At 45.1% G+C, this 72,089-nt stretch overlaps 1 protein-coding gene across 1 annotated transcript; it reads right to left on the reverse strand.

Moving 5' to 3' along the window:
- Positions 1-3,108: 3,108 nt before the first annotated feature.
- LOC122934532 (dysbindin domain-containing protein 2-like) lies at positions 3,109-20,299 on the reverse strand. The gene is made up of 4 exons (XM_044290078.1): positions 20,195-20,299; positions 19,102-19,237; positions 6,971-7,108; positions 3,109-4,636 (listed from the first exon to the last, which is right to left on the reverse strand). Exons 1-4 carry the CDS (start codon positions 20,210-20,212, stop codon positions 4,437-4,439), a joined length of 492 nt encoding a protein of 163 aa, XP_044146013.1. The 5' UTR covers positions 20,213-20,299; the 3' UTR covers positions 3,109-4,436.
- Between the last annotated feature and the right edge of the window lie 51,790 nt (positions 20,300-72,089).

Here is a 72,089-nt window from a genome sequence, read left to right on the forward strand (position 1 = left end):
ATTTAAATGCAGCGGTCTCCTTCACTGAACGAGCAGCCGACTGTCAGGAAGGAACGCTTCCTTCTCAACAATCGGCTGCTACATCATACAGTCTAAACCCGCCTTTAGATGTGGCGTATAAAAATAAAAAAATAAAAAAACACAAAAGAAAACAAGTGTGAATGAAGCCTTATAAAAGTGACAGAAAACAATGTCATGGCCAACTGTGCCTCAACAATGGGCATTCATTTAGGGGCTCGTTCTAAATTATATTATGGGGTCCTATGATTTCTTTGTACGCTCCTGATCACATGGCGACTTTCCAGGTGAGTAATACTTATTTTGTTATTTTTAACTATTGCTTTCTACCCGATTTTTTATGTTTCAAAATCCCCTTTAAGAATCGTCATTCATGGTCAGATCCTATAAAAAAAAAAAAAATCATTATGTGTACGACACTTTCCAAATTCTTCATGTAGTAGCTGGAAACAGACAACTAACTATAGCTGAGTAAATATGAACCATGCCATCCTCATGGGGGTTTATTGTGTGAGAAGGAAATTCAGATCCGGCTGTTTTCTCCTGTCTACTTCCATCCTGCCTTAATGCTCCGACTAAAAACGGCCAGGAAAAATCTGAATAAGGCCTCATGCACGCACCGCATGTATTTTGCGGTCTGCAAATAGCGGATCCATAAAATATGGATACGGATGTGCATGCCACAGTTATCTGATAGAACTAACTATTCTTGTCCGCAAAGTGGACAACAATAAGACATATTCTATAATATTCGGAAGGGCAGCGGATTACATTTGTGTGCTGTCTGGATTGTTTGCAACCCCATAGAAATGAATGGGTACATAACGCGCAAAAAAAGCAGATCAGACGCAGACCCAAAATACCGTTGTGCACTTGAGCCCTTGACTTGTCAATATACAGCCGGCCCCTCTGTTGACATAGGCTCAAAGTCAATGGGGGGATTTATAATTTATTTTCTCTAGAATTCAGTAAAAACAAGTCCCAATTTTTGTTGCGTGCCATTTTGCACAGAAATTTGTGACTTATATATGTCACGCCACTCCCAACACTTTTGAAAGGAAACATGAGTGAGGTTAGCGATATTACTTATTTGTATTCCTGTGTGCCGCCTTTTAGGTTGGGTTCACACCAGCACTATCCGTTTCCATTGTTCTGCTCCGTTATAGGAGCCGAACACCAAAAATAATGGAAGTGCCGGATCTGGCACATAAAGGAACTGAATGGAGTCAAATTAACCCTTTGACTATAATGGGGGTTTGTTAATTTCCCATTTTGGAGTTCGTTCTTTTAGCGGAAAAAAAAAGCATGCAGGACTTTTTTTCCCCGCTGGTTTTGACAGAATCCGCAATGGAGGCCTCGAACTGAACCTCGAATGCAGATGTGAACTTGGCCTTAAAAAGTCACAAAAAAAAGCACTTACTCCAGCAGGGGGGTGGCATATAAAACTTGAGCAACAAAGATTTGCCAGATTTATCAAACAGTGTGCGACGTTTCAAACGTTTTTATTGTATGGCCAGAATTTTGCAACTGTAATTATACATATGCCACGGACTGCAATTGCATTTTTTAAATATTTTTGTATAAGCCCCGTGATCAGTACTAACCACATCACATCGCCACACAGAGTGCACCCATAGCTGTAACAGAGTTCCCCAATGAATAGCGCCATCTACTCTGTGTGAATAAAAGTCTATTCCCTTAAAGTGTAACTGCCGTTCTATTTTTTTTTGTGTGTAATGTGTAGGGGCAGTGATACTAACCATTTTTGTAATATACTTGAATTACTGAAATCGTACATTTCTATTAGAAAATAGCTCTAACGTGGCCCATTTTGAGCCTTGGCAACGCTCCTCTGTCTTCTGTTTACATAACAGTCAGTGCTGAGCAGGTCTCCACAGTAATGTAAATAGAAGACAGAGAAGCGTTGCTAAGGCTCAAAATGGGCCACGTTAGAGCTATTTTCTAATAGAAATGTACAATTTCAGTAATTAAAGTATATAACAAAAATTGGTCAGCATCACTGCCCCTACACATTACACAAATAAAAATAGAATGGCAGTTACACTTTAACTGTCACATCTTGTCCCCAAATGGACAAGAAGAGGACATGTTCTATTTTTTTGCGGGGCCGCAGAACAGACTTACGGATGCGGACAGCACACAGGTGTGCTGTTCTCATCTTTTGCAGCCCCATTGATATGAATGGGTCCACATCCGATCTGCAAAAAACGAGGATCGGTTGAGGACCAAGACTACAGCCACGTGCATGAGGCCTGACACTTATTGCTTACTATAGGCTACTAGTTTTTGAACATTTGGTCCACTTTTAGTAATAGTTACTAAAACAACTTCCCATAGATTCACTAGATAAAAGCACAAATGTTTCTGCGGAATATACCATAATTAGTGCATATTTTATTTATAGCAATTTTTCATGAAAGTCAATTACATTTTAACAAATTTAAAACTACTGTAGCTTTCGGTCATACAATGTTCTAAGAGAATTCAAAGGGAAATCCCACTAGTGAAGTATTTAAGCATAGGTGGAATACATAGTCTATCTGCTCACAGTATTGCTGATTTTTATGTGGAAAATTCTCAACATAAGGCCTCATGCCCGGCCGTGGCTGTATTGCAGCCCGCATACAGCTCATACACGGGCACCGGCCGCGTGCACCCTGCATCACGGATGCGGACCCATTCACTTGAAGAGTGCTTCCATGGTGTTTCTGTCCGTGCCTCCGCACCCCAAAAAAATAGAACATGTTCTATTTTTTTTAAGGTACGGACCCATTCAATTTGAATGGGTCTCGATCCGTCCCGGCCGCCGCACGGATGTTGCCGTGCATTGGGGACCGCAAATTGCAGTCCACAATGCACGGAACGGCCGCAATATGCAGGCATCGGCCATATGCTCACCGTATCACAGATGCTGACCCATTCACTTGAATGGGTCCACAATCTGGAAGGTCGGTGCGGAACGGAGGCACAGAACCCCATGGAAGCACTACGGAGTGCTTCCGTGGGGTTTCTCTCCGTGCCTCTGCACCGCAAAAAATAGAACATGTTCTATTTTTTTTGCGGTGCCAACGGATCACGGACCTATTTAAATTGAATGGGTCTGGATCCGTCTGCGGAATCTGCACGAATGTACACGGGTGAAATCTGCAGGCAAATCCACATAATTTGGTGCGGATCTGCCACTGCAGGTCTCCTTGCAGATTCTTGTGGCGTTTCTGCCAAAAATGTCCACGCCAATATTGCAACATGCGCAGGTAGCCTAAAGAGTAATGGGACATGTTCACACTCAACAGATTTGTTGCAGAAAGTTCTGAAATATCCATCCCAAATATCTTGCCTTAAAATGGGTTATCTGAGTTAAAAAAAACTCGTGCAGGCCCTGTACATGTGCATAAGAAGCCATACTTAGCCCTTTTCTCCCCTACTTTCAGTGCTGAGCTCCTGTTTTCCTTACTGCAGCAGTGATGTCCCATGTACTGCTGAGGCCGATGATTGGCTGCACGGTGATCTGTGTGCAGGAAAAGTCACTGCTGCAGCCAGGAAGATGACGCCAGCAGCGGGGAGTACTGGAGCTCAGCGCTGGAAGAAGCAGGGAAAAAATGGGGTAAGTATGGCTTCCTTTGTTATTTTAGCACAGGGGCTGCCTGAGTTTTCATTGAGCTTTTAATCATCTCTTATTATAATCAAGCCTTTTTAAATCTGACGAATTAATAAAAAAATATATATTACTTATTGGATTTCTCTGCTCCTGGATTTTTTTCTTGTGAAATCCCAAATTATATTGCATTTTTTGCACTTAAAATCAGTGCCAAATGATCAGACATTCTGGATTATCAGATGGGATATTCATGAGATTTCACTGCAACTTTATTTGTGCATCGAACAGAAAGAAGTACGCAGGACTGCCACCTGTCAACACCAGTACTTTCACTAGAGGGCGCCATAGGTAAATCTTAATTTCTGATATAATCACTTGAGGATTATGATCAAGTTACCGTTTCATCTGACTTCACATGGCGCGGACGGAAATAGAAGGATGTTGCACTTTTGTCCCAATCAACATTCTCTTCCTAGAACAAGATTATTAATAGATGGGGCTCCTGAAAGGGCAGCCTGACCTTAGTCCTCATCAAACCTAACCGCACAGAACCGTGCTGCGACAGAAAACATTGGAATGCATTAAAAAACTATTTTCCTAAAAATACAGCATTGTGCAGAGCTTACTGCTACTGAATGCCCATCTTATACAGCAGCTGCCATACAACCGTCAGTATCCATTCACTAGAAACTCTTGGCCATTGGCTCATTTACAATCTACTATCATACATTTCTAACCCAGGAGAAAAGCCGTAGTGGGCACTGGCGAGTACCATAGTCTTTTCAGAGGAGGCAGCAGGTTATTGTGCTTCAGACAAGGGCGTCTTCTTGTGGTCGCTGTTTTCAGAATCCAGATTGAGGATGTGTTCTTTGGATTGCTCATCTGCAGCTTCCTCTTGTCTGTCACCGGCGTCACTACTGTCATGTGCTGGTGTCTGCTGGCCAGAACCAGGAGAAAACGGGAAGTGAAGGGTAAAATAGTCAATTCCTCGGAAGTCGCCTGAAAGTAAATGGAAAAAAAAAAAAACATCTTACACACTGCTCCGACATCAGTTTTCCAAATGTAAAATATCAGAGTAAGAATTGAGTCAGATAGGATGAGGACTCAATATCTGATGGGTGGGAACACGAGTACCGACATCCCCGTTGATCAGCTGATTGAATACACCGCGGCGCTCCTAGGTTCATCGGTCACGTGGACTAGTTGCAGCTCCATCCCATTCAAGTGAATGGGGCTGAGCTGCAATACCAAGCGCAGCCACTATGCAATGTAGGGCACTATAGAAACGTAGAATGTGTCGGCAGATAAGAACCATTTGGCCCATCTAGTCTGCCCAATATACTGAATACTATGGATAGCCCTGGCCCTATCTTATATGAAGGATGGCCTTATGCCTATCCTATGCATGCTTAAACTCCTTCACTGTATTGCAGCTACTACTTCTGCAGGAAGGCTATTCCATGCATCCACTACTCTCTCAGTAAAGTAATACTTCCTGATATTACTTTGAATAAAAGTAATAATAAGCTATGTAATAATAAAATAATTAAAATAATAAAAGTAATAATAAAATAAAATAATAAAAGTAATAAAAAAGTAACAAAATAATAATAATAAAAAAGTAATAAAATAATTAAAATAATAAAAGTAATAATAAAATAAAATAATAAAAGTAATAATAAGCTTTGCTTGGTAAAATGCAAGGAGGCCCCAGCCCTCGACAGAGTGTTACGGCCGATCATACCACTCATCCCCACCGATCAGATATTGATGACCTGTCCTGTGAATAGGTCATCAATGTAGAAGACCTTTAACAGTTGTCGCTGCTTTATTGCAGCACTGGCGCCATGTTGGAGACCAACTGTGTCACCCTCTGTATACTTCTGGATATGCTATATGGGCAGATTTACTAATACTGTCTAAGGTTAAGATGGTCCAAACATAGGGGAAATTTAGCACTTTTACATCACGCTCAGCACTTTTCCATAAAGTGAACATGGTGTGCTCAGGCTTAGCAGGAGAGATATGGCCTCCTGCAGCTCAGCAAATTTATTCTAATTGACGCCAGAGGTAAGTAATACTAAATAAACCAGTTGTATGCAATGTTATCCGGACCAAAATACATGGCCATTATAGTGGGCGGTCCAGACAACACGGATCGTGGTCATGGAGGGGGGGGGCGGGGGGTGGTGATATGGAATACACAGGCTGCGGTTATATGGGGGAACAAACAAAGAAATAAAGGGGCATGAAGCCTCGCTAGTGACAGAGCATTTCACTAAGTCCAGTAAAACCACCAACTTTATTCACATATAATAAAATTGAAGACAAGAATCTGTAATAAAGTGTCATAAAAAGCTAATGTGGAGCTAAACTGTCTTCATTGCCCATAGCAACCAATCACAGCACAGCTTTCATTTTGTAATCTGGTCTTGAAAAATGAAAGCTGTGCTGTGATTGGTTGCTATGGGCAATAAAGCAAGTTTTCATAAATCTGCCCTTTATGAATGTGTCTGATGTATTGTGTTTGCAGTATCTCAAGTATATCACAAGGGGCGTGGCTTAGTGGAAGGGGCGTGGCTTAGAATATGATGTGCACTAAAAATTTGTACGTCAACCAACAGTTCCTATAAAGTTGGAGAAAGGTGTCAAGCGGCACATCTATCCAGCCTGAGCCCCTGTGATAAATGTGGTACATCTTCTTCAGGCTGTCTGCCTGTTTAGGCTGTGCACAATAAGCAGGTTTAGTAAATCTGCCCCATTAGGTTGAATTTTTGCCATCCTAGGGGTACTTTCACACTTGCAGCAGAGGATTCCGGTTACGGAACTGCCTGCCGGATCCGGCAATCCGGACGCAAACTGATGGAATTTGTCAGACGGATCCGGATACGGATCCCTCTGACAAATGCATTGAAATGCGGGATCCGTCTCTCTGGTGTCATCCGGAAAAATGGATCCGGTATTAATTTGTTTCAAAATTTTAAAGGTCTACGCATGCGCAGACTGGAAAGCCGGATCCGTTTTTCCGGTACTCTTAATGCTGGATCCGGCACTAATACACTTCAATGTAAATTAATGCCGGATTCGGCATTACGGCAAGTGATCAGTATTTTTGGCCGGAGAGAAAACTGCAGCAGGCTGTGATATTTTCTCCGTCCAAAAAACGTAAGAGGGACTGAACTGATGCAGCCTGAACGGATTGCTCTCCATACAGAATGCATTAGGATAAAACTGATCAGTTTTTTCTGGTATTGAGCCCCTGTGACGGAACTCAATACCGGAAAACAAAAACGCTAGTGTGAAAGTACCCTTATTCAAGCACCTGTTACTAACCAGGAGTAACCAGAGGACTCATGGGGTCTTCTGGCTGTTGGAAAGTATCGCTGGGTTCCAGCTCACTGATGTCCAGGGGTTCAGACAGCTCCACTGAGTCGATGTTCACTTCCATTGATGATACACTGTCCAGTGGAGCTGGAAGGGAGAAAAGATTCACCTTTACTATACACAATATATAAAATATGACATATATCTGACATGGGCTAAACTATGGGGTCATTTATCAAACTGGTGTAAAGTAGAACTTGCTTAGTTGCCCATAGCAACCATTCAGATTCCTCCTTTTATTTTCCAAAGGAGCTCTGAAAAATGGAATCTGATTGGTTGCTATGGGCAACTTAGGAAGTTTTCCTTTACACCAGTTTGATAAATAACACCCTATACAGGTCCTTCTAAAAAAATTAGCATATTGTGATAAAGTTCATTATTTTCTGTAATGTACTGATAAACATTAGACTTTGATATATTTTAGATTCATTGCACACCAACTGAAGTAGTTCAAGCCTTTTATTGTTTTAATATTGATGATTTTGGCATACAGCTCATGAAAACCCCAAATTCCTATCTCAAAAAATTAGCATATCATGAAAAGGTTCTCTAAACAAGCTATTAACATAATCATCTGAATAAACTAATTAACTCTAAACACCTGCAAAAGATTCCTGAGGCTTTTAAAAACTCCCAGCCTGGTTCATTACTCAAAACCGCAATCATGGGTAAGGCCTCATGCACACGACAGTATTGCTTTTTCAGTGTTTTGCGGTCCGTTTTTTACGGATCCGTTGTTCCGTTTTTTGTTTCCGTTGTGTTTCCGTTTCCTTTCCGTTTTTCCGGTCCGTTTTTCCGTATGCCATATACAGTATACAGTAATTACATAGAAAAAATTGGGCTGGGCATAACATTTTCAATAGATGGTTCAGGAAAAAACGGAACGGAAACGGAAGACATACGGATGCATTTCCGTATGTGTTCCGTTTTTTTGGCGGACCCATTGACTTGAATGGAGCCAAGCACCGTGATTTGCGGACAAGTATAGGACATGTTCTATCTTTTCACGGCACGGAAATACTGAAATACTGAAACGGAATGCACACTGAGACACTTCAGTATTTTTTGCTGAACCATTGAAATGAATGGTTCAGTATATGTTCCGTATACTGAGCTCAAAAAACGTCCAGTATACTGAACGCAAAATACTGTTGTGTGCATGAGCCCTAAGACTGCCGACCTGACTGCTGTCCAGAAGGCCATCATTGACACCCTCAAGCAAGAGGGTAAGCCACAGAAAGAAATTTCTGAACGAATAGGCTGTTCCCAGAGTGCTGTATCAAGGCACCTCAGTGGGAAGTCTGTGGGAAGGAAAAAGTGTGGCAGAAAACGCTGCACAACGAGAAGAGGTGACCGGACCCTGAGGAAGATTGTGGAGAAGGACCAATTCCAGACCTTGGGGGACCTGCGGAAGCAGTGGACTGAGTCTGGAGTAGAAACAACCAGAGCCACCGTGTACAGGCGTGTGCAGGAAATGGGCTACAGGTGCCGCATTCCCCAGGTCAAGCCACTTTTGAACCAGAAACAGTGGCAGAAGCGCCTGACCTGGGCTACAGAGACGCAGCACTGGACTGTTGCATGTCATTCGGAAATCAAGGTGCCAGAGTCTGGAGGAAGACTGGGGAGAGGGAAATGCCAAAATGCCTGAAGTCCAGTGTCAGGTACCCACAGTCAGTGATGGTCTGGGGTGCCATGTCAGCTGCTGGTGTTGGTCCACTGTGGTTTATCAAGGGCAGGGTCAATGCAGCTAGCTATCAGGAGATTTTGGAGCACTTCATGCTTCCATCTGCTGAAAAGCTTTATGGAGATGAAGATTTCATTTTTCAGCACGACCTGGCACCTGCTCACAGTGCCAAAACCACTGGTAAATGGTTTACTGACCATGGTATTACTGTGCTCAATTGGCCTGCCAACTCTCCTGATCTGAACCCCATAGAGAATCTGTGGGATATTGGGAAGAGAAAGTTGAGAGACGCAAGACCCAACACTCTGGATGAGCTTAAGGCCGCTATCGAAGCATCCTGGGCCTCCATAACACCTCAGCAGTGCCACAGGCTGATTGCCTCCATGCCACGCCGCATTGATGCAGTCATTTCTGCAAAAGGATTCCCGACCAAGTATTGAGTGCATAACTGAACATAATTATTTGAAGGTTGACTTTTTTTGTATTAAAAACACTTTTCTTTTATTGGTCGGATGAAATATGCTAATGTTTTGAGATAGGAATTTTGGGTTTTCATGAGCTGTATGCCAAAATCATCAATATTAAAACAATAAAAGGCTTGAACTACTTCAGTTGGTGTGTAATGAATCTAAAATATATGAAAGTCTAATGTTTATCAGTACATCACAGAAAATAATGAACTTTATCACAATATGCTAATTTTTTTAGAAGGACCTGTATTCATGTCTCTCATTTCTCTTTACATTTTGGGGTTTTGACATGGTCACATGTCAATGTAGCCTTTCTTTTTCAGCCAGTCATTTCAGACATGTTGAACGCTAAGGAGGAATTAATATTAAAGGGAACCTGTCACCAAAAAATCTCTTACCAAGCTGTTAATAGTACCTTATAGTGCTGCAGAGTAGTCTCCTAATGCACTTTTTGATTGTTTAGCCGCATCTAGCCTCCTTGAGAAATCGATGTTTTATTCAGCCGCCGCCCCCTGCTTCAAGTCAGGTTTGAAGTCAAGGGGGCAGCGGCCTAGGCGTCTCGAATGCTGCTCTCCCCGCCTCCCACCGCCTTTATTGACACGCCGGATCTCAGTGCCGGGACCGCGCTCCCAGGCCGCATGCGCAGTAAAGGGCTGCTGTAGCGCGATCCCGGGTCCGGCTTGTACACTCAGCCGGCTTCAGCTTCGCTACTGCGCATGCGCCCGCCAGCCTTACATACTAGCGCAGTTACAGAAGATGCCAGGCGCATGCGCAGTAGCGAAACTGAAGTGCATTAGGAAACTACTATGCAGCACTATAAGGTACTATTAACAGCTTAGTAAGCGATTTTTTTGGTGACAGGTTCCCTTTAAAGGGGTTGTGTTGTTTCAGCAAATAGCATTTATCATGTAGAGAAAGTGAATACAAGGCACTTACTAATGTATTGGTATTATCTATATTGCTTCCTCTGCTCGTTTTCAGGGGTTATGACCACCCTGCAATCCGTCAGTGGTGTCCGTACTTGCACACTATAGAAAAAAGCACCAGCCTAGATGAGCTCCCACGGTCCTGCCACCAGAGAGGCAGACACTTTTTCCTATAGTGACAAGCACGACCACCACTGTCCCAGATATCTGGAGGGACAGTCCCTGATCTCTGGCATCTGTCTCTGCTTCCGTACGTCGGCTCTTTGCTTCATCATTTCCCCCCCACTGGCGCTTCACACTGCAGGTCTGGGTAGGGGGCGGGGATGGGGGGTGACAGTGGTGGGGCCAGCAGGGAGCTCCGTGTGTCCTGCTGTTGGTATTGCTACTGCTGGGGAATGAGGTAAGTATGTGGAGTTTTTTTTTTTTTTTACTGCCTGTGAAAGTGGCACAGCTGGACATATTACTGCCTGTGAAGGGGGCACAGCTGGACATATTACTGACTGTGAAGGGGGCACAGCTGGACATATTACTGCCTGTGAAGGGGGCACAGCTGGGCATATTACTGCCTGTGAAGGGGGCACAGCTGGGCATATTACTGCCTGTGAAGGGGGGACAGCTTGACATATTACTGCCTGTGAAGGGGGCACAGCTGGGCACATTACTGACTGTGAAGGGGGCACAGCTGGACATATCACTGCCTGTGAAGGGGGCACAGCTGGGTATATTACTGCCTGTGAAGGGGGCACAGCTGGATATATTACTGCCTGTAAAGGGGGCACATCTGGATATATTACTGCCTGTGAAGGGGGCCCAGCTGGACATATTACTGCCTGTAAAGGGGGGACAGCTAGACATATTACTGCCTGTGAAGGGGGCACAGCTGGGCATATTACTGACTGTGAAGGGGGCACAGCTGGACATATCACTGCCTGTGAAGGGGGAACAGCTGGGTATATTACTGCCTGTGAAGGGGGCACAGCTGGATATATTACTGCCTGTGAAGGGGGCACATCTGGATATATTACTGCCTGTGAAGGGGGCACAGCTGGACATATTACTACATGTGAAGGGGGCACAGCTGGGCATATTACTGCCTGTGAAGGGGGCACAGCTGGGTATATTACTGCCTGTGAAGGGGCACAGCTAGACATATCACTGCCTGTGAAGGGGACACAGCTAGGTATATTACTGGCTGTGAAGGGGGCACAGCTGGCCATTTTACTGCCTGTAAAGGGGGCACTTTACTGGGCATAGTACTGCCTCTGAAGGGGGCACTTCACTGGGCATATTACTGCCTGTGAAGGGGGTACAGCTGGGCATATTACTGCCTGTGAAGGGGGCACAGCTGGGTATATTACTGCCTGTGAAGGGGCACAGCTAGACATATCACTGCCTGTGAAGGAGACACAGCTAGGTATATTACTGGCTGTAAAGGGGGCACAGCTGGCCATTTTACTGCCAGTGAAGGGGGCACTTTACTGGGCATAGTACTGCCTCTGAAGGGGGCACAGCTGGGCATAGTACTGCCTCTGAAGGGGGCACTTTACTGGGCATATTACTGGCTGTAAAGGGGGCACTTTACTGGGCATAGTACTGCCTTTGAAGGGGGCACAGTTGGGCATATTACTACCTGTGAAGGGGGCACTTTACTGGGCATAGTACTGCCTTTGAAGGGGGCACAGTTGGGCATATTACTACCTGTGAAGGGGGCACAGCTGGGCATATTACTGCCTGTGAAGGGGGCATGTTACTAGGCATATTACTGCCTGTGAAGGTGGCACAGTTGAGTATATTCCTGCCTGTAAGGAGGGCACTGCTGGGCATATTACTGCCTGTGAAGGGGGCACTTTACTAGGCATATTACTGTCAGGGGCACTGTACTGGGCATATTACTGTCAGTGGGCACTTTACTGGGCATATTAATGTCAGGAGACACATATCTGGGCATAAGTACTGTGACAGGGCACATATCTGGGCATAACTACTGTGTGGGGGCGCATATCTGGTCACAACTACTGGGAGGGGGCACATATCTGGCCATAACTACTGTGAGGGGGCACATATCTGAGCATAACTACTGTAAAAGGGGCACAATGCTGGCATAACTACTGTGTAGTGGCATAAAGGAGGAATAATTACTATGTGGGGGCATTTAGAGATCTGGGTCGGATTAGGTGTTTAGTTATGTTTTGGACAGAGTTAGAGGCATGGCCTAGTGCTGAAAAAATTTGCTTTACGCGCCGCACACAATTTCCCTCTTTCGTCTTTTCAAAGGTTGGGAGGTATGACAGAGTGGTCATAACCATGGAAACGAGCAGTGTATAATGTGATGGAAAAATGAATCAAGCCAGGAAATTAAGCAATATGGACAATCACAATACATTAGTAAATGGCTTGTATTAACTTTCTCCACATGATAAATGCCAATTGCTGAAGTGACAAACCCTTTTAAGCATGACATTTCATATACTGGCGTAAGATGAGCCAAATGCATCTTAAAAATTTTGGAGCATCTCAGCAGGTTGCTGCACCAGAAATGGAAACTTACTCCAGCTAGGAGCTGGCATAGATTTACTGCAAGTTTTTTTTTGGGCCTTATCCCTCTCATCTATTCCCTGTCCACTTTTGCTAGTGGCCTCTTCTACCTATTGAAAAAAATCCAACTGCTACCTGCCACTACACTGTGGTCCCCGGGTACCTGGCTCAGTTCAACACTCATCCAGGAAAACCCCAGAAGACACCTTTATTTCTTTAAACAGCAGAGCTGCAATTACGGAGAACTTGTCGCATGGAAATACAGTGCAAGCTGCAGACAGCAGGTTATAGAACAGAAGAAGCTGAGCAGATTGATATATACGGTAGTTTTAAAGAAAAAGTTCAGTAAAACCTGTAATTGATTCATTTATGCTCTTTTTAGGCTCCATTCATATAACTGCATTTCTGGTCCGCGTTTATTGTGGATTTATTCATTTCTATGGGTCCGCCAAAAAAAAAACAGACAGCACACGGGGTGCTGTCCGCATCCTTATGTCCGTTCTGTGGTCTCGCAAAAAAGATAGAACATGTCCTATTCTTGTCTGTTTTTGGGGACAAGAATAGGCATTGTTATAACGGGTCAGCAAAACAAACGGATGCAATACCGAAGTCACACAGACGTTATCCAGATTTTTTGCGGATCTGCATTTTGCAGACAACAAAATACATACGGTCGTGTGAATGCACCCTTAGGAGTCATGTGGGCGGTCCTACTTAGTGATATCTAACTCTGCCTGCATTACATACTTAGATGACAATCAGTAAGGCTACTTTCACACTAGCGTTCGGCTATCCGCTCGTGAGCTCCGTTTGAAGGGGCTCACGAGCGGACCCGAACGCTTCCGTCCAGCCCTGATGCAGTCTGAATGGATGCGGATCCGCTCAGACTGCATCAGTCTGGCGGCGTTCAGCCTCCGCTCCGCTCGCCTCCGCACGGACAGGCGGACAGCTGAACGCTGCTTGCAGCGTTCGGGTGTCGCCTGGCCGTGCGGAGGCGTGCGGATCCGTCCAGACTTACAATGTAAGTCAATGGGGACGGATCCGTTTGAAGATGCCACAATATGGCTCAATCTTCAAGCGGATCCGTCCCCCATTGACTTTACATTGAAAGTCTGGACGGATCCGTCCGAGGCTATTTTCACACTTAGCTTTTATATGCCAATATAATACAGACGGATCCGTTCTGAACGGAGCCTCCGTCTGCATTATTATGATCGGATCCGTTCAGAACGGATCCGATCGAACGCTAGTGTGAAAGTAGCCTAAGACTGCCCACATGACTCCTAAGCATAAAAAGAGCAGAGATATAAATGTATAATTGACAAGTTTTACTGAATCCTTTCCCATAAAACTATACATCAGTCTGCTCGTCTCCTCCTTCTCTATAACATGCTGCCTGCAGATTGCTTGGACAATGTGACAGGTTCCCGTTAAGGTCTCTGCTTGCTGTTAATAAATAATGTCATGTTAATGTTGTGTTTTATTTAGATAAGACTGGAAACTCCTTTAATCCTCTGTGCTACAGAACAGAGACTGAAGTGCTACTGATAAGATTCTCCTTTTCAAAGGCTTGTCTTGATTTTTCACAAACTGTATCACATATACTACTTAATAAAGTAATATATATGTGAATGGGCACTCATACATTAGGAATCACATAAAGACAATAAAAAGACAATTAATTTGATGCTGAATACAATAATCAATAATAGATAAAATGTAATAAAAATGATAAAATGATAACGATAAAAAATAATAAGCAATGGTGATCTGATACACTACCCTTTAATTGGCTTATATACCCGCGGATAGGGCAACCTCGGATGGTACAGTGTAATGGTATCAGTAAACCAAATGTATTAAGTCAACAGATTTCCAAAATGATGAAATTATCCCCAGGTTTACCTGAAGAATTCCATGTGATTTCTGCATTATATCACACGTATACACAGATGATCTCAGCGGCGGTCATTAACCTCTGAAGAATTACATGTACAGCTGCATTCCCTTACAGATAGTAGATCTCGGGCGTATACTGTACATTTTGATCAGATGATCTCAGCGGCGGTCATTAACTTCTGAAGAATTACATGTACAGCTGCATTCCCTTACAGATAGTAGATCTCGGGCGTATACTGTACATTTTGATCAGATGATCTCAGCGGCGGTCATTAACTTCTGAAGAATTACATGTACAGCTGCATTCCCTTACAGATAGTAGATCTCGGGCGCATACTGTATAGTATCACATTTTCAGCATAATTTGAGAAATATTTTTTGTGATGTTTTGAATATATAACATTCTTCTGTATTTTAGCCTCTTTTTTATTGACTGGAAGCAACATGAATCCAGGACAAAATGTACAACTGATGTTATTTAGAAGGTAAAGTGGCCATACACATTCCCTCTGATTTCACTAGGACAAGCCAACTATTTAATGTGTATTGAGGTGTGCTGACTCTCCCCGAAACCAGATGTCATATGACAAAAATACTGGGCAGTTGGATTTCGCCATGCCAGATCCTTTTGTTTTTGGGAAAACAGTGTTTTAATGCAAGTGTTAATGTCACTGTATTCTGTGTACTATGTATCCCAAAGGTTGCATTATGGAGACGGTGGGAAGTTGCTAGCTACTGTTGCTAGCCTTGGCTGGCTCCACCTCTCCCTCTCTAAGACGAAGTGAGTCAGTGAAGTGCGAGATGTGGGTGAGTAAACAGCTAAGGAGCAGAGCTGTCCAGGGAAGACTTCACCCTGTGGATAATAAACAGCTAAAGTGACGGAAGATGTACAAGCATTTGAAGAAGATCTAGTGGATTCAGCAGAACATATAGCGGCTGCATAAGAGGAGTGAAGAGCACTTGTCAGAGAAAGGTAATGCACCTATGTTGTGGCTACAGAGTTCTCTGAATACTGGTGGGAGCAAAAAGCTTCAGGTTCCCTATCATATCAAGACGACAGAAGGGCCCTCTGTTCAGAGACTGTATTCCACTGTGGATACTGCAGAGATACCATACAGTGAGAGAGGTAAATTGCACCCCTTGGGTCGGGAAAGGAGAGATTGTAAAAAGAGACCAGCCTCCCACGCACAACCTTGGGAATTGCATACAAAATACTACATTTAATGTGTACAGTGCCTCCGTAAAGAAGTTCAATGGCCCCATCGTTGCCTCCATCACTGCAGGGGCTTCTGACTTGCATCTCACAATTTATCACCATCAAGGGCACTCCAAACCAGAAACAAGGGCACCCTGAACCAGAATCAAGGGCATCCTGAACCAGAATCAAGGGCACCCTGAACCAGAATCAAGGGCACCCCGAACCAGAATCAGGCAGGAAAAACCCAAGAACCAAGATGTGCCTCGAAGGGAAGAAAGGTGCACCCTTCCTATCACTGAATGGCCCAAGACAGCATCAAAAAGAGCAACAACTACAACTTCCATTATTGTACTACTACCACTTCTATCCTCTCCCCCTCTCCTGGGCTTGCTGCAGGGAGACTAAAACAGCCATGACAGGAGAGGTGACAGTATTTTTTTCTCCTGACATGTCTGTTTTAGTAACTCCTTGCAGACCCCATGTGATAAAAGTTCTAAAGCATCTATTCTTATGACTCTATATTATACCATCCCTTTATTATTCCTTCTAGAACTTATAAATGAATTGCTAGCAGTTTGTAATGACGGTCCAGATGGATGTTACCATTTGGGGTGTGTCCTTGCACAGTCTGACACTGGCAGCAATGATTGAATAATGTCAAATTGTGCAAGGACACTGCCAACAGCCATCAGGACCTTGATTGCAAACTGCTAGAAATTAATTTCTAACTTCTAGAAGGAATGATAAATAAATGATACAACATAGAGCCATAAGAATAGTTATTACATGGGGAATGTAAGTAGTTACTAAAACAGACATGTCAGAAGAGGTGACAGGTCCTCTGCAAGAGACAAGTTGGATGACGTTACACAAAGTCATAAAGTAATTGTACAGATGTATTTATATAGACCAATGTTTCTCAGCTCCAGCCCTCAGGGCACACCCGCTGGTCGAGATTAAAGAGTATCCAACAGAATGAATACCTGTGGTAAGTCCTGATGCATTGACTATAACTAGATCACTTGCTCAATACTAATCTTGAAAACGTGACGTGCTGGGGGGTGGCGAGGAATGGAGTTGAGAAACACTGTTATAGACGATACGATAATAAATGTGTGAACATTGCTTTAGACAAACAACAGACACTGTTATGTCCCCTGGCAAAAACCTGTGTGACAGTGCTGCTGAGTACAGACACACCTTGAGCATAGTGGGTACAGGTATCTTTGTTCCACAAGTACTCTCCACGCCCAGCTGCCTCTGACCCATCCAACCCATCAATGAGTGATATTCACTCAGAATGATGGAAGCACAGAAGAGGCCATAACCTTCACTCCAGTGTCTGTCCCACCACCACTGTCTGACAACTCCTACCAGTCCTCACTTCACTCCTCTCGCTTCTATCCTCCAATGCTAAAGATCTATACAATTAAATTACAGCAATAATATATCGTGATACACGTCCTTCTGTTTCTTTACCTTACTACATTCTTCCATGCAAAGATAATAAATCAGGAAATTAAAATCTATCTTGAAATCCTTAGTGACCACCAATATGCTTTTTTAGCATGGTCACTAAGGGGCCTTAGGCCTAGTATGAGGGCTGCTACACGGGTCTCCTGTGCTGCGGAGAGCAGGGACTAAACTCTCACACGCGAGCTGGGCTTCTGCTCTAATGGCCCAGGTTGACAGAAGCTCCAATCTGGGCCTTTTAACCCCTTAGATGCCTCGGTCAATAGCAACCGTGGCATCGGCCAATGTATATGCATGTCAGCTTCGGGCCTAATAAAGGCCCCAGACCTGCCTGCAGTATATCTGTCTCAGGCTGAGCCTCTCTGGTGTAGCCTGCTGGTGACTTGTCAGCATACTGCTGCATACTGCATAAGCAGTTAAAAAAGTTTTCCCATCTCAGACAATGGGGGCATTTTGCTAGGATATGCCCCCCATTGTCCTATCCAATCTAGGGACTCGCACCTATCTCATAAACGGAGCCTTGAAAGTCATGCACAGTGGCCCTCCATTCATTTTTATGGGGCCGCCGAAAATAGCCAAGCGCTGACTCGGCTATTTCCATCGGCCCCATAGAAATGAATGGGAGCGCATGAAATGGAGGGCCGCCGCGCATACACAGTGCGCCCTCCATGACATTCAAGGCTCTGTTTACGAGATTGGTGCAGGTCCCAGAGGTGGGACCCGCACCTATCAGACAATGGGCACATATCCTAGCAAGAAATACTAATTTTTCTATTTAAAAAAAACCACATTTTAATGGAAACAATTGCAAAAATCAAATCCCTTTCACACATTTGGTATCGCCGCATCAGTAATGACCTGCACTACACAATAATCATGTAAATGATCCCAAATGGTGGAAAAACAAGCAAAAAAAAAAAAGACTGAATTGCAGTCACAAGCTCGTAATTTTCCTGAAGAGACGGGTAGGACATGTACAGTATCTGTTAGGCATTTATGGGATAATGTAGGGATAATGTAACGTTCCTTTCCTTTCTTATAGATCCACTCAAAGTTAACCTCAATTGAATTACTTGGAACTCTTGGCTTGTTCTTTCCTGCACTTCTTCAGGCTCAAGTAAAATTCTCGTACATCACCCTATCACTCCTTTCACAGAATATACTGCTATGATTCCTTTCCAGATCCCATTCCTGATAACTACAATGTTATTTATTCAGCGCTACATGGGAGGTGTTTGGGATTGTATTCTCTCCTTTCTTCTCACCATATGTAGCACTTTATGCTTTGGCTGGAAAGAAGATTTCCACAAAACTTGTGTGTACACATATGTGGAAGAAACTATCTATCTATCTATCTATCTATCTATCTATCTATCTATCTATCTATCCTCTCATATCTATCTATCTATCCTCTCATATCTATCTATCTATCTAAAATCTGCAGCACTAGAGCAAAAATGAACCAAACAACAAAATAGGCGCACGCCTGGGGGGATTAGACTATTGCCCAATATATAAAATAGCAAAAAGGCTGCCTTTTTGCTATTCTATCTATCTATCTATCTATCTATCTATCTATCTATCTATCTAATCTATTATATCTATCTATATTTTTATCTATCTTTTATCTCTGTCTTATCTAATTTCTCATATCTCTCTCTCTCTCTCTCTCTCTCTCTATCTAGCAGTTCTACAGCACAGCACACACATATATATATATATATATATATATATATATATATATATACACGCAATCTGCACTTCCCACTTTCTTTTCATGTAGCTGACACATGTAAGTAGTTGGGTGTATCTAACAGCCCTGTAAAACCATTTCAGAAGAGTGTGCTAATCCCTTAATACCATAACCCAGCCACAACCCGGCACCCTGCACTTACGCCTCCATCGGTCGCTCAGCAGGTGTATTTGGGGGTAGTACGTGTCTACATCATGCGACAGGACATCCTCGAAGAAGCGCTGACGGTCTCTCAGATGCTGCGTGCTGGAGCTCTGGCTCTGGAAGACAGGATGTCCCTGCGTGCACAGGGAGAGAATGAGGTGACCACAGCTGCACATTGTAAGGTGGTCACAGACCTTCTAATATTCCGCAACTTCAAATCAGTCCCATTACATTTGAATGCAAACACATTGGATTTCTGCAAACCCCGTTCAGGTCAATAGAACTACTTTTTCAGTCGGGGAAAATTCTGCAACAAAATCAGCAGCGTGTGAAGGCACCCTAAATCAGCAGCGTGTGAAGGCACCCTAAATCAGCAGCGTGTGAAGGCACCCTAAATCAGCAGCGTCTGAAGGCACCCTAAATCAGCAGCGTGTGAAGGCACCCTAAATCAGCAGCGTGTGAAGGCACCCTAAATCAGCAGCGTCTGAAGGCACCCTAAATCAGCAGCGTGTGAAGGCACCCTAAATCAGCAGCGTCTGAAGGCACCCTAAATCAGCAGCGTGTGAAGGCACCCTAAATCAGCAGCGTGTGAAGGCACCCTAAATCAGCATGTCCCCCTAGCATCTCTGACAAAACATTTAGCTCCATCAGTGGGAAAATGTAACTGCAATGCTTAAAAATGGCTTTTGGTTTGTAGTCACTGCCAATAACTGCTCCAGATGATTTTTCCATTTAGGACGGTGCACGGCTACAACACATGATCTCACGGGGGAAAATTGTTCCAAGCAAAGCAAAAGGTCATCGCTATAAAGACAATATAAAAACTTTCACCTGGTTATGGGTAAGGTTTTTATGGACTCCGTTATTTAAATGCCTCACTCACTCAAGGACTACAGTAAATGAGAGAGGAAAATGAATTGAGGTGATGATATAGGGTGTATATAGTGCCCTGGTTCCTCTATGAGAAGGGCGTGCTGCTGTATCATACAGGACACTACTCATTGTCAGTGCGAGGCATGGTGCCTGCTGGGGGTGATGGTGCCCCACAGAACAGAAGGGGGGGCATATAGACAGTATACAGAGGCACTGACCTGGGATCTGGCAGTCATGTCTGAGCTGGGCTGCGGTGTGGGAGCTCCCTCCTGTTCCACAAGTTGTCAGGAGTTCTCAGCACAGAGCGGGGCGGGACATTCACGTCCTATTACTCATCCTCAGAGAATGGGGTGTCACACTCACTGCTCACTATATATACAGATGTAACCCAGCACAATGTGTCCTTTAACTCATTGAGGGGCAGGGTTAACCCCAGGGAGACATAAGATAATAAAATAAACCTATTTATTGGTTTAAAACTCCTGACAGTACATTGTTATACCAGGTGCAGTGTTATGGTCGCTACATCGATGACCTGTTGTTTATTTGGTCTGGTGATGTGGCGGCCATACCACTGTTTGTGGATTACGTCAATTCATGTTTGGACTCTTTCTTTCACTGTCCATCATGATTCGATCAGTGTTAATTTTCTGGATTTGTGTCTGAGGGAGGATGCGGTCACATCAACACTCTGCACTTCCACTTAGGCCTCATGCACACAACCGTGACGTTTTTTTGCGGTCCGCAAACCGCGGATCCGCAAAAAAAAACAGAAGCCGCCCGTGTGTCTTCCGCAATTTGCGGAACAGAACGGGTGGCCGTCAATATAATGCCTATTCTTGTCCGCAAAGCGCGGACAAGAATAGGACATGTTATATTTTTTTAGCGGGGCCGCGGAACGGAGCAACGGATGTGGACAGCACACGGAGTGCTGTCCGCATCTTTTGCGGCCCCATTGAAGTGAATGGGTCGGCATCCGAGCCGCCAAAACGGCGGCTCGGATGCGGACCCAAACAACGGTCGTGTGCATGAGGCCTTACAGGACGGAATTGTCAGGGAACACGATTCCACATGCCTCCTCGTGTCATTCACCTCATGTTGTACATAACATTCCAAAAGGTGAATTTATTTGTACGAGCCGCAATTGTTCAGATGTGGATCCTTTTATTTTTGAGTCTGATAAAATAATCAATAGGCTTTCTAGCAGATCATATTCACGTCGACATATGTTAAAACTGAGACAATATGTGTCTGACATGAATAGGAAAGAGTTGATCTTTCCAAAGAAGAGGCTTTCCGACACCCCTCATGAACCGAGTCACTACATTTGTCACACAATACAGTGAAGAGTACGGCAGATATGTAGAATTGTTAGAAAGCACCTACCTCTGTTAAACTATGACAAACAGTGGTCTAATGTGGTCATGGGAGGTATTAGATGCGCTGCTCGAAAGGCGCCCACTTTGGGAAACGTGGTGAGCCCCAGCTTATTTCAAGAGAAAAAAGTATCTCAGCCAACCTGTCTAGCAAGCAAGGGAAGTTACAAATGTGGTCACAGCAGATGCATTTTAGAAATTTTTTAAATTTTTTTGTAAAGTCTGTCATTTTTCTCAACCGGAACCCAAAAGCCAGCCCTGCTATCTAACTATTCATTTTTTTTCACCGACCAACCCTCCTCCCTACAATGACCTACGAACAACAAAGGAACTTCCAAATCCTCATTCCCAACATCCAACCTATTACACCAAGCCTCCCAATACTGCCACGCTTTAAAATAAGTTGCCTACGTACCGGGCGCCAGTGATGCCTGAATTAGCCCTGCTACGGTCCCTCCAGTAGATCCCATAGACAAGTCGGGTACTGCAGCCCAAATTCCTCCGCCTACGGGGTCAGCTGCCATAAATGCTCCCACTGTGAGCGAGAGAGAGCATCAGCAACACAGTGACCAACATGCACCGCCACCACCCAGGTATTGAGCGACACACACTCTAATACCAGCCGCTGTAGCAGCCGTACTACAAAAGGCGACGAGGCCGACAATCCGTTTATTGACTGAATCACTTTCAAATTATTACAGTGGAAGCGAACCTTCCTATCCCGAAAATACTCCCCCCACAACATAATCGCCACCACTATAGGAAAAAGTTCCAACAACGCTAAATTCTTCACCTAGCCCTTTTCAAACCAACTAACTGGCCATCCACCAGCACACCATTGACCCCCACAATAAACACCAAAACCTCAACCTCCCGCCGCATCCGAAAACAGCTCGAAATCAAACTAGTCCACCACCTCCCACATGAATAGCCAGCGACCGTTATAACTCTCCAGAAAGGAGCTCCAAACTAGCAAGTCCGCCCGCAATTCCTTACCCAAACGAATGTAGTGGTGTGGTGCAACTACCCCCGCCATCGCCCCCACTAACCTTTTGCTAAAAACCCTCCCCATGGGCATAATCCGGCAAGAAAAATTACGCTTTCCCAAGAGCGATTGAAGCTCGCACAAGTTTATCTTTTTTAACCGCCGTGCCCTCGCTACTTCCCACTTCAAGTCTTCCAACTTATCCATAGGCAGTCTACATTCCATCCTAATCGTATCAATCACTATCACCAAAAACTCAATTATGTGACCTCATTGGAACCCCAAACACCCCAAACAATGTACTCAAAATGTGCAATAACAATGCACAAGCGCTCGAATCCGGGGGCCCAATACAAAGAAAATCGTCCAAGTAGTGAATGATGGATTCACAACCTGACGCGTCCGCCACCACCTATTCTAAAAACTAGCTAAACGTCTCGAAATATGCGCACGACAAGGAACAACCCATTGGCAAACAACAATCCACAAAAAAATCCCCCGTCCCAAAAACACCCCAACACATGCAAACAATCTGGATGCACTGGCAATAACTAAAACGCCGCCTCGATATCCGTCTTTGCTAGTATCGCTCCTTTTCTTCTTAACCCTCGCCACTGCCGCGTCAAATGAGGTATAAACCACTGAACACAAGGCAGGGTCAATACCGTCATTGACCTACGATCCCTTTGGAAAAGACAGGTGATTAATAAGTCAAAACCTATTCACCTCCTTTTTTGGGACCACCCCAGTGGCGATACCCGCAAATTCGCTAGCGGCGGTTCCGAAAATGGGCCCGCCATCCTACCTAGCATGACCTCTTTTGTTACGTTTTTCTGCCAATACCTCTGGATGTTCCATAGCCGACCTCAAATTCCTTTTTAACAACAATGCATCCCCTGGAACGAACGGAATTTTAAAACCCCATGAGAACTCCTCCCGTAGCAACGCCGCAGCCCCTTTAACCGGGTATCTATCGAGGAACGGCTCCATCCTTTCCAGATGGACCAGCGTCTCCCCCTTTGCTATTGATGTCGCCCCACCCCTTTGCCTATTACCCTTGAAGCATCTTACCGCACCGTGAGACCCCCACATATGGAGCATTCATGCTTAAATTTGCATTTTGCTCCGAATTTACAGCCCCCTTCGTTATACGAGAAACACAATACCTTTGTGGACGCTGCCGCGATGTTGGATTGACCCCCACCTCCAGATTCCCCTCGAAATGGCTGACCCGATCTAACCGGCGCAGTCACCTTCAACCACAAAGCTATATCTTTGTGATCCCATCTCATTTCTGGACGCACCACCTTCCGCTGCCGAAACTGCTCATCATAGCGCAGCCATGCTATGCCCCCATATACCCTATACGCTTCGCCAATTGCGTCCAAATAGCAAACCAAAGCCGAACAACACTCTGGCGCCTTTTCCCCTATCACACTAGCTAATATCGCAAATGCCTGTAACCAATTCGGAAATGTTCGCGGTATTAACCGATATCTCCGCTTTTCCTCATCCTCTTTCTTGCCCTCTTCTCTCCTTGCCCTATCCAGGATAAATTTCCCCAACGGGAGCAAAGAAAAAATCTCTACATATTCCCCTTTACAAATTCGCTCCCTTACTTCCTGCTTTAAATGAGCCCCAACGGGCCCTCAAAACAAACATATACCTCCCCTCTCGCCTTATCATCCAACCTCACTGTTTCTTCCTCCGCCGTGCTGCCCGCCTGCGTTTGTACTGACACCACATTACCCGTTATCCCCAACCTACCTCCCCCCACAACTCCAGACCCTCCAGGGGCCCCCGCCACACCCCATGCCGGCAACGGGGATACCCCCCCATATCCCACCCTGCTAATAAGCCTGCCAAAGCCCCCTTAGCTGCCCCAAGCCCCTACTAAATCCATCTGGGGCCCCCCGCCACCCTCATTACCCATACCCGCCCCTAACTGTGCTAAAGGTCTCCATGGTATCTCACCTGGCTGCCTGGGTGCTGTGACCCCATCAGCTGCAGATCCTGATTCCAGTTGTCCACTCCTCTGCGATTACCTTCCGGATCCTGTAGAAATGGATTCCAAACTCTGTCCCCCGGCTGGGCTCAAGCCAAGGACAAGGGAGCTGTTCTCCTCCATGAATGGCTCAAAAGGGGCAGAGCTTCCTCTCTGCTGCTGCCTTGGTGAAAGGGGCCTGCTGCACGCTGCCATAGACCTCGCAGCAGCCCCGTGCCTCCCAATATCTTGGTCCTTCCTCCCCTGGACTTGAAAAGGTGCCCGCCGTGCCTGGTCCCCCTCCTACGCCACTCCTCGCTGCAGGCCGAGGTGACCGAGCCCGGCCACCCTCGTGGGCTCTGCCTACTTTGCGGATTCCTTCCATGCCGGGGCATGTGGGAGGAAACTTTCCCTGCTTCACCCCTTTGTGAAGGGTCCTCGGAAGGGCTCCATATCCGGTCTGGCCCAACGCGGCCGGGTTGTCGTTGGCTGAGGCGAAACAGATGCCTCAGCCGCCTCCTTTAGCAGCTGCTGCACCTTGTCCTGGACCCACCGGGTACCACGAACCTCCGCTGCCGCCCTCAACTCTATGATGGCCTGCTCAAACTGCTCCATTGCTAAGGTGAGCCCTGCACTGTAAGAACGTGGCGTAGCTCTTTTCTTTTACCTAAAATGGCACCCTTCTTCCCCCTGCATCCCCCTTTTAACCCTCTATTCTCAACCCCTAAACGCAAAATGGCCAATCCCTACCCCCTAGGCTCTCCCTAACCCAACCCTCTAACCACACTGACCTATCCCTACCCCCCTGGGTCTCCCTGAACCAAACCCCTGTCATGTGGGCCTCCCCTAAAGGCTCTGCCCCCCAGTCCGGCCATTACTTTTGATGTTTCTCTCTGGAGCTATAACAATCAGGTTCCTTTATAAAATGACAGTGGGAGGTAATTAGTTAAAGTATCATGCAAGGCCGTAACACCAACCCTAGCAGATGTGTAATACACTGATCACAGGCACAATATGATAGAACTAAGTAGTTCTTAGATTGATTATGCTCAATGCCTTTAGGAACAGCAGCAACACAGTGTAGGACTAAGGGGCTATTCACAAGACCGTTTCCGTTTTGAGGACCACAAACCACGGATCAGCAAAACATAGATGGCCGGGTAGACCCATTGACTTTAATGGGTCTGCGATCTACATGTTCGGGCAAAGATCGGGCATATCCTATCTTTTGTGGTGCAGCCGCATGGACCCAGAAGCACACCAAAGCCAGAATAGGCATTTTTTGATCACATTGCCTCCCAAACTTAATATCAAGCAATCAAAAAGTCTTACGGTAATAGGGAGTGAATTATGGAGGGAAACATATTTTAAACTCATGCACAGGGCAATCTATGGTTTTCATTTAACAAAATCAATCTCCCAAATGTCAACAGAAAAGTTGACACACTGCCCTAAATGTAATACACCAAATACCGATGTCACACATGAAATGTGGGACTGTCCTTTGATACAAATCTTCTGGAAGGCCCTCTTGAATGAGATAAACACGAAGGGTGACTTGAAACTAATAATGAATCCAGAAATTATACTGTTCCATATTGGGAGGGATGAAACATTACCGAAGATCCCACCTGCTTTTCATATCTTGCTTTTAGCTGCAAAGAGATGTTTGTTAAATCATTGGTTGGTTCCAAAGGTGCCGAGTATAGGAGAGGTAATTCAGCAGACTAATAACTGTCTGGTTTTAGAAAGGATAGAAACTGAACAAAGGAAAACAAAACTCACGGAACCGTTCTTCAAAAAGTGGAGAAAATATATGGAAGCATTCCTGCTAGACCAGGATATTGTCGTCCACGTTAGGCCGTTCATATATACGGAGTGGTACTTGAAATTAGGGGTATCAGATAAATGGTATCAGATTCATGCGAAAAGTGTCTCGCAATTGTAGATAGTGAGAGGTTAGATTTGTATATGTCATGTGCATTGGATTCCAATAGGTATATAGTAATAGATACATGCTTTAACGAAACTTTGATAACACAAGTGAGTGTCTGAGATGAAGGGGGGAGGGGGAGGGAACGTGTTGGGAGGTTATAAAAAAAAAAAAAAAAAAAAAAAAAATGAAAAATGTAAAGGAATGAAATGATCAGAAATGTCTTCAACGTGTGTACGTATACCATCAGATTATGACACTATGTACTGTGAAAGCTATGCATGTTATTCTAAATGTATATTGTGAGTTGTTTCTCTTTTACTGGAAGATTGTATAGTTCCGTACTTTTCAATAAACAGAAGTTTAAAAAAAAAAAAAAAAAAAGTCTTACGTACCCGAAAATGGAACCAATGAAAACAGCCACTTGTCCCACAAAAAAAATAACCCTCACAGTAGACTATCGCCAGAATTATAAACAAGTAGCAAAAAAAAAAAACTATATAAATTGGTATCTTTGTTATCATACTGACACAGCTACATAGAGAAAAAAAAAAAGAAATGTAGTAAATGGCTGTACTGGTACCAAAGAGGCTGATTGAAAGCAACATGGAGCCCATAAACCAATCCAGGGGTGGACTGGGAACTTAAAGTGGCCCTGGAAAAAATACTAAAAGTGGCCCCGTTTTGTAGTTGGGTCCAAATTGGTGGAAGACAGGGCCAGCAATACCATATTGTAGCACATTATACCATCCCAACAGAGCCAAATACCACAGTCCATCAGGAAAACAGCAGCACAAAATACATCCCCAAAAACTTCCACTGGCCACTGTGAGGAGGGCTCAAGCAGCCCCCTGGGCATCGGCCCACTGGGAAATTTCCCTGTAAGGTCTATGGCCAATCCGCCCCTGAACCACTCCATTAAAATGCTGCAAAGGCCAAAAGGTGATCTTTCCTTTCTGAACCCTGCAGTGTAGCCATACAGCGGTTTACATCCCCATTTATGGCATTTTCATACCCAATAGAAGCCACCTAAGAGCATGGTGTGTCTTAGTTGGCATGAGCTGGGCACAACATAATGGGAACTGAAATGCCATATCTGTGGAAAACTTGCAATTTTCATTTCAGTCCCTTGCTTATAAATTTTAGCGAAATACCTGTGGTGTCAAAATGCTCACTCCACCCATGATGGGCGTAGTTTTCAAAATGGTATCACATATTGGGGGTTTCCACTGTAGGGGTACCTCAGGGTCTCTGTAAATGTGGTGTAGTGCCTGAAAACCATTCTGGCAAAATCTGTGCTCCAAAATTCAAATGGTGCTCACTCCCTTCTGAGCCCTGCTGTGTGCCCATACAGCAGTTTAGGACCATAAATGAGGTTTTTCTGTGTTCAGGAAAAATGTGTAACAAATTGTGGGGTATTTTTTCTCATGTTACCCCTTGTGAAAATGAAAGCTAACCATGTATAGCTGACCATGCACCTCCTGCTCATGGAAGGTTTCCTGGCAAAGAGTGACGCAACAGGTCAATGCCTGCTCACGCTGAGAGGTAATAATGGTAGTGCAGTGTCCCACGCCGTGTTGGAAGTGGGCCCCTGAAATCTCATGTATGTCATTTTATGCCATTGTATTTTCTATGTATTTAAAGGGGTTGACCGGGTTTGGTGATTATTAGTGAATAGGCTGATTTTCACTAACAGCCTACATACAGTCAGGTCCATAAATATTGGGACATGGACACAATTCTAACTTTTTTGGCTCTATACACCACCACAATGGATTTGAAATGAAACGAACAAGATGTGCTTTAACGTTTCATTTCAAATCCATTGTGGTGGTGTATAGAGCCAAAACTGTTAGAATTGTGTCGATGTCCCAATATTTATGGACCTGACTGTATAAGTGGGTTCTACCTTTATTTATTTTTATTCTGATGCCCCCATTCCTCAGATTGGATTTGCGGACCGGAAGTATTATTTTTTTGTTCAGCAGGTGACGTACCGGGCTCCTTACTGGTGTGCTAAGCCTCGTCTTCTGCTTAGCAAAGAGCCCGGTGACGTCACCGGCACAGAGAGGCGTTCTGGAGCGCTCAAGGAGACTGTTTTGTACAAGGGAACTGGCATCACTAGAGAATGCCAGTTACGTCACCGGGCACAGAGGGGCGTTATTCTGGGCTGAAGGAGGTTGATTTGAAGGCATGGAACGCTGCTGTTTAGCATAGTGCACGCCTCTCATCTGCATTTACACTCAATGGGGCCACATGGATTATGCATATTCAAGTGCTGTAGGCAAGCCTCCCATGTCCTTACAGATGAGGGGGAGAAATGGCAGGAAAAGGAATATTGATGAGAGGGAGTGGTTGGGATTGAGACATCAATCTACAGAGTCGCACTGCCTTGCGGGACCCATAAGGCAGTGCGGCAGGAAATGACATAGGGGGGAGCGCTGCCAGGGGCTGACTGGCAACTTTTGGCCCAGGGGGCAAGTAACACGCAGAGGCCCACTGAGCCCCCCTCCTGCTTACCCATTTCCCCTGCCTCCTCCTGACCCCCCCCCCTTGACACTTTCGTCAGCCATGTAAATTACAACACAGGAAAACAAAATAAACTAAGGATGCTCCGATATATCAGCCGCCGAAACATATCAGCCGAAAATGGCATTTTTGGTATAATGCCGAAAGTGTCATTTTCTGGCTGATACAGTGTTGCATCCGTGTATTCTCTCCTCCCCGCTGGGCGCTGCTCTGTGTCTCTCCCCCCCCCCCCCCAATGACACCTGATGACTTTTGCAGAAGAAACTGTATATTGTGGGGCACGGTATATGCTTTGTGTGTATAACATAAACATATTTCATATGAAAACTTACAATTACTTGGCTTGGCCCTTGGGGATCTCGGACACCTCCACACTTTGTCCGGGGGCTCGGCGGAGCTGATGTGTTTTATCCTAATGAGAAAAATATCATAATAAGGATTTGGAGAAGGGGCAGAGGGATAGCAGAGCAGGGAGAGGCTGGTGCTGCTACTAGGGGCTCATACCATGGGGGAGTAATAAAGCCCACCATAATGCCCCCTTCCCAGTTGTAATAATTCTCCTTATAATAGACAGTGTCAAAAATACACCCTTGTAATGTCCCCAGTTGAGCTAATGTCCCCATAGTGCCCCCTATAATGTGCCAGTAGCCAATAGGCCCCCCTATAATGTGCCAGTAGCCAATAGGCCCCCCTATAATCTGCCAGTAGCCAATAGGCCGCCCTATAATCTGCCAGTAGCCATAGGCCCCCCTATAATGTGCCAGTAGCTATAGCCCCCCCTATAATGTGCCAGTAGCCATAGCCCCCCATATAATGTGCCAGTACCCATAGCCCCCCATATATTGTGCCAGTAGCCATAGGCCCCCCTAATAATGTGCCAGTAGCCATAGGCCCCCCTATAATGTGCCAGTACCCATAGCCCCCCTATATAATGTGCCAGTAGCCATACCCCCCCCATAATGTGCCAGTAGCCATAGCCCCCCTATAATGTGCCAGTATCCAGATAGGGCCCCCCTATAATGTGCCAATAGCCAGATAGGGCCCCCTGATAATGTGCCAGTAGCCAGATAGGGCCCCCCTATAATGTGCCAGTAGCCAGATAGGGCCCCCCTATAATGTGCCAGTAGCCATATTGGGCCCCCCTATAATGTGCCAGTAGTCATAGCCCCCCTATAATGTGCCAGTAGCCATACCCCCCCTATAATGTGCCAGTAGCCATACCCCCCCTATAATGTGCCAGTAGCCATACCCCCCTATAATGTGCCAGTAGCCAGAGAGGGCCCCCCTATAATGTGCCAGTAGCCCATAGGCCCCCTACTATAATGTTCCAGTAGCCAGATAGGGCCCCCCTATAATGTGCAAAGTATCCAGATAGGGCCCCCCCCTATAATGTGCCAGTAGCCAGTAGCCAGATAGGCCCCCCTATCAGTGACAGAAATAAGAAGGAAAAAAAGCCAGTCAGACTTATACTTACCTCCTACCTCCAGCCGAGTCCAGCACCTTCACTGAAATACTCCCGTCCCGCCTCCAGCGCTGCTGTCGATGTCCTTACTTTACGGCCGCGCAGCGGCTCAGTCAGGCGGCGCGATGACGTCATCTCGTCGCCTGCGCTGGTCCGGCGGCCTGTCTGATAGGCTGCCAGCCGCACGCCTCCCCAGCTCCCCGTCTCCCTCCGCAGGGCAGGCTGCAGTCACATATAATTCCGGCCCAGCCGGCCGGGACAATGAGCTGACAGAGAGGCCCGGGGGGCAATTGCCCCCCAGCCCAGTCCGCCCCTGAGCGCTGCAATGTAAACAATACCGAGCGCAGCTTTGGGGAGCCGTAGGAGCCCCGGAGGAGTAAAAAATTAGTAGAGGAGTGAGGAGAAAAACAGGAAAAGTCCAATATGTAGCTGCTATCTTAGCCCCTTGGCACTGGCCAAGCTGAGGGAGTAGGGAGAACATCCTTACAGCTACCTAGTACAGACCAGAGTAAACTGTGGATATAGAGAAAGTCTAGTGGAGATAGAAGCAGCATTAGCTTATGGACTCCACAGCACCAGTGACCGGGGGAAGCCTAAAAGCACCTGGACACATCCAGACAACTAGGTGCAAGGTTGTCCATTACTACATACCTCTATGGATATTGTGGACCAGTGTTTCTGAAAGCAACCAGTGCAAACAATGGAGCAGAGGATTCATGCCTGCCATTAGGGAGACCGCCCTGTGGGTTGCCAAACACAAGTGAAAGTCATTATTTTATCCAGTATCTGGCAGCTAGAGTGTGGACAAAGTGAGGACAGTTAGAAAGGAACTCTCTCATACCAGCCAAAGGAAGATCTCAATGCACCTATTGTCAAGCCTGTTACTAGGATTGCAGCTAAGCCAGTCATATATGCATCATACGGGTTGTCACCCTTGCCATGTAAATGTACTGCACTAACTACCTCAAGGCAATTGATTAAAGGGAACCTGTCACCTGGATTTTGGGTAAAGAGCTGAGGACATGGGTTGCTAGATCGCCGCTAGCACATCCTCAATAACCAGTCCCCATAGCAATGTGTGCTTTTATTGTGTAAAAAAAAAAAAGATTTTATAGATATGTAAATTAACCTTAGATGAGTCCTGTCTCATCCATGCTTGAGAGATGAGTCCAGCGTCCTCTGACTCTGAGGCCAGCCACACCTACTGTGAAGGAGCCCAGCACCGCCCCGTATCCTCCGAATCTCATCCTTGCTCCCCAAAGTCACAAAGCTAGAGCACTGTAATCTTGCGATGCGCAAGCTAGCGCATGCGCAGTTCATTCCCTGAGGCTGATGCCAGCACAGGGAAGGAACACTATGCCGACACTGTGCATGCTCTAGCTCGCACATCGCGAGATTACGGCACTCTGAATTTGTGACGTTGGGAAGCAAGGAGGAGATTTGGAGTATGCAGGGCGGTGCTGGGCTCCTTCAGAGTAGGCGTGGCTGGGCTCCAGTAACGTTAGTAGCCTCATTTACTTATATATAAAATAGTTTTTTTTGACACAATAAAAGCACACAGAGCTATGGGGAATGGATATTGCGGATGTGCTAGCGGCGATCTAGTAGCCCATGTCCTCAGCTCAATACCTAAAATCCATGTGGCAGGTTCCCATTAAGTAAAAAGTTCTGTGGTTTACAACCATTGCCTCCTTATCCTTTCTACCATCTTCCTAAGAACTAACGGTGCTAGCGTCACGAACACCAGGGACCCTACCTCCACGGCACCTTAAAAACCACACCACCAAGGGCACCTCAACCACCATCTGGCAGGAGTCCCTGGACAACAGAGTGTGCCCCAAAGGAACTGGTGCTGTCCTTCCGCTCACTTCAAGCCCGCCCAGGGAGCGGTGCTAACTCTGAGTAAAACTGCTACTACCCCCATCGGCCAACTATAACTCACACATATTGCCCCTGCGGTCCGGTCGATGCATATTTTGGCGTCACGAACAGGATCAAATTCCTCTGCGCCTTGTGTGAATAGGATAAATTGCCTATATGCTTTGAGAGAGAATTTAAACACCTTTATTGAGCTGAAGAATTGTTTATGTGGCTTGAAAACTGCATAGGGGTATTGTACAAGACCCCTACTACAAAATCGCATTCTCCAAATTTGAAAAATTGAGTATTGTTTGTGTCACTACCACTGCTTGCTGTCATTCAATGGACTCTCAATTTGCACAAAATGGCCACCTGAGGGCCTTCTTGTTGTTTTTACTACGCCATCACTGTGCCAACGCCCCGATACCGATGGGAAAAATTAGTGACACCCCCTCAAAAGCGGAAAAATTGAGTTGCCACCCCTTTCTAGGGAGGAGAAAAATAATTACTGCTGCAACACCACTGATTTTGAATGATGCTTCTCTGTGCTTGTACCGCTCCCTGTGCGGCAGGAAATGGTGGTGCCGCCCCCCCTTATGCAAGTGAACCTAGGGGGCGGCTCTGGAATAGCTGTGTATGTTAGTCCCTCCGATAGAGGAGAAGTGTTCTGCTGCAGCGCTGCTGGAGAGGAGCAAAACGTGATTATGGCTGACCGTCCTCCAGCACAGCATGAATGGAAGGAACAAGCTGACCCCAGAGACAAAATAGCAGAGGAGCGGGCCAGAGTTGCAGCCACTCGAGACAGCGCTCCAGACCGGGTAATGCCTACCCCCGGACCGGTACCAGCCCCCGGCACTGATACAGTGAAGCCATCACCTTTGGGCTGCGCCAATATGCCAGCTTACCCTGAGGCCTATGGGCCAGAAGTTAAAGAGGATCTTTCACCGATTATGACAATGTGAACTAAGTATACAGACATGGAGAGTGGCGCCAGGGGATCTCACTGCACTTACTATTATCCCCGGGCGCCGCTCCATTCTCCCGCTATGCCCTCCGGTATCTTCGGTCACTAAGTTATAGTAGGCGGAGTCTGCCCTTGTTCTGCTGTAGCGCTGGCCAATCGCAGCGCAGAGTTCACAGCCTGGGAGGTTATTTTCTCCCAGGCTGTGAGCTCTGCGATGTGATTGGCCAGCGCTACAGCAGAACAAGGGCAGACTCCACCTACTATAACTTAGTGACTGGAGATACCGGAGGACATAGCAGGAGAACGGAGCGGCGCCTGGGGATAATAGTAAGTGCAGTGAGATCCCCGGGCGCCGCTCTCCATGTCTGTATACTTAGTTCACAGTGTCATATTCGGTGAAAGGTCCTCTTTAAAGAAAGAAACGAGACTGCTCCAAAGTTTGTGGGGAAACATAGCAGTGACCTCAATGATCTGGGAGGAACTAAATTGCCGCAGCCTTTATGGGTCAGCTACCAATCTGCGGGCACATTCTCAGGGCCCAATATCTTTTGGCAACCCACTATTGCCACCCAGGATCCAGAGCATTGCCCGTAAACCAATACTTGCAGCTGGAAGGAGTGTCTGACCACCGCGCAGGCCCTCAAGGATTGGGATGCCAGTATGGAGCAGATGCGACACCTAGCTGTACGACAGCACTTGGAATCACTGAAAACCACCAGTAGGCCGGAGCCCACTTCTACTGAATTCAGGCCATGTTGTCACCTGGAACCGTCATCCAATGAGTGGGATTCAGGGAGTGCCCAGGAGGAGGACCTCCCCTCTGTAGAAGTTGATCTGAACCTGTGAGTAGGCCGGCAGGCCACTACTGTATATCCCTGATGTAAACAGAATTGACTGTATGGAGCTGGGGACATATTAGTTAAGTGGGGATCTTGCTAGTGTTCATTGCAGTGGCAGTTCCTCAAGCCATGATAGAGTCCACTGTCCTTCTAATGGTCTCCTAAGGAAGACTCCACCTGCTTCTAAGTCTCAGTTGCACACGTTTGCGCTATTTTATCCCTTTTTACCCCCTTCTTAGGTTATCTGGGACTCTAAATCAAGTGCTATGCAACGTTTCAAGTCATGTGCCCAGAAAGACATTTTCTATGTTTTATCCTATGCAACGCACGTGTTTTAAGAATCAGAGACTTTGCACTTTAACCAACCTATTGGATTACAAATATTTATACCCCAAATCAGGGATGGACTTTGCCTTAGAGGACTTTGCCATGGACTGCATACCCCATTATGTGAACTGCGCCCATTTTTGTCACCGTCAAGCACCGAAGGTACAACGCCCAATGTCCTTTTGCATCATGAGAACCAAGAAAGATATACAGTATAAGTGATATTTTATAATGTGTATTGTTATGCATAACCCTTTGCTTATATGAGGTTATCAAAGTGACATAATAGTACTTTGCAATGATGAGTTTTTGCACATTTGTGTTTGTGGCGCATGTTTTATATTTTTCAGATGACGGCGTAGAGATCCACAGCATCCAGCAAGTCAAACACCGAGGATGTCTTATCTTAAAGTAGGGAAGAATGCAGTCTCCCACTCCGTGTTGGAAGTGGGCTCCCTAAATCTCATGTATGTAATTTTATGCCATTGTATTTTCTATGCATTAAGCTGCAAATTCCCTACAACAGGCTGGTTGTTGCATTACATAAATTCACCCCTAGGTGGTGCTGGCACCATATATAAATATATATATATATATATATACCTTAGGGTGTGTCAGTTTTGTGTAGAAGGAAGGAAGGAAGTTAGACCATTGACTCCTTATCCTTTATACCACCTTCCTTTGCACCTAACGGTGCTGGCGTCACGAACATCAGGGACCTTGCCTCCACGGCACCATAAAAACCACACCACCAAGGGCACCTCAACCACCATCTGGCGGGAGTCCCTGGACAACAGAGTGTGCCCCGAACGAACTGGTGCTGTCCTTCCACTTCGCTGCTAACCGTGAGTAAAACTGCTACTACCCCCATTGGCCCACCATAACTCACACATATTGCCCCTGCGGTCTGGTTGCTGAAGTAGCAGTCAGTGTTGTTATGGGTTCACCTCTCCTTGAAAGTAGATGCCCATGCACGGCAAAAAAATAGGTTTAGAGTTAGGTACCTATTGTATCGAGGTCACCTTGCTGATGGCGGATGGGCCCAGAAACTTTTTGGATCATATTATATGAGGTATTAGCTTGTATATAGATTATATATAGTTAGTTTGAGGAATACTACTGTGCCTTTGTGACTTTTCCTTTAATTGTGACTGTGCACCTGTGTTTTTTTAGTTTTTTTTTAACACCATGCAGGATGTACTTGTTTATTCTATGATAACAAGCTAATTAATGGGCCCATAGGCATATGCACTTCATACACTAAGTATAAAGTTAGGTACATTAGACCATAATATAGATAACTCTGAACAAGACCAGAACCAGGGGCATAACAAATAACCATGGGACCATAACAAAACTTGGCATGGGCCCCTTTCCACCATGATCACCTTCAGCAGAAAGTTCAGACCATGAATAACTACTCACTATTTTGTTTTCCTTAGTGCACAGAGATAATTCTTACAATGCTGTCATAATTGTAGAATGATGCACACAGTATTAGATGTAAAAGTACAGGGATAATGCACACAAGTGATGTCACAGCACAAGCATAATCTGCACAGTGACATTACTGTACGCAGGAATGTAATGTGACATATGTCACATTACAAGGAGAATGTACACTGTGATGTCACAATAGTGAAATAATGCACACAGTGATGTCACAGTCCAAGGATCATGCACAGAGATATCACAGTAAAGTGGTAATGCACACCATGATATTATATTATACTACCGACAATGCAGACCAAAAGGCCAACAGGTACACTGCAAAAGGCAACACTCTCTTCCATAGTTATCACTAACTACACCCAAGTCTCAATTGCGATTGGCCCCCATTGTTGTTGGGCCCATAGCAGCTACTATGCTTGCTACACTACTGAAAGTTTTGCCTGACCACAACGTACCTTTAAGATCAGCTTCTTGAGTCAGGCATATAGGCAGGGCCGCCCTGCCAATTAGGTGACAAGTGGGAGGCGGCAGGGCAGGGAGAGATCAGAGCTTCCATTGTGGAAGCGCTCATCTCTATATTCATCTGTATCGCCATCCTCAGGACAGTAGTACAGATGGATTTGCTGTGGGGCAGAGGAGAGGCGTCTCCCTTCCCCGTTTCTCTAATAGGCTGCAGGCCTAGTGCCGGTATTAGAGGCCGGTGCAGGTGGCGGCCTGAGCCATACAGCGCGGGACACAGTCCGGAAGAGGTCTGCACAGCTTCACTGAGAGTGTCATGGAGGTAAGTATAAGTATTTTTATTTTTTTTATATGGCGCACAATGCAGAGAGGAGCGCTATGGGGGCATCTAGGGCACTCCTTACTGGCACATTATTGGGGGGGCACTATGTGGACACAAAAGTATTTTATATGGGGGCATCTAGGGCACTCCTTATTGGCTTATTATTGGGGGGCACTATGTGGGCACAAAAGTGTAATTATATATGGGGGCACTGTGGGGGCATCTAGGGGCACTTCTTACTGGCACATTATTGGGGGGGCATCTACTGAGGGCACAAAGAAGGGGTATGTTATATGGGCGGCTCTGTATAGGGGCATTTTATACTGGGACACTTTATGGGGCTACTATGGGGAAAGAGGAGCACTATGAGGGCATCTACTGGGGGCACTAAGGGTATTTTATACTGGCAAATTATGGGGGACACTGAGGGCATCTACTGGGGCACTATATAGGGGCATTTTATACTAGTACATTATGGGGGGCACTATGGGGAAGGGGGGAGAGGGGCATTGACTTGGGGGCATTATATAGGGGTATTATACTGGCACACATTATGGGGGCACTATGGGGACATTAGCTCAACTGGGGGCATTAAAAGGGGGTATTTTTTGCACTGGCACACATTGTAAGAGGGCATTTTTTGTACTGGTACTCATTTTAAGGGGGCATTTTTCTACTGTCAATTTATAAGGAGATATATTACTACTGTGGGGCATTCTGGTTGGCTTTATTACTACTAGGGTACTGTGGGGAACATAATTACAAGTATGGGCACTATGGGAGCATTATTACTTCTGAGGCACAGTGGGGTCATGTTGGGGGCACTGTAGGGGCAGTATTACTATCAAGTGTGCTCTGGCAGAGAATTATTAGTTGGGACTTTTGGGAGCACTATTACCATGGGGGCACCCTGGGTTTATCTGTTTCTGCAGTATAGTATTGGGTAGCACAGCAGCACAGTATTGGGGGTGGTAGGATGATTTGTCCAGAAGATGGGAAGATGATGGAAAAGTAGTAAACTAAGATGTTTTTTGTCAAACTGCAGAGACGAGAGATGGCTGAAATAAATCATCATGGCGGTCTGTACTGAATGGAGAAGATGAGGAAAGAGAACATCTACATCAGAGGAGACGTCACTGGATGTAAGAGGTATGGGGAGCTGTATTACCCTGTATGTTCGTTCTATAGTGATATATGTTAGGTTGAGAATCTGGTGGGGGGGGGGGGGGTGCTGTTTTAATTTTTGCCTAAGGCAGCAGAAAGGCTAGGTGCACCCCTGCATAAAGGGCACTTAAAGGGACATTTATTAAGACCAGCATTTAACACACCACTCTTAATCTATCCACCACTGGCGGGAGAAACACCACAATCATTAAGATGTGCCAGTGACAGTGCTGTTGTACATTTCAGGTATAATTCACACTTCACACCAGTTTCTTGGCAAAGATTATAATAAGGATTATAATAAATGTGCCTAGTCCCGCACCATCAACTCTCCACCCTGCTCCACCCACTTCAAGGGAAAATGGCAAAGCCCCAAAAAAGGTCACACATTTTTTCACAAGCATGGCATGCTCAAAAATATATGACTTTTTGATAACAGAAAACTGGTGTAGGGGAACAACAAATGTCCCCTTTAGTGTCTCCTCTCATCTCCATTTTAAACAGCAATTCTGGGGTCCATTTATCCCTTTTGCAAAAGGAATAACTGTGACCTAACATCGGTAATTTTTATTTTGCTAGCCACGGCTGTTCCAGGGGAATTGTCATGCCAACCGGCCAAACCTGACTGGACAACCTATCAGTGAGCCTGGATGTCAAGTCAAGCAGATTTATGACTTGGCATTCAATCCACATGCTAGGGATTTAAGTCTTGTGCTGATTGTTTTGCCTGTGATTTTGTCCTGGCTCCTGTTAGTTCTCCTTGCTCGGAACTTTGCTACATTTCTGTTGGAATTTCCTGTGTATTGACTTTGGCTTGGAACTGGATTAAACCCTTGTCTACTAGTTAGGCTGTTTCTCCTGGTTTTGACTCCTCAACTTGTTTCTGGTTTAACATCTTGTCTGCCTTATCTGTTTTGGCTTCTATTGACTCACCTGCTACATCTTGGCATCTGATAGTTCTGTGACCTGTGAGCTCGCACTTGTTTTTTCTACAGCGTTACTCCGTATACGTAACCCGGGTTCCTACCAGCCAAGTCTAACTGGCCTTGTGGCAGGCTCTGGTGAGCACTTGTGTGTTGCCTTAGATCTGTTAACCAGAGTGGTGAAGGAAGATTGGTAACTTATGAAAAGTTTGCAGGTAGTGGTCCTGGACAGTGACCCTGTAATTCTTTTTTTACCTCTGTATTTAAAACAGTTCTTTTAACCAAGATATGCTGAATGATGAGAAGTCTTTGACAGGCTGCTACTGGTGCCTCTTCTTCACAGTCATTGTTTTACATGGATCAATGCACAAAAATTACACGCAAAACATATTTGAGGACTTTACTAGTGTAATAATAGATATCATCTATTAAATTGCAGTACTTATTACACTTTCTTTACTGCTAACGAGGATCCAATTGGATTAACAAGAAGATGTCCTTTCTTTAAGTGCTGCTTCACCAGTCGGGGGTTTTACTGAAAGCCCATAGGAAAAAGAGAACCATGATTTCCACAAATGCAACTCATAGTTTCCAGCTGCCTGAAGCAAGACAGAAAATCCATCAGTCTCCCCTCTGATTCTCTGCTCTATCCATCATCACCCTCCTTCCTCTCTCATTGACTGTACTGTATATATGACATCACCGCACGACTTGTATAGAATTGTTAAAAGCTCATTATAAGATTTTGCAGATTTCTGAACTGGATCACAGGTCATGACATAGTTTCCATCACTATCTCATAATATCTTTCACATATTGAGAGCTCTGCCCAAGATAGGGCTGGGAAGTTTCTTTCTTTCCACTCTTCTACTATCTTACTTTATTTCTACTGCGCTCTTGGTTTGTATCACATTACACTGTGCCAATGAATATGGAGGAGTTTTAAAAATCAGAAATATTAAAAATAATGATAATAAATTGCTATTCAATAAAACTGTGTGACATCTTCCGTGGAATCTACAATGGTGGTCATATCAGCTATGGGCTCCCTCAGACACCTGAGCCACAATGCAGATGATACCACTGAGATTTTAGTTATTAAACTTATTTTTTTTTTTATATTTGTATTGTTAATATTTATTGATAATATTTATGTTTTATTGTTTTAGGGAAACATTCCTTTAAGACTACTATCTTGAAGGTTTTGGATTTCATGTCTATACGTATAGATTTGGCATTCCTGTATATGCATTCTTTTGTTTCTCCCCCGCAATCATCTATTGCTCTTGAGCAGAGGAAGTACGTGTGGTGATACTTGCTGGTCAGATTGCATCATTCACATGGTATGTTCTGAGCCTGAATTCAGACTGAAACATAAAACCTTTCTTTTTAACTTCCAGCTGGGCCTGGATGATGTCACTGTGGGGTAGGACAATGACAAACAGTGAGTAAGGGAAACCAGGTTTAAAGGCAATTCACACCAGAAAAATTAAAAGGATCGTTTACATTTAAAGGAACCTGTCATGTTGAAAATGCAGTCCGATCTGCAGGCAGCATGTTATAGAGCAGGAGGAGCGGAGCAGATATTTAATTCTGTGGGAAAAGTTTCAGTACAAGGAAGTCCATCTGAGTTTTGCATCTACAAATGGTCTGAGTTCAAGACATGCCTCTGTGTTTTTTCACTGTGATTTTTTGCGTCATCAAAAAAGGGGACTTTTTTAAATTACAATTTTCTATGCAAATGAAAACCAGAGCACATGGATGGCATCCGAGTGGTCAATAGTTTTCATGGACCTACTGAATAGAATGGATGCATGGACCAAAGTGGTGCACAACCCAACGGAAAAACACAATCATTCTGAATATAGATATAGAATTGAATGGATCCATGTGCCTTCCATGGAGAACACAGACAGCGCACAGATGTGAGTCACTGGTGTGTGAATAAGAAACATAGAATGTGTTGGCAGATAAGAACCATTTGGCCCATCTAGTCTGCCCAATATATCTGAATCCTATGAATAGTCCCTAGCCCTATCTTATATGAAGGATAGCCTTATGCCTATCCCATGCATGCTTAAACTCCTTCACTGTATTTGCAGCTACCACTTCTGCAGGAAGGCTATTCCATGCATCCACTACTCTCTCAGTAAAGTAATACTTCCTTATATTACTTTTAAACCTTTGCCCCTCTAATTTAAAACTGTGTCCCCTTGTAGCAATTTTTCTTCTTTTAAATATGCTCTCCTCCTTTACCTTGTTGATTCCCTTTATGTATTTAAAAGTTTCTATCATATCCCCTCTGTCTCTTCTTTCTTCCAAGCTATACATATTAAGGTCCTTTAACCTTTCCTGGTAAGTTTTATCCTGCATTCCATGTACTAGTTTAGTAGCTCTTCTCTGAACTCTCTCTAGAGTATCTATATCCTTCTGGAGATATGGCCTCCAGTACTGCGCACAATACTCCAAGTGAGGTCTCACCAGTGTTCTGTACAGCGGCATAAGCACTTCACTCTTTCTACTGCTTATACCTCTCCCTATACATCCAAGCATTCTGCTGGCATTTCGTGCTGCTCTATTACATTGTCTTCCCACCTTTAAGTCTTCTGAAATAATTACTCCTAAATCCCTTTCCTCAGATACTGAGGTCAGGACTGTGTCAAATATTCTATATTCTGCCCTTGGGTTTTTACGCCCCAGGTGCATTATCTTGCACTTATCCACATTAAATTTCAGTTGCCAGAGTTCTGACCATTCTTCTAGTTTTCCTAAATCCTTTTCCATTTGGCGTTTCCCTCCAGGAACATCAACCCTGTTACATATCTTTGTGTCATCAGCAAAAAGACAAACCTTACCATCGAGGCCTTTTGCAATATCACTTATGAAGATATTAAACAAAATTGGTCCCAGTACAGATCCCTGTGGAACCCCACTGGTAACATGACCTTGTTTTGAATGTTCTCCATTGACTACAACCCTCTGTTGTCTGTCACTCAGCCACTGCCTAATCCACTCAACAATATGGGAGTCCATGCTCAATGACTGCAGTTTATTGATAAGTCTTCTGTGTGGGACAGTGTCAAAAGCCTTACTAAAATCTAGATATGCGATGTCTACTGCACCTCCACCGTCTATTATTTTAGTCACCCAGTCAAAAAAATCTATAAGATTTGTTTGACATGATCTCCCTGAAGTAAACCCATGTTGTTTTTCATCTTGCAATCCATGGGATTTTAGATGTTCCACAATCCTATCCTTTAATAGGGTTTCCATTAATTTGCCTACTATTGATGTCAGACTCACTGGTCTATAGTTGCTCGATTCCTCCCTACTACCTTTCTTGTGAATGGGCACGACATTTGCCAATTTCCAATCTTCCGGGACGACTCCTGTTACTAATGATTGGTTAAATAAATCTGTTAACGGTTTTGCCAGCTCACCACTAAGCTCTTTTAATAATTTTGGGTGTATCTCATCAGGCCCCTGTGACTTATTTGTCTTCACTTTAGACAGCAAACTTAGAACATCTTCCTCTGTAAAGACACATGCATCAAACGATTTATTAGTCATCCTTTCTAGTGGAGGTCCTTCTCCTTTTTTCTTTTGTAAAAACTGAACAGAAGTATTCATTAAGGCAGTCGGCTAGCCCTTTATTCTCTTCTACATACCTTCCGTCCTTTGTTTTTAATTTAGTTATTCCTTGCTTTAATTTCCTTTTTTCATTTATATATCTGAAGAATGTCTTATCCCCTTTTTTCATAGACTGAGCTAGTTTTTCTTCTGCCTGAGCTTTAGAAGTTCTTATAACTTGCTTGGCCTCTTTCTGCCTAATCTTGTAGATTTCCTTATCTTCATTGCTCTGGTTTTTTTTATAATTACAAAATGCTAGCTTTTTATTTTTAATGATTTGGGCCACTTCTGCTGAGTACCACAGTGGTCTCTTCCTTTTTTTGCTTTTACTGACAAGTCTAATTCAATTTTCTGTTGCCTTCAATAATGCACCTTTTAAGTAGTCCCATTTCTCCTGGACTCCATGTAATCCGTTCCAGTCTGATAAGGACTCATTTATGACTAATTTCATTTTTGAAAAGTCTGTTTTTCTAAAATCTAAAACTTTTGTTTTTGTGTGGTGGGACTCTTTCACAGTTCTTATATTAAACCACACTGACTGGTGATCACTAGATCCCAAGGTTTCGCCTACAATGACATCATATACCGAATCCCCATTTGTGAATACCAAATCCAAAATGGCCTCCCTCCGGGTTGGCTCCTCAACCATTTGTTGTAGGGATAACCCCAGTAGGGAATTTAGAATATCTGTACTCCTGGTAGAACTTGCTATTTTGGTTTTCCAGTTTATATCTGGAAGATTGAAATCTCCCATAATGATAACTTCTCCTTTCATTGTCATTTTAGCTATTTCTTCAACTAGTAGATCATCTAGTTCTTTAACTTGACCAGGTGGTCTATATATCACACCTACACGAGTTACTGCATGATTAGCAAACTGCAACGTAACCCAAACTGACTCTATGTTGGCCTCACCAACTTGTATTAGGTTAGATTTAATGCTATCTTTCACATACAGGGCCACTCCTCCTCCTTTCTTGCCTTCTCTGTCTCTTCTGTATAAAGAGTACCCTGGTATGGTTATGTCCCAGTCATTTCTTTCATTAAACCATGTCTCCGTAACAGCCACTAAATCTACATTCTCAGATGCCATTATTGACCCAAGTTCATTGATTTTTTTTACCTAAACTGCGAGCATTTGTAGACAGGACTCTGAGCTTATCATTTCTTAACCTCTGTGCTTCTGACCTGTTCTGGCATTGTTTCGGGGGGCAATTGGACTCTTTTATTTTCACTCTTTTGCCCCCCCTTCCTAGTTTAAATACTCTTTCGCAAATTCTTGGAGTTGTTCACTAAGTACATTTGTTCCTTTGAGAGAAAGATGCAAACCATCTTTTTTGTACAGTTCCTTTCTATTCCAAGTAGAGCTATCATGAGAAACAAAGCCAAATCCTTGCTCTTGACACCATTTACCAAGCCATATGTTGAACTCCTTTATGCGCCTCTGCCTATCATTCTGAACATTATGCACAGGCAGAACTTCAGAAAATGAAATGGTGGATGCAAAATCCTGTACGTCATTACCAAGTGTGATAAAAGATTTTTTCACCTCTGACACTTCATTGCAAGCCAGGTCATTTGTCCCTAGATGGACAAGAACATCCACGTCCCCTTCCTGCTTTGCTTGCTTAACAATATTAATAATACGTCTTCTATCTCTTCTAGCAGTAGCCCCAGGGAGACATCTCACAAAACCATTTTCTTTAAGCTCCACACTTCTTATGATTGAATCACCCAGCAACAGCTGCTTCCTTTGAGACTTCACTTTATCTTTTTTGTCCTTGGCTGCAGTCTTGCATACATTAGACATAGGAGTCGATGGTTTCTCACCCTCTGTGCTTGAGTCCATATCCATGTTGTCCTTACATTCTGAGAGTGCTGCAAATGAATTATGGAGAACCACCGACTGTGGGACATGTCTTCTATCCACCACTCTAAGTCTTCCAGAACCTACAGTAACCCATCTGCCATTTCTGGGGGTCCTCTGTGGCAGTGGCATTGCAGCAGTCCTAGCTGGAGTTTGTTTAACAGATAATTTAAATATCTCAGATTTCAAAAATGCAATTTCCTGCTGCAGTAAGGAGAACTGTCTACAGATCTGACAGCATCCGAATCTCCAAAGAGTGGAACATGAAATAAATGCACAACAATTCCTGCACTGAACCAAGTCTGCCATTTTAAAGAGGAAAAAAAATAAAAATGAAAAAAAATTTGCAAATTTGAATCAAACAAATCTTACCTTTTTTTTTTAATTGTTTCCACCTTCCAGCCTACCTCCTGACTATCTCCTGCAATATCTCTTCACTGTACTTAATGTAGTACTTGAAGGTAGTATTTGCAGCTAATGAATAGGCCTAGCTTGTAATTTATTCATTTAAATTTCTGCTCATTTAGAGCTGAGGAGTCCAGTAGGCGGTTCTATCAATGATTGGCAGTCTGCCCAATATAACTGCGCACACAGAGATAGCTATCAACCACTGGCAGGGTCGGACTGGCACACAAGCGCACCAGAGGATCTTCCAGTGCTCCCAAACTCTGACACCATGGTGGGCCCCAAAGGTCCAGAAGAAACAGCACATTTGGAGCTGCCTTTTGAGATAATGGCTTGCCATTAGGGTCTATTTCTTTGATTCAAGACCTATTAGAATTTATTGATGATTTACTGATGATATTAGGGTTGGACCCCGAGAATAATTTCCTCTGGTGGGTCCAAGGAACACCAGTCCGACACTGATAACTGGGTAAGACCGCGTACTGGACTACTAATCCCAAAATGAGCAGGAATTTAAATGAATGAATTACAAGTTATATAAAAAAAATCCTATAAATTTATACCTCCTTGTATACACTTAAAAATCTAGAACTGAGGTCAGTTTGGACCCCTAATTAAGGCTTCATGTACACACTCATGCCCGTATTTCGGTCCGTAAACAATGAATCCGCAAAATATTGATACCGTACAAGTGTATTCCGTATTTTTGAACTCCCATGAATAGAAAGGGTTATTCTTGTCCACAATACAGACAAGAATAGGACATGTTCTGTAATTTGCAGAATGGTGACACAGATCCAGAAAAGATACAGATGCATGGATGGGTCAGTGTGATCACCCAATGCAGATTGCATACAGAGCAGCTATCATCAATTTTTTTTAAATAAACTCATTTTATTAACATCTCCAAATATAAGTCATTTAAAAATGACATAAATTGCAAGTGTAATTAGCCTCTTTTTGACAAGTGCCCTTTATGTAAATTAGCTGACTGAGAAAAGCTCCTGGTGTACATTCATATGCAGTGACCCAGGGCTGGCATAAGCATCTGGCATACCCAGGCAAGTGCCCTGCTCCTGGAAGCGGGCCCACCCCACAGCTGATTGTAATGGTGAGGCAGGGAGCTGTTCACTCCCCGCTCCACCATTCAGCTGCCGATGCTTCGCAGCAGCAACAGCACAATGTCCTCATACATTGCGCTGCTGGTCTGTGTAGGAGGAGAAGCGGGGCAGCCTCTGGTCCTCCTACATAGCAGCGCAATGTGTCACAATATTCTGGTGCTGGGGAGCGCAGATCTTGGGAGGAACTAGGTAAGTATTTACTGGTTTTTTGTTTTTTTTTCACTTCCTGTGAAGGGTTCACATACCTGGGCAAAACTACTGTAAGGGGGCACATATCTAGGCATAACTATTGTGAGAGGGCACATACCTGGGCATTACTACTGTGAAGATGACACAGTGTGGGCATAACTACTCTGAAGGGAAAGATCTGGGCATTACTAATGTGTGCTGGCACAAAGGGGGAATAATTACACCTTGGCTCTCAGAAAATAGTAGCTGGCAGCTCTGTGATCTGTAATGAAGGCTAGGTGCCAGCGCAGAGTGTGAGCAGCCAGTCAGAGGAGGCTGGCTGTACATCAGCATCATAAGGATAAAGTGGGGCAGTGTGTTTGTGGGGCAAAGTGCCTCCAGCTTAGCAACCCATTCCCAGGCTGCAGTATTTTCAATGTCTGTAGTTTCTCTTTAGAGCAGGGATCAGCAACCTTCGGCACTCCAGCTGTGGTAAAACTACGACTCCCAGCATGCACACCTCCTTGGTTGTTCTCAGAACTCCCAAAAGAGTGAATGGAGCATGCTGGGAGTCGTAGTTTCACAACAGCTGGAGTGCCGAAGGTTGCTGATCCCTGCTTTAGAGAGTTAAAAACGGCATACTGTGAGAGGACTTCATGGACTGAAACACTGGGTAGGTTAAAAAAAAGTAGACACAAAAGGAGTAATTCACATATATCTACTCTGTAGCATGTTCTGTCTATTGTATTTGGCAACATCTAGAATACATGCAGCTTCATTGCCACGTTCGTCGTTAAAAATGCCAAAAATGGGACCACTGAGACGTTATTGCCCAAGGACCCAAATGAACCTGGAGCCAGCCCTGCAGTGATCCAGAGGGGAGGCGAGGATGGAAGAAGTGGTAGTGGATATGAAGGTGGTAGTAGTACTCACAGTTCATGTGGCAATTTTCCCTCTGGCACTCTCAGGGCCGTGCACAAGGAATAGAGGGCGCACCCTTTGTTACCTCGAGGTACTCCCTGACTTTCTGGGGCTCCCGCCTTGTGGGAGTTGGGGTGCCCCTGATGGTGTATAGTTGGCACGGTGCAAGGCAGGCCAGATACGGAGGCCAGCAGATAGTGGAAGCAATAACCAGGCCCATCAGTTGCAATCAATAAATTCTATCTTTATTGGACTGATGCTAGTAATATTACATATAGCAGCAAAAGGGCACAGTCAATATTAAATCACAACATTTAACCCCTTTGGGACACAGCCTTATTTCACCTTAAGGACCAGGCCATTTTTTGCAAATCTGACCAGTGTCACTTTAAGTGGTGATAACTTTAAAACGCTTTGACTTATCCAGGCCATTCTGAGACATTTTTCTTCGTCACATATTGTACTTCATGACACTGGTAAAATGAAGTCAATTTTTTTTTTATTATTTATAAAAAGAATGCCAAATTTAGCAAAAAATATTTAAAAATCGCAAATTAACAAATTTCAATTTCTCTACTTCTATAATACATAGTAATACCTCCAAAAATAGTTATTACTTTACATTCCCTATATGTCTACTTCATGTTTGGATCATTTTGGGAATGATATTTTATTTTTGGGGGATGTTACAAGGCTTAGAAGTTTAGAAGCAAATCTTGAAATTTTTCAGAACTTTTTAAAAACCCAATTTTTAGGGACCACTACAGGTCTGAAGTCACTTTGCAAAGCTTACATAATAGAAACCACCAAAAAATGACCCCATTCTAGAAACTACACCCCTCAAGGTATTCAAAACTGATTTACAAACTTCGTTAACCCTTTAGGTGTTGCACAAGAGTTATTGGCAAATGGGGATGAAATTTAAGAATTTCATTTTTTTGCCAAATTTTTCATTTTAACCCATTTTTTCCACTAACAAAGCAAGAGTTAACAGCCAAACAAGACTGCATCTTTATTGCCCTGACTCTGCCGTTTACAGAAACACCCCATATGTGGTCGTACACTACTGTACGGCCACATGGCGGGGCGTAGAGGGAACGGAGCGCCGTGTGGTTTTTGGAGGGCTGATTTTTATGGATCGGTTTCAATCCCCCTGATGCACCCCTGGAGTAGAAACTGCCTAAAAGTGACCCCATTTTGGAAACTACGGGATAAGGTGGCGTTTTTTTGGGGACTATTTTTAGGGTACATATGATTTTTGGTTGCTCTATATTACATTTTTGTGAGGTAAGGTTACCAAAAATTTAAACTCTGAAATTTAATCTCTATTTGCCATTAACTGTTGAGGAACACCTAAAGGGTTAATAAAGTTTGTAAAATCAGTTTTGAATACCTTGAGGGGTGTAGTTTCTTAGATGGGGTCACTTTTAGGGAGTTTTTACTCTAGGGGGGCATCAGGGGGGCTTCAAATGGGACATGGTGTCAATAAAAAAGGCCATGTCGGTCCTTTCCTTTTGCGGCCTCCCTTTTACTGATACAGCAGTTTCCGACCACAAATGTGGCATTTCTGTAAACTGCAGTATCAGGGTAATAAATATTAAGTTTTGTTTGGTTGTTAACTCTTGCTTTGTTACCGGAAAAAACTGATTGAAATGTAAAAAAGTGCCAAAAATAGCGGTTTTGGCATCGTTTAAAATTTATTTTTTGAGCATGTTAATCTGGGGGGTTAGGTCATGGGGTATTTTTATAGAGGATATTCTTACGGATGCGGCGATACCTAATAAGTTTTAGACTATCTTATCCTTTTTGATTAAAAAAAAAATGTTTTTGTATCTCTAAAGTCTAAGAGTAATTTTTTATTTATTTTTGCCGATTATCTTATATGGGGTATTCTTATAGAGGAGATTATTACCGACGCTGAGATACCTAATTTGTAATAAATTATTTTAGTTTTTAAATTTTTTGGGGGTGTCTCAAGTCTGAGAACCAGTTTTTTTTATCCGATGTCAGTGGCTAAATTGGGATATAAATTTAGTACTCCATGGAAGTGTGGTACTCCCTAAAGCAACCAATAATGCAGAGGCCCGAATGATCGGGGCACGTGTCACATTGAGTAGTGGTGTCCTTCCGTATCCCCCTCCTGTGACACACTCTGCACCTTTTTTGGGTTCGTCCCTTCTTTCCAGTATGGAGGACCACACCTGGAAAGTGTTGGCCAGGGACGATCCGGGCGCCTACAGTTCCCGAGGCACTCCGGCCTGCTCTTTCCCGATCCGAAAAGATCAGGGCCTTGAGGACTGCCTCATAGAACTGAAGGAATGTCCTTGTGTTGCCAGCGCTCTGGGACAGCACAAAAGAGTTGCACATGGCAACCTGCACCAAGTAGACCGCAACTTTTTTGTACCATGCCCGGGTTTTGCGCATGGCATTATATGGCTTGAGGACTTGATCAGAGAGATCAACTCCTCCCATATACCGATTGTAGTTGATGATACAATCGGGCTTGAGGACCGTTGCCGCGGTACCTCGCACAGGGACAGGGGTGATGCCGTTACCATGAATTGTGGACAGTACAAGGACATCCCTCTTGTCCTTATACCTGACCAGCAACAGGTTTCCAGTGGTAAGGGCACGGGTCTCACCCCTGGGGATAGGTACCTGGAGGGGGAGGGCAGGGAGGCCGCGTTGATTTTTCCGCACGGCCCCACAAGCGGACGTGGATCTGGCGGCAAGGGACTGGAACAAGGGGATACTAGTATAAAAGTTATCCACGTAAAGGTGGTAACCCTTATCTAGCAGTGGGTGCATAAGGTCCCACACAAGTTTCCCGCTAACACCCAGAGTGGGGGGACATTCTGGGGGTTGAATACAGGAATCTCGTATACACAAAACTTGTAAGTGTACCCTGAGGTACTCTCACAAAGTTTGTATAGCTTCACGCCATACCTCGCCCGCTTTGAGGGAACATACTGGCGGAAAATGAGTCTCCCCTTGAACGCAATGAGAGACTCATTTCCAGGTACATAGGCCTGTACAAATTTGGCCCCAAAGTGAACGATGACCGGCCGTATCTTATACAGACGGTCATGGGCAGGATCACCTCGGGGGGGGGGACATGCTGCATTATCTGAATAATGCAGACATTTCCGGATGGCCTCAGACCGGGAGCGTGTCATGGCCGTACTGTAAAGTGGGGTCTGGTAGAGGACGTCCCCACTCCAGTAATGCCTGACACTGGGTTTCATGACCAGGTCTATATGCAGCACGAGGCCCCAAAATGTCCTCATCTCGGCTGCACTGACCGGCGTCCAGCCACTGGGTCTAGCCAAAAAGGAGCCCGGGTGTTGAGCGACGAACTGTTGGGCGTACAGGTTCGTCTGCTCCACCATCAGATTTACCAGTGGGTCACTGAAAAAATGACAAAAAAAAGTCATATTCAGTGTAGCCCACTGTGGAAATCTGGATTCCTGATTGGCCTACAAAATCAGGAATCACGGGCTCATATCGCTCTGGGGTACACCAGCTTGTCGGAGGCAAGCTGGGCGTATGCCTCCTCAGCCGAAAACGTCCGATGGGCCATAGGGGAGTGTGTGTCTGCGTGTGTATGTGCGTGCGTGTAAATCTTTATTTGGCGTGCGTGTGTGTGGGGTGTTCGCGAACTCACCCTAAAAGAAAAAAAAAAAAAAAGACTAACTAAAAAAAAGGGCAAAAAATTTTTTAAAAAAATTCTAAACCACTGATCAACCGTCCGAAGTTGATCAACGGTGGGGTGTGCGATGCGCTAACAGTGGCCGGACGCTAAGAGTGCCGACCACAGTTGGCGTACACAAAAAAATTAAAATAAATCCTGCACCCCAAAAAAGTTGGGGGGGGCAGGGGGGGGGGCAAGCGGTAGCACCCCTAGGGGGTCTAGGGTCACACAGCTGTGCTGTGGACCCCAGACAACTTACTTAGGGTGATGCAATAAAAGTTTTTTTCAAACTAACTTTCCCTTTATTTTCCCTGCCTAGCCCAACCTTTCCCTATACTTTCCCTATACTTTCCCTAAGTACCTGCTAATCAGATGGGGGGTTCTGAGGCACAGATCGGGTCCTGGTGGGCACAGATGTGGTGATGCTGGCACAGATCGACGACGTGCAGGCAGCTCTCCACTCTCCTCCGGCTCCAGGACACAAAAGGAGGAGGAGAGGAGCGCTGGCAACATTTGAATCTCACGCCGCCCACCAACCAATCAGAGGCGATCCTGAGAGGTGATGTCACCATCACCTCTCAGGATCGCAGAATGGTGATTGGTGGGGTAAAGTCACACCACCGATCACCATCCTGTTCTGGGTTATCGGGTCCCCAGAGACCCGAATAACCTGGAAACGCAGCAAACCGAGGGTCTGAATTGACCTGTGGTTTGCTGCGATCGCCGACATGGGGGGGTCACAGGACCCCCCCGGCTCATTTAGCCTAGGTGCCTGCTCAGAACCATACATGAGGTACCGGTACGTCATGTGTCCTTAAGAGGTTAAGGGGTGTTGAATGACTGTTTTTTTTCGTTCTTCATATCCATTAGAAGAACAGAAAAATAAAGAAAAAAACTGATCCTGAGCATCAGTTATGCACATTTGTCATCTGTTTTAGCCTTTTCCCTCTGAGATCCATTATTTCACACAGAAAAAAAGTCCTGCATGCAAAAATAACAGGGATGTGAACTCCCCAAAACTCAATTAACTCTTTTGGTAATAATTGGCCAGTGCTCCTCTGGGGCTCAAACTGGTGTAAAGTAGAACTGGCTTAGTTGCCCATAGCAACCAATCAGATTCCACCTTTCCTGTGAAAAATGAAAGGTGGAATCTGATTGGTTGTTAGGGGCAACTATGCCAGTTCTAATTTATAGCAGTTTGATAAAATCGTAAACCTCACTATAATTTTTTTAGAATGCTACTCTATGGCCAATGTATCAAACTGTAAACCTAGACAGTTTTCTGCTGGAGGTATATGGTCTTTCTCAAATGCATGTCAAATGGAAGAACATAGCAAGATGTGAACAGGGAACAGAAACAGTACAGCTTTGTACTAGTATAATGTAGACCCATAAATAATACCCCTACTGTACACATACTTTATACCAGCCACTACGCACATACACACTTAGACATTGCACACATATATACACAGATTCATCCACATTTTCACACATCTATACACTACAGATAAATACCATGCGTACATACACAGATGCATATACACTACACATATACATTCACAGAAACATAGATGCAAACTACACATCCTGCAATTGGTGCTGTTAGTTTCCAGCACCCGATACTAGTGGAAAGTCTCCACCAACCAGTCTCAATGGAATGATCCTGGTGGTTGCGGCAGGAGCACTTTCAGCACCTTACTGTGATCTCCAGTTTCATTACAGGCTATCAAGGGAGTAAATCCCTCTGACCAATGTTTACCCTGTTGAAGTAATGACATGGCATACTGCATCATGACCGCTCCAACCAATCACTGGCCGCAGTGGTGATGTCAGTAGATATCTGTGATGTCACTGCAGGCAGTGATTGACTAGAGAGGTTACATGCTGGTAGGGCATATCGCCTCTCGGCATGCTTGCCGTGCTGCGGTCGGACCTCCGGCCTGCCCCCATTATAGTCAATAGGGCCGGAGGTCCGACCGCAGCACGGCAAACATGTGCTATAATTCTAAACACGGTTATCAACATAAGTTGCGATAATTTTGTAATTGTAGACAACCCTTTTAAGGGCAGCATGTTATGGTTCATGGCTTATGAGAGTCTCTACTTTCCTATGAATGGAGAAGGAGCTATCAGTGCTATTCATCAGATGCTGGTGGGCAAGTAAAATGTTGTTCTATACTTTTACTACCTATATCTCAAAACCGGTACGGTTTTGAATCTTAGCCATAATATGCTAGTATGAATGGACTGAATGGATGGTTTGCTTTAATATTAGCATGTTTAGATAACTTTGACATACTTTGCTTTACTTCATCTCATTGCTGCCCCCTGCTGATCTATTGTTCACAACAGACAAGTTCAGTGCGCCTTCACAAGTGTTAAAACATGTATTTCAAGCCTTTTTTTCCACAAGCATTTTTGGTGGTGTTAGATATTCAGTGTCATTTTGTAGATTATTTGTTTTATTTATTTGGCTTTAGGTACATTTAGGTTTTCTGGATGTGGTCCTATAAAGAAGACAATGGAAAAATGTCTGAAAAATTCCATACCTAGAGCATGATGTTTTTTGTTTGTTTTTATCCCCCAATTCACCCCCCCCCCCCCATACACACACACACAAAAAAAAGCCTATAAAATGTCACAAACCAAAATGTGTTTGACCACAGACTTTACAATAATATCTGGACCACAAAAAATTGCTGAACAAAAATGCTGGTAAAAATGGCATGAAAAGTGCACCAAAAAATGTGGCATTTTTCAGAACGCACTGTTTGTCAAACCACTGCAGTTGTCTAATATTTAGGGCTCTTGCACGTGCCATGTTTTGCGGTCCGCAAAACACAGATCCTGGCCAAGTGCATGCCACTTTATTTTTTTTACATTTCTGTAGAAAGTCTTATCCTTGTCCACAAAACAGACAAGAATAGGAAATGTTCTAGTTTTTTTGCAGGGCCGCGGAACATACAGCACACGGTATGCTGTTCGCATCCTTTGTGGCCCATTGAAATGTATGGGTCCGCATCCGATCCGCAAAAATTGCGGATTGGATGCAGACTAAAGCTACAGCTGTGTACATAAGCCCTTGCCATGGTTTCTCAACTCCAGCCTTCAGGACCCACCTACCGGTCAGGATTTGAGAATATCCCACAGAATGAATACCTGTGGTAAGTCCTGATGCATGGACACTAATTATATCACCTGCCCAATAGTGTTGGACGAGCATGCTCAGCTGAACACTAATTTTACTCGGCCGAATACCGATTGTGCTCGAGTGTGATACTCGAGTCCCCTCCCCGCACGTTTGTTGGCTGCTACACAGCCAATAAACATGCAGGTAAGTACTGCCATTCACTGTAATGCCGTAGCCATGTTGGCTGCTGGCATTACAGTGATTGGCTGGCCGGAACGTGTCATCGGGTGCTATATAGTACCCAATGACACGTGTTCGGCTCAGTCTTAGGCCTCTTTCACACAACCATTTGTTTCCCCCGTTTACAGGCCATTTTTTGTATTCCGTATACGGTCCATATATGGAACCATTCATTTCAATGGTTCCCAAAAAATAAAAAAGGCATGTACTCCGTATGCATTCCGTTTCCGTATTTCCGTTCCGTTGATAGATAGAACATGTCCTATTATTGCCCGCAAATCACGTTCCGTGACCTCCATTCATGTCAATGAGTCCGTAAAAAAAAAACGGAACACATACAGAAATGCACCCGTATGTCTTCCGTATCCGTTCAGTTTTTGCGGAACCATCTATTGAAGATTTTATGCCCAGCCCAATTTTTTCTATGTAATTACTGTATATGCCATACTGAAAAACGGACCGGAAAAACTGAACAGAAATGAAAACAAAACGGAAACAAAAAAAGGAACAAAAACGGAACAACGGATCCGTTAAAAACGGACCGCAAAACACTGAAATGAACGGTTGTGTGAAAGAGGCCTTATTCAGGGAGAGCTGGAGAGCAGAAGGGAGAGATAGTGTAGGGAATGAAATAGGAATAGTTTAGTTTTTATACTTGTTATAGACCCAAAAGTCCCTTTAAGGACTATAGTTGTATCTGGCAGCAATATATATTTTTTAGCGCAACCTGCGATAAATAGCTTGTTTGGCAGCTTCAGACAGCGACATTATTATTACTTTTTCCATAGACGGTGTCCGCTGTGGATAGTTACATTACCTGCGCTACATCTCCTGTGTAACGTGTGCGCATCCTAAAAATATCTGTGACATCCAGTGTACTTTTTCTGTAGACGGTGTCTGCTGTGGACAGCGTCATTATCTGCGCTACATCTCCTATATAACGTTTGCGTATCCGAAATATCAGTGACATTCAACATCAACTCATCATATTTTTTGTATTTTTGTCATTACTATATCATATTTTTCATCATTTTTTATTATGATTATTTTTATGTTAAAAACATGTACTCAGCTGACAATTTTATTATCAAATAGAGCTATTATTAGTGTTTGTTATATTTATAAACACTTGTGACACTACATAAAGATTTTGAGCCCAATTCTATAAAAAAAAACGCACTGAAAACGCATTGAAAACGCATATGCGTTTTTATGTGTGATTCCTTTACCCTGGGTTCACACCTAAGCGTTCCTCAAACGCGCGTTTTACGCGCGTTTTTGTCGCGCGTTTTTATGCACGTTTTTTGTAATAGTAAACGCGCGTTTGACGCGCGTTTGTGTCATTGACTGCAGTGTCCTATGGCCACAAACGCGCGTCAAAACGCCCCAAAGAAGCTCAAGTACTTGTTTGAGCGTCGGGCGTTTTACAGCGCGTTCGTACGCGCTGTAAAACGCCCAGGTGTGAACCCTTCCCATAGGGAAGCATTGGTTTTCATGTCTTAAGCGTTTTACAGCGCGTTTGAACGCGCTGTAAAACGCTCAGGTGTGAACCCAGGGTTAAGAAAAGCACTACTTGCTACATATTGGACCTCCAAGTATTAAATAAAATAACTAGTTATGTTTTCTGACCCATATATAGGCAATAATGGTAAATCATGGCAGTATTGATTATATTGCATGTAACATAGTACATAGTACATAAGGCCGAAAAAAGACATTTGTCCATCCAGTTCGGCCTGTTATCCCGCAAGTTGATCCAGAGGAAGGCAAAAAAACAAACAAAAAAAAACAAAAAACTGTGAGGTAGAAGCCAATTTTCTCCACTTTAGGGGACTATAAACTTCCTTCCCGACTCCAATCAGGCAATCAGAATAACTCCCTGGATCACCGACCCCTCTCTAGTAGCTATAGCCTGTAATATTATTACACTCCAGAAATACGTCCAGGGCCCTCCTGAATTCCTTTAGGGCCGCTTCACACGAGCGGATGCCGTGCGTGGCATCCGCTCCGTGAAAGAGTGCCAAGACCCGCTGCAGACTGCAGAGGCACGGAGCGGTAACATGACTGTTAATGCTCCGTGCCTCTCTGTGATCTCTTTACTACGAAATCACAGTGACAACTGTGATTTCGTAGTAAAGAGATCACAGAGAGGCACGGAGCATTAACAGTCATGTTACCGCTCCGTGCCTCTGCAGTGGGTCTTGGCACTCTTTCACGGAGCGGATGCCACGCACGGCATCCGCTCGTGTGAAGCGGCCCTTATTGTACTCACCATCACCATCTCCTCAGGCAGAGAGTTCCAGAGTCTCACTGCTCTTACCGTAAAGAATCCTCTTCTATGTTTGTACATAGTTTGTACATAGTTTGTTGAAAATGCATTAGGAATATATATGTGTTGTGGTTTGACTACATAAATATATTGTATATGGCAAACAAAATGATCCACTAAAGGAATCCACTTTTTTTTAGAATTTTGAATTCAGGCTGTTCCAAAGTCACGATCATGTGGGACACCACGTGGGACGCCGTGTGACAGACCACGTGAGACGCTTTACATACCTGAACTGAGACGAACACCCCAGCCAGGCACTGCTTCATAAATCTGAGCTGAGACGGGCACCCCAGTCAGAAGGAGGGGTAATGTAAACTATGCCGCCAGTTTAATATATTCTTTTAACCTATCACCTGGTGACTTAAAAAAAAAAAAAGTTTAAGTGGCCACTTTACTATTTTCAGTTTATATGTGACTAGGGCTCTTTCACACTTGCGTTGTTCTTTTCCGGCATAGAGTTCCGTCGTCGGGGCTCTATGCCGGAAGAATCCTGATCAGTTTTATCCTAATGCATTCTGAATGGAGAGAAATCCGTTCAGGATGCATCAGGATGTCTTCAGTTCAGGACCGGAATGTTTTTTGGCCGGAGAAAATACCGCAGCATGCTGCGCTTTTTGCTCCGGACAAAAATCCTGAACACTTGCCGCAAGGCCGGATCCGGAATTTATGCCCATTGAAAGGCATTAATCTGGATCCGGCCTTAAGCTAAACGTCGTTTCGGCGCATTACCGGATCCGACGTTTAGCTTTTTCAGAGTAGTTACCATGGCTGCCAGGACGCTAAAGTCCTGGCAGCCATGGTAAAGTGTAGTGGGGAGCGGGGGAGCAGCATACTTACCGTCCGTGCGGCTCCCGGGGCAATTCGCGGGCCGCAATACAGCCACGGATCACACACGTTCGTGTGAACGAGCCCTAAGTGCGTTAGTTCACAAATTAGTCCATAGGCGATTGAAAGTCCAGTTAATACAATCAATTAGATTAGTACTGTAGTTTGAGATATGATGATACAGTTGGAGTACTTTATCAAATGTTGCTAATAGCTTCAAATATTGTCAACAATAACTTCAAAAGAAATACGATTGCAGCAGTTGTTGAAATTGTAGGAAAAGAACAGCAACAATAGAATGTTCATATAATCGCAACACTTGTTAAATATAGTAGCAGCAGGTTGTTGAATAAAGACTGCAGCATCAATCAGTCAGCAAATCATGTTTTAGACCTCTTTAACACTTGCGTTGTCCGGATCCGGCGTGTACTCCACTTGACTTTAATAGTGTCCTGGCTGCCATAGTAACACTGAACGCATTTTGAAGACTGATCCGTCTTCAAATGCTTTCAGTACACTTGCGTTTTTCCGGATCTGGCGTGTAATTCCGGCAAGTGGAGTACACGCCGGATCCGGACAACGCAAGTGTTAAAGAGGTCTAAAACATGATTTGCTGACTGATTGATGCTGCAGTCTTTATTCAACAACCTGCTGCTACTATATTTAACAAGTGTTGCGATTATATGAACATTCTATTGTTGCTGTTCTTTTCCTACAATTTCAACAACTGCTGCAATCGTATTTCTTTTGAAGTTATTGTTGACAATATTTGAAGCTATTAGCAACATTTGATAAAGTACTCCAACTGTATCATCATATCTCAAACTACAGTACTAATCTAATTGATTGTATTAACTGGACTTTCAATCGCCTATGGACTAATTTGTGAACTAACGCACTTAGGGCTCGTTCACACGAACGTGTGTGATCCGTGGCTGTATTGCGGCCCGCGAATTGTGGGCCGCAATACATGGCCACAGTTCCGTGTGCATTCCGCATCACGGATGCGGACCCATTCACTTCAATGGGTCCGCAAATCCGGAATTGCGGAACGGCCGAACAGAACGGGACCCTCGGAAGCACTACGGAGTGCTTCCGTGGGGTTTCGTCCTGTACTTCCGTTCCGCAAAAAGATAGAACATGTCCTATCTTTTTGCGGAACGGGCAGATCGCGGACCCATTAAAGTGATTCCACGATTAACAAGTCAGGAGGACAAGTTAGGTCAACAAGTTAGGAGGATGACCAGAGTGAGGAAGTGGAAGAGGAGGTGCTGGACGATGAAGTTACTGACCCAACCTGGGAAGGAGGAAAGCCGAGCGAGTACAGCAGTACAGAGGGAGAGGGATTCGCAGCACCGCAACAGGCTGAAAGAGGCAGTGCGGTGGCAAAAGGTAGAAGGCGGGCCACACCAAACAGGCCCGCAACTGTTCCCCGGAGCACCCCTTGTGGCAATCTCCCTTGCAAAAGAGGTAGGTATTCTGCAGTCAGGCGCTTTTTTGAGGAAAGTGTGGACGATAAAAGAATTGTCATTTGCAACCTGTGCCGTACCGAAATGAGCAGGGGCGTGAACACTAGCAACCTCACCACCACCAGCATGATCTGCCACATTTCATCAAAGCACCCTAATAGGTGGGCCGAACGCCTGGGTCCACAACCAGTGTCTGCGGGTAACACCAGTGCCTCCTCTTTCCCTGTGTTAGGTGCAGCAGAGGGCAGTAGTGGAATACCAGCTGCAACATAGTTGTCGCCTTTCCAGTCAGCTTCCGGTCTTCACAAGTGACGAGTGGACATTGATGTCTGACTTCTCTGAGGTTTTACTCAACTTTGAGGAATCAACACAGATGGTGAGCGGCGATAAGTGTAAAGGACGATTCATTGGCCTGTATTTGTGGGAGGGGCGCTGCTGCCTTTATGTTCGGCCGGCATCCCTCCCACTTTGTACGTCATCCGGTGTTTGGAGCGTACCTAGGTCCCTACTGTTGCAGAGCGGTCCGGAGCTGTGTCTCGTCGACAGCAGTGTCCATTCACGGTGAGTAGCTGCCATGTCCTGCAGCCCAGCTCATCTGAGTCCGGCCGGCGGGGGGTCGGCCCCCTAGGTGAGGGGGGGCACCCCTACACCGGAGCAGTCTGCTAGGGAACAGCGCTAGCTCCCCACGCGGCATGACACGTTAGGGTGCAGGGGGCAGCGTGTCCCCGCTCAACAGTTTGTTTTAATGTCTGGCACGGGCTGCCGTGCTGTTAGATAGGCAGGGATACGGGGTGCGGGGGGGGGGGAAGGGCTTGTTGAGGGGTTTTGTGAGTTACAGGCTTGTCACTGATCTGTCCCGATGTCTGAACTGGCAGGTCGTGAGCCAGTGTGTGTGTGTGGAGGCTTCTACCAGGTCGGTTTAAGCCTGTATCGGGTCGTTAGTAGTATCTTGAGGGTGTCTGCCTTTTCTAGGGGTAGAAGGAGGGGAAAATATGTATAATTGGTTTAAAAATTATTTTTTATATATATATATATATATATATAAAAAAAAAATATATATATATATATATATATGGGGGTAGGAAAATAACTGTGTCCAGGAGGGAGGGTAGCGGGTTAATACCGAGAAGTGTAGGATAGGGAGTTAGGGCCGGGGGGGGGGGGGGGGTGTTTGGTGGTCCTAGAGCAAGTGCTGTGCGGTCTCCGGCTGCAGTTAATTTCTCATGCGGCTCTCCTCGTTAGGGAGGCGGGACTTAGCCTCAGGTTGTTTTTCTCTCCGCTCTCCCAGGCAGTAGGCGGGGTTAGCTGGTACGGCTCGCAGGCCGTAATTTGTGCGATTGCTGTCACAGGTCATGTTCTTGTGATGAGGGAAACATTTGAAAAAACAAAATGATGAATTACAAAAAAAAAAGAAGGGTAGAAGAGATATTATTAGTAACAATATAAGTTAGCATAGTCTCCTTCAATTCTACTCGCTGGTCTCGATTGCTGACTCTCTTCTTACTGTTGTGTGTAGTTTCCTCCCGGCGTGGTGTGTAATCCAGTGTTAACGGCATAATTGTTTGCTTCTAGGTTCGCAGGGGCGTAGCTATAGGGGGTGCAGAGGTAGCAGTCGCTACCGGGCCCAGAAGCCTGAGGGGACCCAAAGACCCTTGTGCCACATAAGAGGACACTGGTATTATAGAAAGTGCATACTGGTCAATTTACACCTCTGGCTGGAGGGAAGGGGTTAGGTTAAGAATTTGGCATGAGGGGGTGCCCTTTCAATGTTTGCCTCAGGCAGCAGGAAGGCTATGTGCTCCCCTGCCCCTTGCCAACAAGCACTGAGGGACGGGGGCCCAAGCTAACTCTTGCACCAGGGCCCATGAGCTTTTAGCTACGCCCCTGGGTTCAAGCGTTTCTCTCAAGTTACGTCCAGGATCTTGACTTACCTGCCAGGTAGTAGGGGTTCACAGTCGGGGGGCAGGAGAGAGGTTGCAAGTGTTGTTCATGTCTCATTCGCTGTCCGCTGTTTCGTGTTGTATTGTCTTTACAGCTGAATGTCGCGAGCTTCAGATATCGTTGAGGCTTCCGTGGATGAGGATGTTGTGAGAATGTCTGAAGGGGGCAGTATTCCGTCCCTACATGCATGGACTATCTCTAGGCTTACTACGGAACTAACAAAGAGGGATATTCCTTTCCCGGCTTCCGCCAGGAAGGCTGAGTTGTACCGGCTGTTGAAAGACTCAGTGGCTCTATGTCAAGATGTCGTCTCTATGGCCACGGTGCAAACGTCACTCACCCAGTTACACGTCATGTTGAATAGCTTAGTGTCGTCCATTACTAGTATACAAGCAAGGTTGGAGACGGTAGAGTCTCGTGCATCGGTCGTTCCTGTCTCTCCTCCGGACCTACCCGTTGCCTCTACATCCGCAACAGGTGGCTGTCGTTCAACGCCAGCTGTTCCCAATGTCTTTCCTGCACATTTTGTTCTGGCTAACATCAAAAAGGGTATATTAGAGGGTAGGGATCTGTGGTGCTGAGAGGCCGTGACCACAGGCTCAATCGCAAGTCGACAATCTCCGAATTTGTCATGGCGTTCAGTCTGTTTAGAGATGTGATATGTTCTGTTAGGCCTCATAGGAGGGAAGAACTTGATTTGTACCTTTTCCGAGTCACAGAGTTAGGGTATAAGTATGGCGGCTGTTCGTTTTATGATTATCATTGTTCCTTTTCCGCCAAGGCAGCAGCGGCTTTAGCGCAGTTTTAGTTCATCACAGATTGGTCCAATTTAGACACTGAGTTGTTTTGTAGGCTCCTTCCTGTTCATCTTGTCAGTCGATTTTTCATTCGGCTGAGTGGTGCCACAAGTCAGCCACCAGTGCGCCGTCTAAACCTTCTGGTTTGTCGGCCGGACCTCTAGATGTTTTAGGTCTTCTAGCTCAGTTGACAAGTTGGGTCGGCCTATTGTTCAGTTGGGTAGGGCCCAGATTTGTAACAATTACAACTACTGTTTGTGTAATTTCAGTCAATGCCGCTTGCTACATATTTGTTTCCAATTGCTTCAGGGCCCACCCCAAAGTCGCTTGCACATTAAAGTCCATTAAAGCCTACATTAGTGTCATCGATACTGGTTGCTTACAGGGGTTTCTGGTGGGTCATCCTAATCCAGGTTTTGTGGAGTTTTTGGTTTCAGGATTTTCTAAAGGTTTTCATACCGGGTTGGTCACCGTTCCAGAGTTTACGCACAAGTGTAAGAATCTTCAATCAGCTGGCAAGAATCCTAGCGCCATAGACAAGTTGTCTGTGAAGGTTCTCATTTATCCAGGTCATGGTATATCTGTAAAGAATAAATCAAGGCAACTGGACGTAGTGTAGATTTCTTGAAAACGTTTCACTCGTTCTTCCAACGAGCTTTCTCAATTATGAGTGACTGTACAATAATTCTCTGGGAATAAATATGTAACTGAATCAACATCTGGTAATTATACCCAGCATGGGGTCAGAGGTCATTATACCCAGCATGGGGTCAAAGGTGTTGATTCCATTATCCTAATTGGAGTCAGTAGGTGATAAAGACTTCCCAGAAAAAGGTGTCAAGACAGCATTGTATGTGGCAGACAATAAATGTCTAACCCCCCGCCTCTATTTAAGCTTGGCTTCTCCATTTTTACGTAGATGGCCTCCTTCACACCTCGTTTATACCAATCGGCCTCCTTATCCAAAACACGTACTTGACTGTCTTCAAAGGTGTGACCTGTTTCTTTTAGATGTAAGTACACGGCTAAATCTTGACCAGAGGTTTTGGCTCTTCTATGCTGAGCCATACTCTGATGTAGTTGTTGTTTTGTTTCGCCGATATACAGTTCTGAGCATTCCTCATTGCACTGGACTGCGTACACAATGTTGTTCATCTTGTGTTTAGGCGTTGGGTCTTTGTGGTGAACCAGTTGTTGCTTCAGTGTTATGCTGGGTTTAAAGCAGACAGGGATGTGATGTTTATTAAAAATCCTTTTGAGTTTATCAGACACCCCAGCTACATATGGGATAACCATATTCTTGCGTCTGTCATGCTTCTCGCCCTCACTGGTAGTCTTGGTGCTCTTTCTTCTCCTTCCTTCTGTTTTGACAAGGGCCCAAACTGGATACCTACAAGTTTTAAGTGCCCCTCTGAGGTGTTTGAATTCCTTTGCCTTGGCCTCTGTGCTGGTGGGTGGGGATAGACAAGTTGATAAATGCAGAGTTAGATAAGGTTTTTTTGATCGGTCATTTTAAGGTGCCCCCTTTCCAGCAGTGGAGAGTCAGTCCTGTAGGGTGGTCACGACCTGTCAGCCCCGCATGGTTCCCATGTTCCCAGCCTCAACTCCCTTATTCCCTCAGAGGAAGTGGGCATGAGGTATTCGTCCATTGACCTGGCTATCGCCATTATCATTCGGTTAGGACCCGGAGCAGCATTGTCCAAGGCCGATATCTCTGATGCCTTTAAGTTACTGCCTATTACGCCAGCTCTCTGGCAGTGGCACGGCATTAAGTGGAGGGACCAAAACTATTTTTCCACAAAACTTACTTTTGGTTCTAAGAGCAGCCTGTGGCTGTTCGATCAGTTGGCTCAGGCCCTCCATTGGGTATTAGAGAATAAAATCCACTGGTGTCCCTGCTACGTCGCGGTTGCGGCACAACTCTAACCGCTTAAGCGTAAGGTAGTTTTCGGTGGGATAGGGTGCATTCTCTCGGTAGCCGCGACCACAACACTATTATCAGCCTAACCATCCCACTTCTCTGTCTACTCAAACGCTCTCTGCTCACAATTAAGGCGGACACTTTGCATGTTGAAGAGGTGGAAATGGGGGAAGAAAGTACACAGGGTGATAGCCAGACCACTCTCAGTTCGTCTTCTTAGCGCAAATTGGATGATGATGAGGAGGAGTCAGAGATAGTTGCCTCCGCTACACAGGGTAGTACCCATTGAAGTTTTATTCCATCTGTTCAGCGTGGATGGGTAGAAGAGGATGAGGAGATTGAGAGTCATCCTCCTGATGAGGACAGCAAAGTCTTGTCTGTTGGGACTCTGGCACACATGACTGACTTTATGTTAGGGTGCCTTTCCCGTGACTCTCGCGTTGTACGCATTTTGGCCAATACCGATTACTGGTTGCTCACCCTTCTCGCCCACCGCTACAAAGAGGACTTCTCATCTCTCATTCCTGTGGTGGAGAGGACGAGCAAAATGGAGCAATAGCAGAAGGTCCTTGTGGAAAAATTGCTCCAAAAAGTTCCATCTGACAACGCTGGCTGCAGAGTACGTAGTTCCTGGGCCAACCGAGAAGGGGAGACGAGAGGAACACACAGGAGTTCCAACAGAGGCAGGGCAACACTCTCCTGATGCGTGGCCTAGTGTCACAAGGAAAATTTTTGGAAGATGGTGAAGGAGTACGTAGCAGACAGTGTCAGCGTCCTCAGTGATCCCTGTGTGCCTTACAACTATTGGATGTCCAAGCTGGACACGTAGCACGAACTGACGCTCTATGCCTTGGAGGTGCTTGCCTGCCCCGCTGCCAGCCTTTTGTCAGAGCGTGTATTTAGTGCTGCTGGGGGCATAATAACTGAAAAGCGCATTTGCCTGTCAACTGAAACTGCCGACTGGTTGACTCTTATAAAAATTAACAAGGCCTGGATTGCCCCAGACCTCTCTACTCCACCAGAGGAAAGCGGCTGAACATAAAGGCACTCTAAATCTGGCTTTTATGGAGTATTGAATACACTGTATTCCCATGCCCCCCTTCCACCACTAAAAAGGGTATATGGTTCAATCTCCCTTTTCTCGTCCTCCTTCTCCATCATATCAACATGCTTATTAGGCTGCCCTGGTTCCTAATGTTTTAGAGGGTCAGCTCAGCAGCAGGCCCTCACCCATAATGTTTTAGAGGGTCAACAGCAGGCTCTCACCCATAATGTTTTTGAGGGTCACCAGCAGGCCCTCACCCATAATGTTTTAGAGGGTCACCAGCAGGCCCTCACCCATAATGTTTTAGAGGGTCACCAGCAGGCCCTCAACCATAATGTTTTAAAGGGTCAGCTCAGCAGCAGGCACTCGCCCCTAAATTTTTAGATGGTCAGCTGGGCAGCAGGCCCTTGCCCACAACAATTTTTAGATGGTCAGCTCGGCAGCAGGCCCTTGCCCATAATGTTTTAGATGGTCAGCTTAGCAGCAGGCCCTCGCCCATAATGTTTTAGATGGTTGTCACGGACGGTGTACAGGAAACAAGACAAAGCAACATGCATATATGACTCACTGGATCCAAAGCTAAGGAACCAAAAGGGAGACCCCTGCCCAAGACCTGAGACTTTCCCTGGCTGCTCAGCCTATGCAAAGATCCCAAAGGTGGATGGTTGCATATCCACGTACCTCGACTATATAACCCCTGAACACCCTACAATAGTGAGGGGACACGACCACCGGCTCCCTACACCAGACACGGAGGGAGTCAGGGTCACCTGGGATCCAGCAAACAGAAAATAACAGATAAATGTACAGCACTTAACTTTGTAGCAGACTGGGAAACAGGATCAGCATGCACACACACTCCAGGAAGAAGTATAAGCCGCCCAGTAATGCATTATGGGGCGGAATTTAAAGGGATGCAATCAGTCCAACTACATGACAGCTGAGAGAGGCTAACGAGATGAGGAACTGAATACCACAACAAAGAAAACTCAAGGAGGAGGTTCTGAAAGGCTTCTGTCAGAGCTTCTCAGCTGTCTGGTTGTGACAGTACCCCTCCCTCTACGAGTGGACTCCGGACACTCAGAGCCCACCTTCTCAGGATGGGACCTATGGAAAGCCCTGATGAGACGAGAGGCCTTTATGTCCGTCACTGGGACCCACATCCTCTCCTCAGGACCATAACCCTCCCAATGAACAAGGTACTGGAGAGAACTGCAGACAAGACGAGAATCCACAATTCTAGAGACCTGAAATTCAAGATTCCCATCAACCATAATCGGAGGAGGAGGCAAAGGCGAGGGTACAATGGTTTGAACATAAGGTTTCAATAAGGACTTATGAAAAACATTATGGATCTTCCAAGTCTGAGGAAGATCAAGACGGTAGGCAACAGGATTGATGACAGACAGGATTTTGTAAGGCCCAATAAACCTAGGACCCAACTTTCAGGAGGGAACCTTCAATTTGATATTCTTGGTAGACAACCACACCAGATCACCAACATTCAGGTCCGGACCAAGCACACATCTCTTATCTGCCACACGCTTATATCTCTCACTCATGCTCTTTAGATTATCCTGAATCTTTTGCCAAATAGATGACAAAGACGAGGAGAATCTGTCCTCATCAGGTAAACCAGAAGACCCCTCTCCCGAGAAAGTCCCAAACTGCGGATGAAATCCATATGCACCAAAAAATGGTGACTTATCAGAGGACTCCTGACGACGGTTATTTAAAGCAAACTCAGCAAGGGACAAAAAAGAACACCAATCCTCCTGATTCTCCGCCACAAAACAGCGCAGATATGTCTCCAGATTCTGATTGACGCGCTCCATCTGGCCATTCGACTGCGGGTGGAAAGCAGAAGAGAATGACAACCGAACCCCCAAGCGAGAACAGAAAGCCTTCCAGAATCTGGAAACAAACTGCGTGCCCCTAACAGAGACTATGTCTGAAGGAATACCGTGCAATTTGACAATGTGATCAATAAATGCCTGCGCCAGCGTCTTAGCATTGGGCAAACCAGGAAAAGGGATGAAATGCACCATTTTGCTAAAACGGTCGACCACCACCAGAATCACAGTCTTCCCCGAGGAACGAGGCAGGTCCGATATGAAGTCCATGGACAGATGTGTCCAAGGACGGGAAGGAATGGGTAAGGGAAGGAGAGGACCTGATGGCCGTGAATGAGGGACTTTGGCACGAGCGCAAGTCTCGCAGGCTGCCACAAAACCCTCAACCGACTTACGAAGCACAGGCCACCAGAATCTCCGAGCGATGAGATCCAGTGTGGCTCTTGCCCCCGGGTGCCCAGCAAGGACCGTATCGTGGTGTTCCTTAAAAATCTTGTGTCTTAAAGCGAGAGGCACAAACAACCTCCCAGGAGGACAAAGATCAGGAGCCTCTGACTGGGCTGCCTGCACCTCTGCCTCCAATTCAGAAAAAAGAGCAGAGACCACCACACCTTCGGCCAAAATGGGACGCGGGTCTTCAAAATTCCCTCCTCCCGGAAAAAAACGTGACAGGGCATCTGCCTTCACATTCTTAACCCCAGGGCGGAACGTGAGAACAAAATTAAATCTTGAAAAGAACAAAGACCATCTGGCCTGTCTCGGGTTCAGACGCTTGGCTGACTCCAAGTAGGCCAGATTTTTATGGTCAGTAAACACGGTAATAGGGTGTCTGGCTCCCTCTAGCCAATGGCGCCATTCCTCAAAAGCCAACTTGATGGCCAACAATTCCCTATCTCCCACATCGTAATTTCTCTCTGCGGAGGAGAGTTTTTTCGAGAAAAAGGCACACGGTCGCCATTTGGCAGGAGAGGAACCCTGAGACAAGACCGCCCCCACACCCACCTCAGAAGCATCAACCTCAACTATGAAGGGTAAAGAAATATCAGGTTGCACCAAGATGGGAGCGGAAGCAAAACTCTCCTTGATATTAGAAAAAGCCTTACGCGCCTCTACCGACCAAGAAGAAAAATCTACCCCCTTTCTGGTCATATCAGTGAGTGGTTTAACAATAGAGGAATAATTCAAAATAAACTTCCTGTAATAATTGGCAAAGCCCAAAAAACGCATCAGCGCCTTCTGATTCTCAGAAAGCTCCCACTCAAGCACAGCACGGACCTTCTCGGGGTCCATGCGAAAACCAGAAGCGGAGAGAAGAAACCCCAGAAATTGAATTTCTGGAACCGCAAACACACATTTTTCCAGTTTCGCATATAATTTATTCTCCCGCAGAATGAGCAAGACCTGACGTAAATGTTCCTTATGAGTTTTGAAATCAGGAGAAAAAATCAAAATGTCATCCAAATACACTAATACAAATTTTCCCATCAAATGATAAAAAATGCTGTTCACGAAATGCTGAAAAACGGCTGGGGCATTCATCAAACCAAAAGGCATAACCAAATTTTCAAAATGGCCCTCAGGGGTATTGAAGGCCGTCTTCCATTCGTCTCCTTCTCTGACCCTGACCAGGTTGTATGCCCCTCTTAGATCTAATTTGGAAAAGACTTTAGCCCCAACAACCTGGTTAAACAGGTCCGGGATCAGAGGAAGCGGATAAGGGTCACGAATAGTGATACTGTTCAGCTCCCTGAAATCCAGACAAGGTCTTAAAGAACCATCTTTTTTCTTAACAAAGAAAAAACCAGCGGCAACAGGTGACTTCGAGGGTCGTATGTGTCCTTTTCTCAGACTCTCAGAGATATAAGCACGCATAGCGATCCTTTCAGGTTGGGAAAGATTGTATAAACGAGATTTAGGCAGCTTGGCGCCTGGGATGAGATTAATAGGGCAATCGTACTCCCTGTGCGGGGGCAAATCCTGAACTCCACTCTCAGAGAAGACATCCGAAAATTCAGAGAGAAAAGATGGTACAGTCTTAGTAGCAACCTCAGAAACAGATGTCGTGAGGCAATTCTCTCTGCAAAAGTCACTCCAACCATTTATTTGCCTCGCTTGCCAATCAATGGTGGGATTATGTTTAGTGAGCCAGGGTAGCCCCAACACTAGAGGAGTAGGCAAACCGCTAAGGACGAAACATGACACATCCTCAACATGAGCATCACTCACAATTAAACGGATATTGTGAACTATGCCCTTTAATGATTTCTGAGAAAGTGGAGCGGAATCAATAGCAAAAACAGGAATATCCTTTCCCAAAGTGCGCACCTGGAAACCATTAGTTATTGCAAATTGATTATCAATGAGATTGACCGCTGCTCCACTATACACAAAAATCTCACAAAAAATGCTCTTGCTCTCTAGCGCCACCCTAGCAGGCAGGACAAAACGGGAACTACAAGCAAACGGAAAACCTTCAATTTCCGCCTCAACCCTGCCAATAGTAACAGACGGAACATTTTTAAAAGATTTTTTCCTCTTTGTTTCTTTATTACTCCCAGAGAACTGCCTGAATCTCCTAGAGGGACAAACATTTGCCAAATGATTTATACCTCCACAACAAAAACAAACCCTCCCATGCGAGCTGAATCTTCTATTGTCAGAAGCAATCAACCCTAGCTGCATGGGCTCCTGCTCAGAAGGGGCTGACAGCGACTGAGACCCCTGCGCACAGAATGGGACCGCTGCACTGTCCTGGGACTGAGTATGACAGGAAGGAGAGATCTCTCCTCTCTCTCTAAGACGCCTGTCAATACGAACGGCCTGAGACATAGCAGAGTCCAAGGAAATAGGCCTTTCATGAAAGGCAAATGCATCTTTCAATCCCTCTGAAAGACCATGGCAAAATTGACTTTGGAGTGCAGCATCATTCCAACCAGTATCAGCTGCCCATCTCCGAAATTCTGAGCAGTATATCTCTGCGGATTGTTTACCCTGGCATAATAGACATAGTCTAGACTCAGCCAGAGCAATACGATCCGGATCATCATATATCTTACCCAGGGCTAAAAAGAATTCATCCACTGAACGGAGGGGCCGTGCCCCCTCCGGCAGCGAAAAGGCCCAGGACTGAGCGTTACCCCTGAGCAGCGATATAATGATCCCCACCCTCCGTTCCTCATCACCAGAGGAATGGGGAAGAAGGCGAAAATGGAGTTTGCAAGCCTCTCTAAAACGCACAAAATTCTCACTACCCCCAGAAAACGTATCCGGGAGCGAGATCTTAGGCTCAGAACAAACTCCATGAACGCCAGCTGAACTGGTCACTTGAAGCTGAGAAAAAGTCCTGCGGAGATCAGCTACCTCCAATGAAAGACCCTGAAGGCGTTCAGCCAAAAGTGAAACCGGATCCATGGCGGTTTGAAACTGTTTTGGCGGCTTATAATGTCACGGACGGTGTACAGGAAACAAGACAAAGCAACATGCATATATGACTCACTGGATCCAAAGCTAAGGAACCAAAAGGGAGACCCCTGCCCAAGACCTTAGACTTTCCCTGGCTGCTCAGCCTATGCAAAGATCCCAAAGGTGGATGGTTGCATATCCACGTACCTCGACTATATAACCCCTGAACACCCTACAATAGTGAGGGGACACGACCACTGGCTCCCTACACCAGACACGGAGGGAGTCAGGGTCACCTGGGATCCAGCAAACAGAAAATAAAAGATAAATGTACAGCACTTAACTTTGTAGCCGACTGGGAAACAGGATCAGCATGCACACACACTCCAGGAAGAAGTATAAGCCGCCCAGTAATGCATTATGGGGCGGAATTTAAAGGGATGCAATCAGTCCAACCACATGACAGCTGAGAGAGGCTAACGAGATGAGGAACTGAATACCACAACAAAGAAAACTCAAGGAGGAGGTTCTGAAAGGCTTCTGTCAGAGCTTCTCAGCTGTCTGGTTGTGACAATGGTCAGCTCAGCAGCAGGCCCTCGCCCACAAATTTTTTTAGATGGTCAGCTAGGCAGCAGGCCCTCGCCCACAATTTTTTTTGATGTTTAACTCAGCAGCAGGCCCTCACCCCTAATGTTTTAGAGGGTCACCAGCAGGCCATCAATCAAAAATTTTCAAGGGTGTGTATGATGCCCTCTTTTATGTGTAATAAAGGGTGTATTGGAGTGCCGGTTCCTTGTAATTTTTGGCAGCCCTTTCCCTTAGTGCATAGCCTTTATGAGTGTAGGAGTCCCACTACCTGAACAATTGTACCACAATGTGAATGAGGCCCTCCTTTATGTGATATACAGGTTGTATCGGAGAGCCTATTCCTTGTAATTTTTGGCAGCGCTTGCACTTTATATTAGGGACATTAAACAGTATCCACAAGATCGTCATGATTGATATATCCATTATTAAGGGGTTACAAAGAAAAACAGATCCATAAAACCAACAGCAACTGTATGGAACATTTTTATGGACATTTAAATGTGTGAGTTTTTCTTTTAAAGTTGTCTAAAATGGGCACAAACATGGTATGCACAATAGACGTAATCATTCACAATACTGAAGACATAGCCTGGTCAACATGCAGGACTTCTGTTAAGTAAACTCCCCTCCACCCTTACGTCTGGGACAGATAGGCACTCTGCCAACACAGCTCGGCTGTGGTATAACGGAGATTGTGCTTGTTCCATTTTTATATTTTTCAAAGGCACAGCAATGGAAAAACATAACCTTTACAAAGGGTCTGAGACAGAAGACCAGATGGAAGAAAGGCAACAACAAAGCCACATTGCTGACAGTGAACAGGAATATTACAACTAAAATGATTTGATCTGATGGTCAGTACAACCAGTAAACTCCATGGTTTATTCTTGAGTGTGAGATTATTAGATCAATATATTTCTCCAAAGATTAGACTTAGGGCTTGTTCACACGGCCGTTGTGTGCCCGTGGCCCTATTGCAGCCCGCATATGGCGGGTCCGCAATACACGAGCACCGGCCCGTGTGCACTCCGCATCACGGATGCGGACCCATTCACTTGAATGGGTCCGCAATCACGGAGATGTGGAACGGAAGCACGGATCGAAACCCCGAGGAAGCACTGCGGAGTGCTTCCGTGGTGTTTCTGGCCGTGCCTTAGCACCGCAAAAATATAAAACATGTTCTATAATTTTGCGGTGCGGACGGATCACAGACCCATTTAAGTTGAAAGGGTCCTAATCTGTCCCGGCCGCCGCATGGTCCCCAATGCATGGAACGGCCACACAACAGCCGTGTGAACAAGCCCTTAATCATGATCAGTAAAGCCTATGGGTGGATTTATATAATACGGCTCAGTTCTATCTTTACAGAGTCCCTGTGCCACATTTTCCACCGTACAAAAAAAGTGAACAAGGCTTCCAATTGTCATTTATGAAAATTTCAAGCATTTTTCTACTTAGAAGAACTTAGAAAAACAACACCAAGTTTGTCCTGGCTTTGCCTTAAAAATACAGTCAATTCAGCAATAGGGAATGCAGACTGGTAGCATGGTGTGCCGGTATTCATGATTTACCTCCATTGTGTTTTCGGGGTGTTTGATATTGATGACTTGTCCTGTGGGGATCCAACACCAAGTACCCCCACCGCTTAGCTGAAGAGGCCAGAGTACCTGCATGTATGACAGTGTGTATGTAAGAGTACCTGCATGTATTAAAGTGTGTGTATGTAAGGCTACTTTCACACTAGCGTTCGGGTGGATCCGTTCTGAACGGATCCGCTCATAATAATGCAGACGGAGGCTCCGTTCAGAACGGATCCGTCTGCATTATATTAGCTAAAAAAAGCTAAGTGTGAAAATAGCCTCAGACGGATCCGTCCAGACTTTCAATGTAAAGTCAATGGGGGACGGATCCGCCTGAAGATTGAGCCACAGGGTGACATCTTCAAACGGATCCGTCCCCATTGACTTACATTGTAAGTCTGGGCGGATCCGCACGTCTCCGCACGGCCAGGCGGACACCCGAACGCTGCAAGCAGCGTTCAGCTGTCCGCCTGTCCGTGCGGAGGCGAGCGGAGCGGAGGCTGAACGCCGCCAGACTGATGCAGTCTGAGCGGATCCGCTCCATTCAGACTGCATCAGGGCTGGACGGCTGCGTTCGGGTCCGCTCGTGAGCCCCTTCAAACGGA

This window comes from Bufo gargarizans, chromosome 4, assembly GCF_014858855.1.
Source record: "Bufo gargarizans isolate SCDJY-AF-19 chromosome 4, ASM1485885v1, whole genome shotgun sequence".
Taxonomy (NCBI): domain Eukaryota; kingdom Metazoa; phylum Chordata; class Amphibia; order Anura; family Bufonidae; genus Bufo; species Bufo gargarizans.

Bases quoted from the DNA above. Each gene is read 5' to 3' on its own strand.
- LOC122934532 (XM_044290078.1), bottom strand. The intron at 7,109-19,101 runs GTAAGTGCAGGG...TCTCCCTTCCAG, and splicing joins GCTGAGCGACCGATGGAGGC to CTCCACTGGACAGTGTATCA. The intron at 4,637-6,970 runs GTTAGTAACAGG...ATTTACTTTCAG, and splicing joins GAGTCCTCTGGTTACTCCTG to GCGACTTCCGAGGAATTGAC.